This window comes from Triticum urartu, chromosome 3 (genome assembly GCF_003073215.2).
Source record: "Triticum urartu cultivar G1812 chromosome 3, Tu2.1, whole genome shotgun sequence".
Taxonomy (NCBI): Eukaryota; Viridiplantae; Streptophyta; class Magnoliopsida; order Poales; family Poaceae; genus Triticum; species Triticum urartu.
This window is the reverse complement of record NC_053024.1, coordinates 27,060,064-27,132,152: the sequence shown is the minus strand read 5'-3', so window position 1 is coordinate 27,132,152 and position 72,089 is coordinate 27,060,064. Positions and strand designations below refer to the sequence as shown.

At 46.3% G+C, this 72,089-nt stretch overlaps 2 protein-coding genes across 2 annotated transcripts; one reads left to right on the top strand and one right to left on the bottom strand.

The window, feature by feature from the left end:
* The first annotated feature begins 25,256 nt into the window (after positions 1 to 25,256).
* On the top strand, positions 25,257 to 27,903 carry LOC125542519 (protein NRT1/ PTR FAMILY 8.2-like). The gene is made up of 2 exons (XM_048705586.1): positions 25,257 to 25,753; positions 25,852 to 27,903. The coding sequence occupies exons 1-2, from the start codon at positions 25,630 to 25,632 to the stop codon at positions 27,621 to 27,623; spliced, it is 1,896 nt and encodes a 631-aa protein (XP_048561543.1). The 5' UTR covers positions 25,257 to 25,629; the 3' UTR covers positions 27,624 to 27,903.
* Positions 27,904 to 36,722: 8,819 nt separating this feature from the next.
* On the bottom strand, positions 36,723 to 37,981 carry LOC125546543 (ras-related protein RABD2a-like). Its single transcript, XM_048710767.1, has 4 exons — positions 37,787 to 37,981; positions 37,521 to 37,676; positions 37,342 to 37,445; positions 36,723 to 37,098 (listed from the first exon to the last, which is right to left on the bottom strand). Exons 1-4 carry the CDS (start codon positions 37,979 to 37,981, stop codon positions 37,086 to 37,088), a joined length of 468 nt encoding a protein of 155 aa, XP_048566724.1. The 3' UTR covers positions 36,723 to 37,085.
* Positions 37,982 to 72,089: the final 34,108 nt, after the last annotated feature.

The following is a 72,089-nucleotide window of genomic DNA, read 5'->3' as shown; positions in this document are numbered from 1 at the left end:
AATTCAAATTCAAATCCAATCTAAAGTAAAAAATTCCAATTTGTCAGATATGAAATCTAAAATGTTCATCTTGTGCCATATAATTCATGACAAATATTGGTGGTGAACCAACATTTTGCAAAATGTCTAAGTGCCCTAAAATGGATAAACAGTGGCTAAAAAATAGATTAAATGCCTCTTTAATTTATAAAAAATTCAAACTAATTCAAAACTTCTTCCGAACTTTTATGGTAGTGCCAAACATTGCATGGTATTTATGTGGACAATTGCCATATTTTACAAAGATCATTTCAGCGCCCCAAATATTACAAAACCCTCTCTGTAAAAGAAGGTTAAAAAAAGATAAAAAGGAAAGGAAGCCCCTACCTCCCTGGGCATTGGCCCATCCGGACCAGCGCGGCCCAGCCCACCAGGCGCCCCTGTTTCCCTCCACTTCTGCTCATGGGGCGCCGTGGATGCCGAGCGGCCGCACATGGCTGGGATGGCCACGTGCCGGCCATCCGCCATCGTCCCGCGCGGATAAGGTCGCCGGCGACGCCCGTGCCAACCCTAGCCCGCCTACTTCCCCGTCTCCCCTCCCCCACTTGCCTCCTCGCCTTCCAGATCCACCCCGCTCTCCCTTTGGCCTCTCTTCCCCCCCCCCAATGTTGCCCGACGCCGTCGTCGTCGTTTGACGTCGATCCCGCGGCCACCGGCCGCCCCGCGCCAAGCTGGCATGTCCACGAGCTCCGGCGCGTTCGTCCTCATCGCCTGGGGCTAGCCGTTGTTGCGGGGGAACACTGCAGGCCCCAGATCGAACCGGCGTCCTCCTCGGATCACCGGAGCTCCACCGCTCCGTTCGTCGCCTCCCCTGCGCTACAAAGCCGTCGAGGGCTTTTCTTAGCCGCACGGTGAGCTCCGCTCCTCCTTCCTCCTTCTGCCGCTCTTTTCCACGCACGTAACCGCCATTGCCAAGGATGGCCGCGCTAAGCTCCGCCTCACAGCTAGTCGGCGTCGTTGTAGTCGTTGCCAAGGTCGGGCAAGCATGTCAACGTGCTCAGGGTGCCTCCCTAGTGCCGCCCGAGCCTCCGGCTCGTCTCCTCGTGCCCTCTGTCGACGTTGGCGGTGATGGCCGAACTCTGGCTTCCGCCTCGCCGCGTGCCGTCATTGTTTTAGGCCTTCCCGAGGCCAACCGTTAGCGCCACGCGACGCGCCTCGCTCCCTTCTTTCGAACGCCACCTCACGCGCACAAAACGATGGCCGTAGCGCGTTTTCCGGCGAGTTCCGAGGCCACGCTGCTGCAGGTTTGGTCGCCAGCATGATTCTGGCACCGACGCCGGCGAGGCTGACCTGGCGCTGACCTATGGGGCCCGCTGAGCCACTGACGGGTGCGCCAAGTTGACTCGTTGACTGGGTCAACCCACTGACATGTGGGGCCGAGTCAATAAAACGTTTTAGATAATAGAAAATCTGTTAATTAAATTGATTAATTAATCTATTCACCAATTAGACACTGCCAGTGGGCCCCACTTGTTAATTAGTATTAGATTAGTCCAATTAACACTGTTTAATTAGTCTAGTCACTGACCAGTGGGTCCCACTGGACCCATAGGTCAGGTTTGACCCCAGTCAACTGTCCTGTTGACTGCTCACATCACCTCTACATCATGCTGACGTCATATTCCATTTCGGTTAATTTAATTAATTCCAGAAAATTGTTTAATCTTTAAAAATTCATAGAAAATAAACCGTTGCTCCGATGAAAATGTTTTCTACATGAAAGTTGCTCAGAAAAATCCAATGAATCCGAATATGCGGCCCGTTCATCTGTCACATGCCTCTAGCATGCTGAAAACGCAACATTCCCCCTCTGGTCATCTGTTTGACACAGGTCCGGAACCGGGAAAGCATTCCCGGGTGAATTCCCCTTCACCTCTATCGTGCAGCCATGCGTTAGGTCGCACTCGGCATATCATATTGCCATGTTCTACTTTCTGATGCCTTGTTTGCTCTATAATTATTGTTTCTTCCCGCTCTTCTCTCTGGTAGACATCGAGACCGATGTCGCCCCTGTGATCGACTACGTCGACGACGACCCCTCCTTGCCAGAGCAACCAGGCAAGCAAACCCCCTTGAGCATTCCGATATCGCCCATTTCTTTCCCTCTCATGCTTGCATTAGAACTGCTACTGCTTTCTGTATGATCCTACTCTGATGCATAGCCTATTGTTGTTACCTACTTTCATACCTTACCCGCTTATCCTAAACTCCTTAGTATAGGTTGGTTAGTGATCCATCAGTGACCCCCCCACCTTGTCCCAGTTGCCTCGCTTTATGTTCGATGACTCGATCAATGTGATCGACGTCCAGGCCCTGACACCGCACATCACCCCCTAGTTGTACGACACTACAGAGTTATAATCGAGTGCCGAGGGTGAACCTCATACATCACTCCTGATGAGATCTTGTTGTGTAGCTATAGGGTCGAGGTCATCGAGGGTGATTTCCTCCTTAACCACTTCCGTTACCGCTCTGTCGTGCAACCCCTCAAGTGTGAACCTCGAGGGTAGATCCTCTTACGTTCACCTTGATGATAACATCGAGTGCGATTCACCAGGGGTGATTCCTCGGGTTTTCCCCTTGGTGTAAGACACACAGTTACTATGGTTACTATGACTTTACACTGAGCCATGTTACTAAAGACGGGTCAACCCTGAGGGGTACCCGCGCGAGCTTAATTGTGAGTGATGTGGAGTCGGGTTGACCTGGGAGGTGCCCACGAGATACTTACGAGGCGCGGCTGGGCACTCTTAGCCCTTGCCGCAAGTACTCGAGACGGGGCGATGGGGTCACACCGATCATGAGTCTTTGCTCATTACCGCGCGTTCCTAATCCACTACGATTTGGATATTTGATCTGAGGGGCCTCTGGCCTGATAGCACTAACCATCACGTGGGCATAGTATGGGCGTTCTGCGTCGTATACATCAGCCGAAGCTTAATAGACGTCAGCGACTGAGCGGCGCGTGCAGGGTTGGACTGGAAAGCACATACCTTGTTGAAGGAGGTAGCTAGGTCTGCTCACCGGCCGCGTTCGCAACATGTAGGAGTTCCCGGGGAGATGGCCCATGACCCCTGGGGGCATAGGTTTAGTGCGGCGTGCTGGCCTCTCTATTAAGCCTAGGTCGGGTTGCAGCGGATTGTTTGGCCGAGGCCGGCCATGACCCAGGAAAGTGTTTCCAGCCGGTGTTAATCAAGCGTGGTGGGTAAGTTGGTGCACCCCTGCAGGGAAGAAAACATCTATCGATAGCCTATCCTACGGTAACGGACACTTGGAGTTGTATCTCGATCGATACAACTAGAACTGGATACTTGTGATGAGAAATGGATTGTGATGAGAAATGGTTGGTGATGAGAAACTGGATAGTATGGCTCTAGGATTGCTTTCTCGCAGGGAGTCGAGAAAGGATCTCTAGCCGAGGTTGATAACATTGCTACTACTTTACTTTATGCTACTCTTATCTCTTTTGATGCTGCAAGATGCTTGAAGAGGCTGAAGATGCTGGTCTTCGATAGGACTAGGCCTTCTCTCTATTCTAGCATTTCTGTAGCCCAGTCCACATATACAGCCTTCCTTTGATAATGTTGCATATGTAGTGTAGATCCTTGCTTGCGAGTACTTTGGATGAGTACTCACGGATGCTTTGCTCCCCCCTTTTCCCCCTTTCTTCTCCTTTCCGGTTGATGCAACCAGATGTCGGAGCCCAGGAGCTAGATGCCACCACCGATCCCTGCTACTACGTGGAGACTGCTGACGACCAGGAGTAGTTAGGAGGCTCCCAGGCAGGAGGCCTTGCCTTTTCGATCGATGTCGCTTTTGTGCTAGCCTTCTTAAGGCAAACTTGTCTAACTCATGTCTGTACTCAGATATTGTTGCTTCCGCTGACTCTTGTGTATTCGAGCTTATGTATTCGAGCCCTCGAGGCCCCTGGCTTGTAATATAAAGCTTGTATTATTTTAATTTGTGTCTAGAGTTGTGTTGTGATATCTTCCCATGAGTCCTTGATCTTGATCGTACACATTTGCGTGTATGATTAGTGTACGATTGAATCGAGGGCGTCACAAGTTGGTATCAGAGCCGACTGCCTGTAGGTAGCCCCCTTTCCAACTCCTTGGCCGAAGTTGAGTCTAGTCACTAAAAAAAAGTTTTAGTAACTTGGTTGTGTGGCTTACGGGCCCCCGTCGCCAATTGGGTGGTATTAGGATCTTTTACTCCTAGTCTATACTCTGGGACTCTGATCTCTCGTCTATTCGGGTTAACATTTTACTAACTCTGACATTAGGTTCTCGTACCCACTTCCTCCGGGAGAGCCCCGACATTATCGATGATCGCTTGCTTCGCCAGAAGATTCTACGGATACTCCTCGATGTTTCTCGAGACCCTGTGCCAACTACCTGGCAGTTCCTGACCATCGATAATCCCCCTGAATAACATCCTTGCTGCTTGTACCTTCACCCCTAGTTGCTCCTGTTATTACTAGATACCACTAGTACTCTCCGTTGTTTCGAGAATCCTTTGTGCCTTCTGCTTTGCATCTTATTTTCGAACTGCGGATAATTCACTTAACTGGGGTTTGTTCATCCCCAGTTGTTCATAGGCTTTCCAAAATACTTGGAAATACTATTTGATCTTCCGAAAATCCTATGCAGCCTATTACTCTTGATTCTCCATACCTGCTTGCATTATGGATAATCCCATAAGTCTAGTAATCTTATTGGCATCCTTTGTCACTATCCTTTTGAGTCCTTGGATTCAATATGTTGCGGATGCTCGCAATCCTCGGTCAGATCATAGAATTCATCGTTCTAGCTTGGACGTCATTTGACCAAGAGTTGTTTCTCGACCAATCAAATTGCCATCAATTGTATCCCTAGGGCTATTCAACTTACTTACCTTTTGATCAGAGCGTCTGCTTCTGATCTTCTATTTTTGAATTCATGATTTCTTTGCATTTAAGCATTGTATTATTCAGATGTTTATATAATCCGAAGCCTTTGCATTCTTTCTTCTTCTTGGCGGGTATCGATACTCACATCGGATCTTTTATGGACCGCCATATCCTTGGTTGGATTATTATCCGACAATGTCCTTCATATTCATTAAACTTGTGAGTTCTGCCCTGACACATAATGCCTTTGGTAAATTCTATCATCTGTTTTGGTGAACCATGCTCTGCTTTTGAGCTGGTACATTTTAATCCTGAAGTTAGTGGTATATGTTCCTAAGATACCCCTACGGGTTGAACCTATGCCTTCCCTAATCTGTGTGAACTCAAAAGAGATGTGAGTCGTACTCTTCTGGTGCTTCCCCAAATAAATCTAAGCACTACGAATTCTTCGAAAACGAGGAGTGAATGAAAGGTTATGCATTGAAGAAGTGGGAGTCGACCTTGAACCTTTGTGTTCATGACCATGGACCCAACGTAGAACTTATCATGGAAGCTGCTCGTAAAAATGATTACCCCTTGTTATAAGTTCATCTTGTATCGGTGGTTTGATCATTCATAACCGTGGTTCCGACCATAGTTCCTCCTTAATTCCATTTCCCAGACGTTAAGATACTTGTCTTCTGCAGATCATTTCATCTTTCCAACCTCTATTTTCGATCTACCTCGAGTATTGCCCCTTGTTATCTCTAGGATATTGTGTCATTGCACTACCTCTTGTGAACTCTCATTGGAATGATACCCCATCACATCATTCCTAGCATGATCGGCTATGTCATTATCGTGCTAAATTTTAACTGAGCTACCTGGTCCTTCTTCCCGGAGCATAATTTTCAATGATAAGATATGCTTACATCGATCTTTCTCATCATATCATTTCACCATGAACAACAAGTTTGATTTCGACTTTGTGTCGTACTCATGGTTCCAATAGCCTTTCGCTTCGTCCTTCCTGTTGCTTGATGGCATCGCTCCTCGATGGCATCTTCATAGAGCCTCTCGACAAAGGCGTCGTGATCAACATCAACATTTTGACCTCTGTTGAGATGACAATTGAATTCATGGTGAGTAATACCATCCTTGACCTACGATGATTTGAGTTATTATCGACTACCCGCTTGTCTTCTTTCCAACACATGATTGATCATGTCTTGGTTATACCTTGGACTCCTTGCTATTCCTGCAATTGTTCCTTGAGTATTTCTTGTGATCTTCAACTCCAACCCCTACTTGGGACACCATGTTAGTGCTATCTCGAAGCATGACTGAGGTATTCCGACTATCAACAAGAACATTGGAAGCACATTGTCGAATGTTTCTTGATCTATTATCCAAACACCGTTGTATGGGTAATATCATGATTCTTCCCTCGCCCCTTTATCTAAATGCTTTTGAACTTGTTGTCATATCATGTATATCCTACTCCGCTTCCCCTTGGGAAGGATATACTCCTGAATCTTGTGTATAAACACATTTTCCTTTCCATTGGTTTGCTCAACCTTTCTTGTGATCTATATATATTATAAGTAGAAATAATTCCTTGCTTTTGGAAACACCTCAGTTTACAACTCTGTCAGTGTGACCCTATTACTATTGCTGACGACATCCTGGTAACCCTCGATGGACGAGAACTTTGCCTATTGGTCCGCCTTGTTCAACGAGCAGGAAAACGGTTCTCTGCGTCCCTCGCCCTTGGTACCAACGTTGTTGCCAACATAACTGACAGACTATCCTCTGCCCTGCCTTGGTACGATGACCGTGCAATATGTCGGCATCCTTCCTACTTTTAAACCACATGGTGGGCCCATAACCCACAGTTCCATAGGATCGAAACCTGACTCCTGTACATCCTTGATTCCAAATGATTGCCTGCCCGTTAAAAGTACTCATGGTACTTTCATACTTTGGTCTCGATGTTTTATTAAGTTTCAACTCGAGAGATACTTCCGCCTCTTTTCCTGAATTGTTCACCAGATAATTAACCCTATAAGGGTCAGTTCTCCCGAAGTTACTCTTTACTTCTCCACTTAAATCTCGGGACGAGATTTCTTGTAGTGAAGGAGATTTGTAACACCCCAGTGTCATGCTACAGTAATCCCCTGTTAATGGTGCCATGTCATCATGTTACTGTTGCTAATCTCCACTTGATCAAAATCAAAATTCAAATTCAAATCCAATCTAAAGTAAAAAATTCCTATTTGTCAGATATGAAATCTAAAATGTTCATCTTGTGACATATAATTCATGACAAACATTGGTGGTGAACCAACATTTTGCAAAATGTCTAAGTGCCCTAAAATGGATAAACAGTGGCTAAAACAATAGATTAAATGCCTCTTTAATTTATAAAAAAATTCAAACTAATTCAAAACTTCTTCCGAACTTTTGTGGCAGTGCCAAACATTGCATGGTATTTATGTGGACAATTGCCATATTTTACAAAGATCATTTCAGCGCCCCAAATATTACAAAACCCTCTCTGTAAAAGAAGGTCAAAAAAAGATAAAAAGGAAAGGAAGCCCCTGCCTCCCTGGGCATTGGCCCATCCGGACCAGCGCGGCCCAGCCCACCAGGCGCCCCTGTTCCCCTCCACTTCTGTTCATGGGGCGCCGTGGATGCCGAGTGGCCGCACATGGCCGGGATGGCCATGTGCCGGCCATCCGCCGTCATCCCGCACGGATAAGGTCGCCGGCGACGCCCGTGCCAACCCTAGCCCTCCTACTTCCCCGTCTCCCCTCCCCCACTTGCCTCCTCGCCTTCCAGATCCACCCCGCTCTCCCTCTGGCCTCTCTTCCCCCCCACGTTGCTCGACGCCGTCGTCGCCGTTCGACATCGATCCCGCGGCCACCGGACGCCCCGTGCCAAGCTGGCATGTCCACGAGCTCCGCCGCGTTCGACCTCATCGCCTGGGGCCAGCCGTTGTTGCGGGGGAACACCGCAGGCCCCAGATCGAACCGGCGTCCGCCTCGGATCACCGGAGCTCCACCGCTCCGTTCGTCGCCTCCCCTGCGCTACAAAGCCGTCGAGGGCTTTTCTTAGCTGCACGGTGAGCTCGGCTCCTCCTCCCTCCTTCTGCCACTCTTTTCCGCGCACGTAACCGCCATCGCCATGGATGGCCGCGCTGAGCTCCGCCGCGCAGCTAGTCGGTGTCGCTGTAGACATTGCCAAGGTCGGGCAAGCACGTCAACATGCTCACGGCGCCTCCCTGGTGCCGCCCGAGCCTCCAGCTCGTCTCCTCGTGCCCTCTGTCGACGTTGGCGGAGATGGCCGAACTCCGGCGTCCGCCTCGCCGCGTGCCGTCGTCGTTTTAGGCCTTCCCGAGGCCAACCGTTAGCGCCACGCGACGCGCCTCGCTCCCTTCTTTCGAACGCCACCTCGCGCGCGCAAAATGGTGGTCGTAGCGCGTTTTCTGGCGAGTTCCGAGGCCACGCCGCTGCAGGTTTGGTCGCCGGCGTGATTTCGGCACCGACGCCGGCGAGGCTGACCTGGCGCTGACCTATGGGGCCCGCTGAGCCACTGATGGGTGCGCCAAGTTGACTCGTTGACTGGGTCAACCCACTGACATGTGGGGCCGAGTCAATAAAACGTTTTAGATAATAGAAAATATGTTAATTAAATTGATTAATTAATCTATTCACCAATTAGACACTGCCAGTGGGCCTCACTTATTAATTAGTATTAGATTAGTCCAATTAACACTGTTTAATTAGTCTAGTCACTGACCACTGGGTCCCACTTGACCCACAGGTCCGGGTTGACCCCAGTCAACCGTCCTGTTGACTGCTGACATCACCTCTACATCATGCTGACATCATATTCCATTTCTGTTAATTTAATTTATTCCAGAAAATTGTTTAATCTTTAAAAATTCATAGAAAATAAACCGTAGCTCCGATGAAAATGTTTTCTTCATGAAAGTTGCTCAGAAAAATCCAATGAATCCGAATATGCGGCCCGTTCATCTATCACATGCCTCTAGCATGCTGAACACGCAACATTCCCCCTCTGGTCATCTGTTTGACACAGGCCCGGAACCGGGAAAGCATTCCCGGTTGAATTCCCCTTCACCTCTATCGTGTAGCCATGCGTTAGGTCGCACCCGACACATCATATTGCCATGTTCTACTTTGTGATGCCTTGTGTGCTCTATATTATTGTTTCTTCCCCCTCTTCTCTCCGGTAGACCCTAAGACCGATGCCGCCCCTGTGATCGACTACGTCGACGACGACCCCTCCTTGCCAGAGCAACCAAGCAAGCAAACCCCCTTGAGCATTCCGATATCGCCCATTTATTTCCCTCTCATGCTTGCATTAGAACTGCAACTGCTTTCTGTATGATCCTACTCTGATGCATAGCCTGTTGTTGTTACCTACTTTCATACCTTACCTGCTTATCCTAAACTGCTTAGTATAGGTTGGTTAGTGATCCATCAATAACCCCCCACCTTGTCCCAGTTGCCTCGCTTTATGTTCGATGACTCGATCAACATGATCGACGTCCAGGCCCCGACACCGCACAACAGCCCCTAGTTGTACGACACTACAGAGTTACAATCGAGTGCCGAGGGTGAACCTCATACATCACTCCTGATGAGATCTCTGTAGTGTAGCTATACGGTTGAGGTCATCGAGGGTGATTTCCTCCTTAACCACTTCCGTTACCGCTCTGTCGTGCAACCCCTCAAATGTGAACCTCGAGGGTGGATCCTCTTACATTCACCTTGATGATAACATCGAGTGGGATTCACCGGGGGTGATTCCTCGGGTTTTCCCCTTGGTGTTAGACACACGGTTACTATGGTTACTATGACTTTACACTGAGCCATGTTACTAAAGACGGGTCGACCCTGAGGGGTACCCGCGCGAGCTTAATTGCGAGTGATGTGGAGTCGGGTTGACCTGGGAGGTGCCCGCGAGATACTTACGAGGCGTGGCCGGGCATTCTTAGCCCTTGCCGCAAGTACTCGAGATGGGGCGACGGGGTCACATCGATCGTGAGTCTCTGCTCGTTACCGCGCGTTCCTAATCCACTATGATTTGGATATTTTATCCAAGGGGCCTCTGGCCTGATAGCACTAACCATCACGTGGGCATAGTATGGGCGTTCTGCGTCGTATACATCAGCCGAAGCTTAATAGACGTCAGCGACTGAGCGGCGCGCGCCGGGTTGGACTGGCAAGCACCTACCTTGTTGAAGGAGGTGGCTAGGTCTGCTCACCGGCCGCGTTCGCAACGCCCATGACCCCTGGGGGCATAGGTTTAGTGCGGCGTGCTGGCCTCTCTATTAAGCCTAGGTCGGGTTGCAGCGTATTGTTTGGCCGAGGCCGGGCATGACCCAGGAAAGTGTGTCCGGCCGGAGTTAATCAAGTGTGGTGGGTAAGTTGGTGCACCCCTGCAGGGAAGAAAACATCTATCGATAGCCTGTCCTACGGTAACGAACACTTGGAGTTGTATCCCGATCGATACAACTAGAACTGGATACTTGTGATGAGAAATGGATTGTGATGAGAAATGGTTGGTGATGAGAAACTGGATAGTATGGCTCTGGGATTGCTTTCTCGCAGGGAGTCGAGAAAGGATCTCTGGCCGAGGTTGATAACATTACTACTACTTTACTTTATGCTACTCTTATCTCTTTTGATGCTGCAAGATGCTTGAAGAGGCTGAAGATGCTAGTCTTCGATAGGACTAGGCCTTCTCTCTATTCTAGCATTTCTGCAGTCCAGTCCACATATACAGCCTTCCTTTGATAATGTTGCATATGTAGTGTAGATCCTTGCTTGCGAGTACTTTGGATGAGTACTCACGGTTGCTTTGCTCCCCCCCCTTTTCCCCCTTTCTTCTCCTTTCCGGTTGATGCAACCAGATGTCGGAGCCCAGGAGCCAGATGCCACCACCGATGCCTGCTACTACGTGGAGACTGCTGACGACCAGGAGTATTTAGGAGGCTCCCAAGCAGGAGGCCTTGCCTTTTCAATCGATGTCGCTTTTGTGCTAGCCTTCTTATGGCAAGCTTGTCTAACTCATGTCTGTACTCGGATATTGTTGCTTCCGCTGACTCTTGTGTATTCGAGCTTATGTATTGGAGCCCTCGAGGCCCCTAGCTTGTAATATAAAGCTTGTATTATTTTAATTTGTGTCTATAGTTGTGTTGTGATATCTTCCCGTGAGTCCTTGATCTTGATCGTACACATTTACGTGTATGATTAGTGTACGATTGAATCGAGGGCGTCATAGTAGTGCAAGTGAAATGCAATACTGACGATATTCGATGAGCTGGCCGTGGCAGAGAGAAACTGGTATGAACTCGACTTGTTCTGTTTGTGTAAATATGTTTAACCTAGTGCCCATGATTCAGCCCATTATGATTAAACATGTTTGCAATGACAATTAGAGATTATAGTTTCTCATGCCATGCATAAGTAGCTGGGAGTTGATAATGATTTATCTTAGATATCAACCTAGCGTTAAAATGATTGTGATGTAGTATGATGGTATGTTATCCTCCTCTGAATGTTTGAGTGGCTTGACTTGGTACATGTCCATGCATGTAGTTGAATCAAAACCAACATAGCCTCTATAATATTTATGTTCATGGTGTTCATATCCTACCCATGCTAGTGTCCAATGTTATTTATGCATAATGCCTGGTTATGATCGTTGTTGCTCTCTAGTTGGCAGCTTCTCAATCTTAATTGCCAGCCTTCGCCTGTACTAAGTGGGAACTCTGCTTGTACATCAAAAACCCTGAACCCAAAGTTATTCCAGATGAGTCCATCATACCTATCTATATGCGGTATTACCCTGCCGCCCTAAGTAAATTTGCATGTGCCACCTCTAAATACTTCTAAAAATTACCCCTTTTGTGTGCCTAGATCATTCATGGAACGACAGGAGGTGGCCAATGTCTTCCGTGCTAAGCATGTTATCCTCAGGTCAAGTGTTTATTCACACGCCATATCACGAGGAAATGGGAGGTAATAGGGATGCCCAGTCCCAAATTGCAAACATGAAAAGAGTTCATCTCTGAAATAATCAAACAAAAACTTCCAATGGAGTCAAAACCTTTACTCTCTGCTTGGGAACTGCCACTAGCGTGCTTAGCATGGAAGATGTTGATAACTGATGGTCATGAAGTGAATGAGAAGTGTGCATACCTCAAAATATCATTTATCTCTGTTTTAAAAATTGAGCTCTGGCACCTCTGCAAATCACTGATTCCCTCTACGAAGGGACTTTCTATTTACTTTTATGTTGTGTCATCACCTTCTAAAAACAAGTGCCAGAAATTGAGTAGAGCACAACAGTCATGATTTATGCATTGTGTGTAGCTAATGTTGGGTGCATCATGACTGGATCTTTTCTACCATGAATTACAATGTTTAGTCACTGCTTGAACTTTGGAGGTGCTCTGCATTTATGTTCTGTGGTCTCAGAAAGGGCTAGCGAGATACCACTATTGTCATATTATATCATGGTTGTTTTGACAACATGTTGTTGTTTGAGATATCTTATTATTGCTCGCTAGCTGATTATGTTATTGATATGAGTAATTATAATATTTAAGTTATTATTGACATGGTTAGTTATAATGTTGGCTGAAAATCTGGGCGTTGTTTAAGCTTATTTATGAAAACAAGAGCAAAAGAGTTCGTAAAAGTATTTCTTTCTCACTTTCAATTTATCAATTGAATTGCTTGAGGACAAGCAAAGGTTTAAGCTTGGGGGAGTTGATACGTCTCCAACGTATCTACTTTTTCTCATGCTTTTCCTCTTGTTTTGGACTCTAATTTGCATGATTTAGATGAAACTAACCCCGGACTGACGATGTTTTCAGCAGAACTACCATGGTGTTGTTTTTGTGCATAAATAAAAGTTCTCGAAATGGAATGAAACTTTGCGAGGATTTTCTATACCAATAATAAGAATTTATGGAGGCAAGACCCACCAGAGAGGGGCGCCTGGGTGGGCACAACCCACCAGGGCGCGCCCCCTCTCCTGGCGCGCCCAGGTGGGTTGTACCCACCTCGTGGCCCCGCTGATGCCCCCTGATACTATAAATCACATTATTCCAAAAAAATCAGGGAGAAAGAATTATCGCGGTCCACGAGACAGAGCCGCCGCCAGGCCCTGTTCTTTCTTGGGAGGGCAGATCTGGAGTTCGTTTGGGGCTCCAGAGAGAGGGATCTTCGTTCTTCGTCATCGCCAACCCATCTCCATCGCCAATCCCATTATGCTCCCCACCGGAAGTGAGTAATTCCTTTGTAGGCTCGCTGGTCGGTGAGGAGTTGGATGAGATTCATCATGTAATCGAGTTAGTTTTGATAGGGCCTGATCCCTAGTATCCACTATGTTCTTAGATTGATGTTGCTATGACTTTGGCATGCTTAATGCTTGTCACTTTGGGCCCGAGTGCCATGATTTCAGATCTGAACCGTTTATGAATTCATCATTATATCCATGTTTTAGATCCGATCTTGCAAGTTATAGTCACCTACTACATGTTATGATCCGGCAACCCCGGAGTGACAACAACCGGGCCCACTCCCTGTGATGACCGTAGTTTGAGCAGTTCATGTATTCTCTATGTGTTAATGCTTTATTCTGGTTCTATATTAAAAGGAGGCCTTAATATCCCTTGGTTTCCAATATGGACCCCGCTGGCACGGGAGGGTAGGATAAAAGATGTCATGCAAGTTTTTTTAATAAAGCATGTATGACTATTTACGGAATACATGCCTACATTATATCGGTGAACTGGAGCTAGTGCCGTATCGCCCTAGGTTATAACTGTCTCATGATGAATATCATCCAACAAGTCACCGATCCAATGCCTACGAATTTATCCTATATTGTTTCTGCTAAGTTACTACTGATATCATCACTGTTACACTTGCTACAAAATTACTGCTATCATTGTTACTATTTCCGTTGCTGCTGTCACTACTATCAAAACTATCATATTGCTGTGCTACTGATTACTTGGTGCAGATAATTAATCTCCACGTGTGGTTGAATTGACAACTCAGCTACTAATATCTTCAAATATTCTTTGGCTCCCCTTGTGTCGAATCTATAAATTTGGGTTGAACACTCCACCCTCGAAAACTGTTGTGATATCCTATACTTGTGGGTTATCACTTTCCTCTGGTAAGAGGCTTACCCTAGTCCAGTCTTTCTTATCTAGGATTCCTTGTTATCTTATGGGAATTATTAAATTCCCTAAGTGGGCCACTAGAATGATTAACTCCCAACTTGCTCACTGTTTTTGGGATAACTATGAAGAACATCATAAATACCATCTAGCTTCTTAGGGGAATGTTGCTCTCAAGAAACAATATTGTGGCTTGGGCATCCCTGACATTGCTGACAAGAATCTTAGCATGCTAGCCTCCAGGGCTAAGAGATACTTTAATGATGATGGTAAAATTTGGAAACAAGTTATTGATGCCAAATACAGAAATCGTAGTCCTAACATTTTTGCATGTCCTGATACTGGAGCCTCCCCTCTTTGGAAAGGAATACTTTGGGCTATTAAAGCAGCCAAGGTTGGCTTTCCTAGAAGGTGGGCAATGGAAAGAGTGTTAGATTTTGGGAAGATCGTTGGACTGGCAATACTACACTTGCTACCAGTTATTGGGAGTTGTACAATATTGCTAATTCCACTAATGTCTCCATCAGTGAGATCTGGGATGGCACGACCCTGAAAATCAACTTTAGGAGGTGCTTTTCACCGGACATGCTTGCTGCTTGGAATGAGCTCTTTAGTGTAGTTAAGGATCTGGTTTTGAATGATTGTGATGACACTATTATTTGGGACTTGGTGCCCAAGGGGGTTTACACCATTAAATCCTTTTATAATTTTGTGAATTTTAGAGGAGTGATTCCAGATAATATTATGATGATTTGGAAAGGTAATGTCCCTCAAAGAATTCAGATTTTCCTTTGGTTGCTAGTTATGAACAAGCTACTAACCAGGGATAATCTTCGGAAAAGACAACATGTAGCAGATGCTACCTGTCTTTATTGTAATGAACTAGAATCTGTAAATCATCTATTTTTTGATTGTGTCGTTTCCAGAGAACTCTGGAGTGAGATTTTTGGCTCCCTAGGGGACGACATCGAGCTTAACTCGCATGGGCTTCTTGATTGGTTGGCTAGAAATTGCAATAAAATTGTGGATATTATGCTTCATGCAACTGCATTATGGACTCTCTGAAGATATCAAAACGATATTTGCTTTAATGATGTGCCTTGGTTTGGGATGCAGATTCTGTGACAAAGGACAGCTTCCTTTTTGGCCTTGTGGGAGATCAGGTGTGCGGATACCGCCAAGAGGAGATGTCATCTCTTGGTGCAAAAACTAGAACAAATGGCACCAGCACCGCCCCTTCTTCTATGGCCGGACCCTGGCTAGGCCTGAACCAATGCTCTGGAGCGACAAGACCTCGCTTCAGGACTGGAATCTCACTCTAAAGATCTGGGTTTAAAAGTTGCGCCTGGTGCATAATTTCCTGATGTCCAATTTAGTTTGCCTGATGCATGATGTACTCGATACTTTTATCGAAAAAGGATTTCTCCCCGCTTTATATATAAAGCACTGATCAATAAGCACCCAGTACAAACACACGCTACCGCAACATACGCACGCACCCAGGGCAAGATACATAGACATTGAGCGCAACAACACCACTCCTAGCACTATCACCACGAAGAGATGAAGCTACATATGACGAACCATGTGCTCCAAGGCGGCGCCTTCAAGAAGGGTACGACACCAGAGCGCCGCCACCGCCCAATCCAAAGATCAGAGTTTCCCCTGGAGCCGCATGACAGGCAATGAGAGCCGCGACGACGCCTTCAAAAAGCGAAGGATTCGCCGCCACCGGTCCGTCCGAAGATAGAACAGGTTTTCACCTCGGCCAACACTCAATGCCACTGAATGCCATACCCCGGCAACCACGCCACCCACACGGCCATGGTGACCAGGCAACGCCAAGGCATGGGCTCCGCCCAAGAGCGGAAAGGTCCCACATTTCGCACCCCTGGGCGACCCCAGCGTCGTGACCCAATAGGCCGGCCAGAACTGGCATCCACCGACCCATCCTGCTGCCCCGAGCGCGAGACGAGCTCGGTCCTGCAGCACCGAGAGGGGGACGAGGTCAGTCCTGCTGCACCGTGCGCGAGACGAGTTCGGTCCTGCTACACCGTGCGCGAGACGAGCTTGGGCCGGCAGCACCGGACGCGAGACGAGCGGTGAACCGCAGCTGGGAGAGGACCAGCCCTCTGATGAGAGTAGCGGTAGGGCGACGAGGAGATGGAGCGAAGGTCGAGACGGTACGCACGCAGACGAGCCGACGCCGGAGAAGTCGGCCGCTGCCGCGGGCAGAACCATCGAGCCACCGTGAAGCCGCCACCACACCAGGAGGCCGCCCGATGGACCGCCCCACGCCGCCGCCCACGGCCAGAGCAGCGGCCATGCCCGGCCGCTGCCCAACCCACGTTGCCCGGCAAACTGCAAGCACCGGAGCCGCCGGGAACGCACCACCGGAACCACGCGCCGTCGGCCGACCCCCAAACCGTTGCCGAACGCGGCCCGAGCCGCCGCGAGGTCAGCTCTGGCTGGGGCACCGGCGGCCATCCTCGACCCCCGGCCCACACCACCATCTCCCCTGGAGCTGAAGAAGAGGAGGGGAAGGCCGAGGACGCCATTGCTGCGCCGCCGCCTCCGCCAGCCGGGTGCCACGGCGAAGGAAGCCGCCCGCAGCCCGCACCGCTCGCAGCCCGTTCCTACCGGATCTGGATCGAGCCGCCGCCGTCACCACACCAGCCGAGCACCACCGAGGTGCAGCCCATCACGCCACCCGCACACCCACGCGCCATCACCTGCGTCGATGAGGGGCCGCGCCGCGCCGCCCCGCGAGAACGCCGCGACCAGATCCAGATCGGCCAGCCCACGACAGCCCTCCCGCATGAGGCGATGAAGACGCCCCGCCGCCGGCCGGGCTTCGCCCGGGCACGCCCTCTGGCAGCAGCGGGAGGAGGAGGAGGAGAAGAGAGGTGGTGAGGCGGCCGGCGGATAGGATTCCTCCCCTGCCGCCCGCGGGAGCGCCAGAGGAGGAGTCGGGGCCTCGTGAGGTGTTTTGCCTTCTTTTCTTTCGGCATATCTCGGTACTTTTCTTTCGTCCTCTTGCTCTCTTGCTCCTTCAGAAGTGTAGATTGTCTAGAGTTTCCATGCTGGGGCAGCTTTTCTGCTGTTTTATTCCCCCTGCGCGCCTTGTAGCTCCAAACAAATGTTCGGTGGTTTCGTTATTGCAATGGAACCGGGGCGTGAGCTCTTTTTCTCTAAAAAAAATATGCGGCTTCTCATTGTGTGTCACCGTGTTTCGATTCATGCGTGGGATCGGGGGCACCATGGATCATCCATCAGAGAAACGTTCACGGAAACATTTGATCAGTGTCATTTCCGTTAGCTTGCACGGTAGGCTAGCTTATTTATATATCAATGTACGCTTGTAATACACAATTCTCAGGAAATGAACACCACATGTTGCCATCGGACTGGGATCAGGTGACATGCGCTACGGTAACATGCACGGTGATATGCGGCCCAAATTCAAATTTAAACATTGCGAAAAAATCTGGAAAAAATCATGCATGTTCACAGCACATACTAAGATAACTCCTAAAAATTTCAGATCAAAATTCGAAACATACATCGAGAAACAAAAAAGCAAAATCTGTCATGAATAGTTCCCGAATGGTTCTCTGTAGACTATTCACATCTGAGTTTCTCTTTTTTCTTTCTCGATGTATGTTTCGAATTTTGATCTGAAATTTTTAGGGGTTATCTTAATATGTGCTGTGAAATTGCATGATTTTTTTAAAAAAATTCGCAATGTTTAAATTTGAATTTGAACCATATGTCACCGTGCATGTCATCATAGCGCATGTCACCTGATCCCAGTCCGTTGCCATCGCTGCATCAGAATTTCCGCCGGTCGCTCAACAAAGACACGCGAGCCAGGCACGCTGGTCGTCATTGTTAATTCCAACAACCATTTACTAAAAGACTACAGTATTGCCTTAGATCTCCATTGTTAGCGTAGGAATTAGCAGAGATTTAGTCCGGTTGATTTGATTTCTAATTTTCAAATTTGTGCATATATAATCTTCGACACTATCCAAGGCATCTTGTTTTTCTTGCCCATTTCATCTCTTCATTGGATTCATCCTTACTAGTTGTAACGAAAGTTGCTCCTCTGAGCAGCAATGAAGTAGCAATGGGGGAGGTTGGTGCTGCAGACATGATCTACACCCAAGAGCAACACCGGCAACTGGCGCGCCTGCCCCTACATCCTCGGTACGTACAAACAAAGGACTCCATTGTTGGCCTGCTCTTAACTGGAGCCATGGCGCTGATCGATCACCAGATGAATCGCAGCTAATGAATGCTGCGAGCGGATGGCATACTATGGCATGAGCGCCAACCTGGGCAACTTCATGTTGGACAGCATGGGCATGATGAACAACGCCGCCGCCCCAACAGCGTTACTAACCACCCACATTGGCGCCTTCGTCGCCGACGCCTACCTCGGCAACCATCGCCTACTCTATTATATAAATTTTTGCTCATAATCTAAGTTTCGAATGGACCAATTGATCCCAAGATTTTTTTTTTACTGCTCACATTATGTGGATCAGGCGGAGATGTCGGTGGCAGGTTCATCTCATGATCGTCGGTAATATACTGATCCGGATAGTAGCCCTCTACTTTGAGTATTTGTGCCTGTCCGAATCATGTTGAAATGTACTTGGCAAAGAGTAGTAATACCAGTACAAAATATAAAATATATTTTGTACAGAAATGAACAACGAGATTTAAAAATTATTATTAGTAAGAACTAGCATGGTACTCCAAGCAATTGAGCAATGAACATCATGCTTCTTTTTCCTTATAAATACACCTTTAGGCTACTTGAAAACAATAAAATTCAGTCAAAAACATTGAAACTTTATACACCACTTAGCAACAACGCATCTATCTATTATATACTTAAAACAATAGGCAAACAAGCCATCACGTTTATCCACACAGATTAAATTATAAAAACAGTTAAGATTAGATATAAATAGCTCAGATTTAAAGATGTAGCGTTACATACAAATATTATATACATGTATTATTTTGGACGTACTAATTCTGTCACGTACATGTTCTATTATAAAAATGACGTCGATAAGTGCCATACGTGTGGGCGTTAGGGAGTCCGTTCAAACATTTTGTGTGGTGTATAAGAGGAACAGCCCACACACCTACGTGTGGGCAAAACAATTAGCACTCACACGCCTTTTTTTTCCCTCCCGATCCCTCTCACACGCGTGCGTGTGGGCGAAGTTTATAACGCCCACATGCCTGTATGTCAGGCCTCGTACCTCCTAGTCCCACACGCCACACGTGACGGTCACCACGCGCCCGCAGTTGCCATGGTCCAGACCCTCGTCCATGTTCGTTTAATTGCAGTTGCCATGTCGCTGAACTACGGTTGCCATGTCGGACAACTGCAGTTGACATGGTTGCTCAACTGCAGTTGCCATGTATGGTCTGATCTAATGTAGTTGCCATGATTTCATAACTTTAGGAGTTGTCACATACTAACACTAGGCGGTTGAGAGAGTTGGCATGTGCTCACAAGCATGCTAGGGCAGTTGCCATGTAAAAAGGAAGAGTTGCCATCTGCTTACGTGCACGTTAGGGCAGTTGCCATGTACCATGCAAAAACATATGGCAACTCGGTAAAAGAGAGTTGTCATCTGCTTACGTGCACACTAGGCAGTTGCCGTGTACCCTGCAAAACACATGGCAAACTCGGGTAAAAAAAAGAGTTGCCACCTGCTTAATTATAAAAGCACATTAAGGGCAGTTGGCATGTGCAGTGCAAAAACACATAGCAGCTAGCAGCTTGGGTGTGGGAGAGGAGAAAGGCGTGTGGGCAAGATGCCAAATGCCCGCACACTAGCCCTTGTGTGTGCGTGCAAAATAGCGTGTGGGCGAACTGCTAAACGGCCACACACCAGCTCCTCCTGTGTGGTGAAACGGCCGTGTGGACGACCGGCTGAACACCTACACACCAGGCCAGTCCTACGTGGCACTAGAAATATGGCAAAATTCGTGCGCTTACAAACGGACGCGGATCCACGCGTGTGGACGAGATACAAACGCCTACGCGTATGGACGTTAACATTTCCGTATAAAAAAGAGTGCAACCAAAAACGTGTGGGAGAAGGCCACCTACAATGCGTACAAGGTTCCATCACATAAACAAGTTATTAGTTCCGATTTGAACTAGAATCGGACAAAAACCAGGAATAGCAAGGCACGCTATACATGGGCCAACCTGGCACATATATGGGCCGTGTACACACGATCAGATCATCAAATCCTTTGGCGTACAATTGTAAGGCACAAAAAAATGTCGTGAAGGTTACAAGGCTGATACACACATCTATATGGTGAACAGTAGTGAGGCAGAAAAAAAGAGGTCGCTAAGATTACAAGGCTGAAACACACATCCATCCAGTTGATAGATATCTCATATCAGATTAATAAAATACAGTGAAAACAGATAAATACGTAATATATTTTATATATGAAATAAAAAAGAGGAAAAGTGCTAGAATTTTGGTTTTAAAATAAACTCCGTGTAACATTTCTAAATAGTTAAATTCGATGTGATTTTATACTCTTATTCGATGGATAAATAATGGAATACAATTTAAAATCTATTATATTGTTGAAACAAAAGACAAGCGAGTCGTCGCATTCATGTACATAAGCTAAAAATATTTAATTCCCTGATTCTAATAAGAACAGTTGAGAATAAAGGATGAAAATTGAAAAGGATACACACAATATTAATCATGAAAAAAGAGTCTATCGTTGGCACGTACACATAAGTTTATTATTTATTTTATTTTATTTTATTTTTGAACACACATAATTCTTTGTTTTTGAATAGTTGACATGTGGAAAACGAAGTCCAGCATGGACCCGCTCAAATTCATATCACGTAAATAAATATGGCATGTCATATAGCACGTCAAGACCGAGTCCAGAATGGACTCGCCCAAATTCATATCACGTGAAGAAAAATGGGCAGGTCAAGAACATGCACGCAAAAAGAAAAAAAAAACATGCACGCAAGAAAACATGCTGATACCATGCTTATCATGCCAATATTGAATCGGACTGTGCTTTGCACCGGCCATATAGCACAAGCACGTAAATTAGTCTTTAGCATCTAGCATCCCTGAAAAAAGATCTTGACTCTTGAGTACCCAGGACAAAGACTTATTAACAGAGGGATTACCACAGGTGTTGCACCAGCGATGGTGCCGCGAACATGGTAGCTACCGGTCTCGCCGCTCCATGTTTTCATAGTGCATCTTTCACACCGGCAGGATCCACCTCGACATCTGTGGCAGGCAAGATACTCAACATATCATGACATCATACGCTACACAATCGTGAGGGCCACAATTCCACCACAATTTTTTGAGCCACCTATGTTAACAAAGAAACGAGAAAGCAATACTTCCGAGGCATAAGCACTTGAGCTTGCCTCTACCAAATAGTCGCCTACATACTACCAACAAGAGAAGGTATGCAATAGGTTTATCAAGATACATGGTTAGACATTATAGGAAAAGAGGTATAAAGAAGTACAATGGAGACGAGGAACTTACACTTGAAGAGGAACTTACACTTGAAAAGGAAAGCATGGCAGCTAGAATAGCATAAAGCAGAAGAGAAGATCACAGAAAACACTCAAGTATATATGGATCTATGCATGTTAATGCTTTATCTATGTGTGAGCGTAAGAAAAGGATGTCACTAAAGCAGCAAATGTCTTGAGAAATAAATCAAGACAAATATATTAGTTCCGGTATTTGCTCTAAATAGATGTGTTTTATTTCTCAATACATGTATACATTTATACTTCTGTTGATGGGCAAGATGGATCATGTGCTAGATATATCACTATGCATGGGTTGACAGTATAGGAAAAGCGGTGGGCATCAGTAGAACAAAGACGAGCTGGGGGTGGTGCACATACAGGAACGTGAAAAAAAGTGACAATACAGATAATCTAAAGCATGTATAAGAATCTATGACATTGTGTATCCAAGTTTGGTATTTGTGGCAATGACAATACCACATAAAGGATGCAAAAGGGTGTTGTCGCTACTCGCTAGAATGACAAAGGTTGTATGTAGACAACACATCAACTACTTTAATAGTGTTTCAATTGTGTTCAAATTTACAGGTTGATAATAAGCATGGGCACAATGAGAGAGAGAGAGAGGGAGAGAGAGAGGGGGGATTTATGAAGTTTCTATAATTATCTCCACATTATAACAATGTGAAGAAAAAGCACAAGATCCACGGGAAAATTAAATGGGTAAGAAAAAATGGAAGCCATAATATTTTTAACAAAAATGTTGCATAAACCAAATCATACCCGACATTTAATAAACATTTTTGTTTGCCGGGGAGACATGGATGAGCGCAAAATAACATAGACATGACCAAAAAAAACTAGAAAGAGAGAGAGAGAGAGAGAGAGAGAGAGAGAGAGAGTTTGAAAACATCAGATAACATACCGAGAAATGCAATTGCTTGGACTGATGGTCAAGAACATAGACATGGGACTAATTAGCTATAAAGGAAGCATTTCGAGGCATGGCATGTACAAATCAAAAAAAATGAACCATAGAAAAGATGGTGACAAAGAGATCTTTAGGTTCAAGTAGGAGTACAAACTACAAATGTTAAGATTTATTTAATTCTCGGTGAGTAATATTTTTTGTTTTTAGTGCAAAGACACTTAGAACATGGACTGGAAGAGAGAAGTGTAATCTCTCTCTCTCTCTCCCAAAAAAAGTATTGTTTACTTCACATAATATACAAACTAAATGTTATTACTTCTAACCGTGCAAATGCGCGGGTTGCACTGCTAGTTTAGCTAATATCGTGGGGCAGATTTAAATTCAAAAGATGAGGGGCTGTACTCTTCTAGTTTAACTCACGGTGCCAACTCTGATCTAATTAACAAGATATGCTGAATCCTGCCAACTGCGTGCCAGGCTAGTAAATACACTAATTAGAGCTAGTTCTTGGACAGTACTCATGTGTTGTGCGGCTATACATAGTCTATGCAATGCATATATAAAGTTCAGAATTTAGCCGAGCTAGCAACCCAAACAGAGAGGATATATCAGGATTAGTGATCAACTGGTCAACGTACTAGGTGAACAACCACTGCTATAAGAGATCGACCGCCGGCCTAACCATACATGCATCATTCATATATGTAGGAAGAGGAGACATCAGGAAATGAGGGAAAACCATGTGCTGTAATGCCGCTTCTCATCGCGTGTCACCGCGTAGCAATTCACGTGCAGGAACGGACGCACCACACATCGTTCGAGCATGTCATGGGCCCGAAATCACCACATTAGCAAGGTGGCGTGGCCCATGACATGAAGCGAGTGAGACCGTCCATCCACTCACTTCAGCATCTGTAATGGAGGCGGAGCTTGGCAGTAGACCATCATAAATTTGGAGAGCAATACTCGATGGAAGAGATATGCTTAGGCTAGGCCTTATCAGGAGGATTGGTAACGGGCAAACCACACATATATGGACACAGAACTGGTTACCACGACCGGGGATGATGAGGCCCATTGCACCGTTTACACCGAATCCTCCACAGTTGGTCTCAAAATTGATGCACACGACGACAGCGAGCTGGAATGAGCAGCTTGTCCGATCGGTGTTCTTGCCCATTGATGCAGAAGCAGTGCTAGCTATCCCGTTATGTACAAGAAACGTAGAGGATTTCTGGGCTTGGAGCGGAGAGCAGAGAGGTTCATTCTCTGTCAAATCTTCTTACAGAATTATTATGCAAACCAAGATCTCGAGGAAGGACTAGATCGAGGAACGTGATGGTTCTTCGGCGGCGGACAATGCAAAAACAGAATGGACAGAGCTATGGAAAACCGACGTACCTGCTAAAATCAGGTTGTTTCTTTGGCGATTAGCTCGGAGCTCAATTCCAACAGCTGGCGTTTTGGAGCATAGAAATATGTCAACGTCATCAGCATGCGCGTTATGTGGCGCGAGAGACTCGTGGAGACACGCCTTATTGAACTGTTCGATGGCTTGCATTGTTTGGGCACTTGCGGATGAGGAGATATTGGATCAGGTGAGCCGTTTCGACACTGAGAGTGTTAAGGACTGGCTCTTTGCCATGAAGAAAGCCTTGTCGAGCGATCTTTTCGTCCGTATGACGACCACCTTATGGGCTATTTGGGCAGCAAGACGAAAGGCAATTTACGAAGATATATTTTAGAGCCCCTACTCCACCCACTGTTTCATCAATTCCTTTCTGAATGATATCCAAATTGTCAAGAGCCCAGAGAGATCAGCTGCGCATTCAATGAGGGTGAGGCCAACAGGCTGTTTTAAACCTCCCTCAGGCATGATGAAAGTGAATGTTGATGCTGCCACTATGAGGAGATCGAAATTTGGTGCAATCCCTGCAATATGCAGGAATGAGGAGGGTCTGTATCTTGGAGCATCGGCTATTGTGGTCAACTCTATATATGATCCTGCTACTCTTGAGGCGTTGGCGGTCCGGGAAGCAATGGCGCTAGCAAAGGACCTCCAGTTACAGGCGATACACATTGCATCTGACTGCAAAGGCGTTGTGGATGATATCAAGCAAAAGAGTAGCCCTAACTATGGGGCTATCATTCGTGAGATCGTTGAATACTCTCGTAGTTTTCAGTTATGTAATTTTGTGCATGAGTTTAGGAGCTCGAATGTCGAGGCTCATAATCTAGCGAAGCATGTTTTGAAACTAGGGATTGGCCGTTATGTTTGGTTGGGCAACCCTGGTGAACTTCAATTCATCCCTGTAAACATTGTGACGAGTGAATAAAAAGCTTCGTGGATTGTCTAAAAAAAAAGTACTTAAGCCCAGAACACCTAGAGAAGAGGACCAAAGTGGCAAAACCCCCTTCCTTTACCTTTTTCCTGTACTCTTTCTCCTCCCTCGGCTCTCAATCCCCATTCCATTGCTTGCTTCTTCACCAGGTTGTACCCAGATTTGTCACAATTGAGTGTCAATTGCATAGCAATGAGTTGAGCGTGACAGCTTATATATATTCGCAAAAAAAATGCTTCTTTATGTGCGAGTAGTACCCAACTTTCAGATCTAATCTAAATGAAATAAACACCACATGTCGCCAACTGGCCATCACGTCGCGTGTCAGGCCGGTTGCGATTGTTTTGGCATCAGAGTTTCCGCCGGCCGATCGACAAAGACACGCGAGGCGGACACGTTCGTCGTCGTCGTCGTCAATTCCAACAGCCATTTACCACACGACTACAGTCCATTGTTACCACGAAAATGCTGGGCGGACGAAACTGCCTGCACCACAAGGGAACTTGTTACCATGGGAATTGGCAGAGATTTAGTCGTGTTGATTTAACTTCTAATTTCTGATATTTATAATCTTCGGTACTATCCTTACTAATTGTAACACAAGTTGCTCCTCTGAGCAGCAAAGAAGTAGCAATGGGGAAGATCGGTGCTGAGTCGGCAGGCATGATCTACACCCAAGATGGCACGGTGGACATCAAGGGCAACCCGGCCGTCAAGAGCAGCACCGGCAACTGGCGCGCCTGCCCCTACATCCTCGGTACGTACATGCATACCAGTTCAAGGGAAGGGAGGGGCTCCATTGTTGGCCTGCTCTTACCTTGAGCCATGGCGCTGATGGATGAATTGGAATTGCAGCGAACGAATGTTGCGAGCGGCTGGCGTACTACGGCATGAGCGCCAACCTGAGCAACTTCATGCTGGACAACATGGGCATGAACAACAGCGCCGCCGCCAACAGCGTCACCAACTGGGGCGGCACCTGCTACGCCACCACCCTCATCGGCGCCTTCCTCGCCGACGCCTACCTCGGCCGCTTCTGCACCATCGCCTCCTTCGTCACCATCTACATCATCGGCCTGGGGCTCCTCACGGTTGCGGCCTCGGTGAAGACGCTGGTGCCGACGTGCGCGGCCAAGGGGGTGTGCGACCCGACGGCGGGGCAGACGGCGGCGATGTTCGTGGGCCTGTACCTCGTCGCTCTGGGCACGGGCGGCATCAAGCCCTGCGTGTCCTCGTTCGGGGCCGACCAGTTCGACGAGAACGACGACGGCGAGCGCCGGAGCAAGAGCTCCTTCTTCAACTGGTTCTACCTGTCCATCAACATCGGCGCGCTGGTGGCGTCGTCCGTGATGGTCTACGTGCAGGAGCACTACGGCTGGAGCTGGGGCTTCGGCATCCCCGCCGTCGTCATGGCCATCGCCGTCGGCAGCTTCTTCGTTGGCACGCCGCTCTACCGCCACCAGCGCCCCGGCGGCAGCCCGCTCACCCGCATCGCGCAGGTGCTCGTCGCCGCCACGTACAAGCTGAGCGTCCCCGTCGACGGGTCGGCGCTGTACGAGACCATGGACAAGGAGTCCGGCATCATGGGGAGCCGCAAGCTGGAGCACACCGAGCAGTTCAGGTTCCTCGACAAGGCAGCCGTGGATACGCAAGCGGACAAATCATCGGCGTCACCGGCGTCGCCTTGGCGGCTGTGCACGGTGACGCAGGTGGAGGAGCTCAAGAGCGTGGTGCGCCTGCTGCCCATCTGGGCGAGCGGCATCGTCTTCGCCGCTGTGTACGGGCAGATGAGCACCATGTTCGTGTTCCAGGGGAACACCCTCGACAAGCGCATGGGCGCCCACTTCTCCATCCCCTCCGCCTCTCTCTCCGTCTTCGATACCCTCAGCGTCATCGCCTGGGTGCCCGTCTACGACCGCCTCCTCGTCCCCGCCGTCCGCTCCTTCACCGGCCACCCCCGCGGCTTCACGCAGCTCCAGCGCATGGGCGTCGGCCTCGTCGTCTCAATCTTCTCCATGGTCGCCGCCGGCGTGCTCGAGCTCGTCCGCCTCCGCACCGTCGCGCGGCACGGGCTGTACGGGGAGAAGGACATCGTGCCCATCTCCATCTTCTGGCAGGTGCCGCAGTACTTCATCATCGGCGCCGCCGAGGTGTTCGTCTTCGTGGGGCAGCTGGATTTCTTCTACGACCAGGCGCCCGACGCCATGAGGAGCATGTGCACCGCGCTGTCGCTCACGGCGATAGCGCTGGGGGGCTACGTGAGCACGCTGCTGGTGACGGTGGTGGCCAAGGTGACGACGAGGGGCGGAAAGGAAGGGTGGATCCCGGCCAAGAACCTCAACGTCGGCCACCTCGACTACTTCTTCTGGCTGATGACTGTGCTCAGCGTCCTCAACTTTGCTATCTACCTGCCCATCGCCAACTGGTATACCTACAAGAAGACCGCCGGAGCCGGAGACGACCCGGACGTCAACGAAGTAGCTGATAATTTGACCACCGGAGCCGGAGCCGGAGACGACCCGGACGCCAACGGAGTAGCTGATGATTCGACCGCCAGAGCCGGAGACGGCCAGGACGCCAACGAAGTAGATGATGATTCACCTAAATCAGGAGACAGAACAAAATAGATTGTTGAAAGCAAGAATTGGTAGTACTTCTCTTGAAAAGATTTGATAGAAAAATGTGTTGAAATGTCCTTGAAAATAAAAGCTTAGGAAAAAGGAAATCGTAAATATTCAGTAATGTTTTTTTCGCAAAAGGATCCGGATCTGTATTTAAGATTCACCAAAAGTGCAAAACATCTTAAACATACCAAAAATTACATCAAGGTTCATGGACCACAGAACCACCACTGTCGCCACCGACTTGCTACTCTCGCTGCTCCCATACCGGAGTCGGCCTTACCTTGTCGATGACAGTTAGAAAGTCTTCATGCATGTGCACATAAGGACTACCACCTCGGAGCCACGTTCATAACATGAACTATGACATGTTTTAGCATCGCCAATTTTGCTGTCTACCTGCCCATCACCAACTCGTACCCCTACAAGAAGGCCGCCAGAGCCCGAAACGACCCGGACACCACCGAAGTAGGTGATGATTCACCTGAATCAGGAGACACCGCAAAATATGTTGTTGAAAGCAAGAATTGGTACTTCTCTTGAAAATATTTTTCAGAAAAATGTGTTGAAATGTCCTTAAGATAAGAGTTTAGAATCATGAATATTCATTCACGTACTTTTCTTTTCAAAAAGGACTTGAGTCTGTTACAAAGATTAACCAGAAGTGCAAAACACCTTAAGCGCACTGCACCAACATTCATTTCAAAGTTTTCAAAAAAATACATTTAGATTATCCATAAATTCAAAAAACCTAGAATTAAGTTGTGTTTTAATTTTCACATCTACATGTTTCAAATTGCCAAACATTAGTTTCAGAAGACCTAAATATGTGATAGCTACCATCAACATGGTCTTTGTTCATTTTTTCGAAATTTGTATATGTAATTGCAGTTCAAATTTGAATTATGTCAAATGAAATACAACATTTTTCATAAATGCCAAATATAGCAAATAATGAATCCTAGAATGTGGTCATCTGTAATTTTTGGCGTCTACTAGATGTTCAGAGAGCAGTGTGGGCGAGGCAACGATCTCCAGTGATTTTTCAAGCAGGCGCAGTCTCATATTTTGTTGGTTGCCATGGGTGCTTCTAGTTGGGGTTCGGATACTCCAATGCTCTTGCATGACGTCAAGTTGGTGGCGCCTTGAAGTGCACCTTGTCTGCATTGTGTTCCAGTTCTATCTATGTTGTTTTGTTCTATCTTTTATCTATTGTATAAGACGGTTTCCTCATCATCAATCATTTGACTTTATCTATAAGCGGAACAAAAACCTATTTCAAGAATCATAATGAAGATTGTCAGCGCAAAAGTATGTTGGACAAGATTTTAACTTTTCCCTAAGCCCTTTCAGACATTAGGTCGTGCACAGACAACAACTAGCTTATAGTCTACAGCGGAGCAGATTTTATCATTATTCAATGGAATGACGAGAAGAATGTATGAAGAAGCTAGCCTAGCACGTGCAGTTTTCAGAGTAAACGACGTGTGGTGCGTATGATCCTGCGTGTGAATCACAATGCGGTGACACGCGATGAGAGGTGGCACGGTAACATATGGTTTCTCCTCATTTCCCGGTGCCTCCATTTCCCACATATTTGAATTATGCACGTACAGTTAGACGGTCGATCTCGTACAGCAGTGGTTGTACACCTAGTAAGTTGAACAGATCCTTTTTGTTTGGGTTGCTAGTGCAGCTAAATTGTGAATTTCACATATGCATAGAGTATATATATATACACAACGTATGAGTACTGTTCAAGAGCTAGCTCCAGTATATTTACTAGCTTGGCACGCAGTTGGTAGCGTTCAATTTATCTTGTTAATTAGATCAGAGTTGGTACGGTGACTTAAACTAGAAAAGTTCGGCCCCTCATCTTTCGAATTTGAATCTGTCCGACAATATTAGCTAAAGGCGTTGTTGCTCAGTGTGGTGTATAAAATTTCAATGTTTTTAACTGAAATTTATTGTTTTTAAGTACCCTAAAGGTGTATTTATAGGGAGCGAAAATCAAGACGTTCATTGCACAATTGCTTGGACTAGGTGTGGTGCTTGAAGCCCGCTAGCCGGCCAATAGGAGAGAAGGTGTTCGATCCATGAACTTGAAGCTTGACTGGCTGCCATGTTTGCTGGATTAGGCTGGTCATAATGGTAGTATCATAGCTAGTATCATGCATGCCAACTAGGCAATTTTGATGAGGTGTCATAGTATTAAATAAAGAAAGAGATAGTAGAGTATCATATCATGATACTGTATCATAATAAATACTATGCATTATGAAGGTAGTATCATACACTAGTATCATATGCATGATACTAATATATGATACTCTCCATTACAACCAGCCTTAGAGTAAACCAACACTAAATAGGGGTCCCCTGCTCGGTTTAGTAGGAGTGGTACATGTCGTTGAGCGTCAAAGGACTTTGTCCATTTAAGCCAGGCAGTACCACTAAGCAGTAAAGGGGAGGGGTGGGGGGTAACTACGGCGGGCTAAGATCCATCCTGAACCTTTTCTTTTATAAATTTGTAATCACAGCCATAAAAGCGGGGAGATAAGAACAAAGCTACCCAAACTACTCCAGAAACAGAGACACACACATTAAGTCTCGAAAGCATAACCCCCCTGCCATAGAGGATTGGACTTTTGGATTCATTTTCACATCTGTTTGACCAACGAAAAATATCATTTGCAGACCTAGAGATGACAACTTGAAGGTCTTCATTCTAGTTCCTGAAAACTTCTGCGCTCCGGCACTTCTAGATATTCAACAAGCGAGCCATAATTACTGCGTTCCTTACTTTATTTGCCGGAGATGACTCAACATGAAAGGAGGTGTAGTCGTCCGGAGTAATGTTGAGAGAGTCAATAATCGTACATGTCGCCCTAGGAACTGAGCAGTGTATGAGAAGATGAGCTTTTGATTCGGCTTCTTTACAACACGGTCAAGCTTCGGTGGAGGCGGTCGGTGAATACCCTCTGCTTGTGTGCCAGCAAGAGAAACATTCAACACCAGTTAGGCGCACCAAATAATGAAAACAGGTCGTCTGAACTTGAGGAAAAAGCGGCTTTATGTGTTTGATAGTAAAGACTATGATTTTGAGTGTGTTTGATCGATGCGGCCCAACCAAAGTTCATAAAACCGCCGAAGACCCTAGGACTGCTAATACTTTGGAGGATCTGGCAAGAAAGAAATGAGTGCACTTTCAGAGCCAAGGTTGCTTCAGTGAGCGGCGTTATAGCAGTTGTCAGACGCGATTTTTAACTCTCACGCCAGGCGAGTGTAAAATTCATTGAGCCCCCTTTTGGGGATGAAAGTGCGAGAATTTAGCCAAGACTTAGTAGTATCATGGGAAGCTTGTTAGGAGCTGGAAGGGTTGGCTAGTGGTGCCTCTTTTTTTAATTTTCTCCTTGATCCTTGGATCACAATACACCTTTGTACTCTTCCCATATGCTCCCTGCTTTGATCAATATAAAGCCAGGCACCAGATGGATCTTTCAAAACAAAAGAAAGCTTGAGACAACAGACTACATGGTGTCCTATATGGTATCCTACCATGTAGGGTGCTCGACGCCATAGATATCTTCAATCTAGTTCTAAGCATATTGTTTCCCCTCAATTCCAGATGTCTCCTTTTCCAATGTGTATGGTTACTGCGGGTATAGCTAAATGACCAATCTCTAATACCGTAGTGGTTGCACACCCAGTAGATTGAACTATTGTATACTGACCCTGATATATCCCTTCTACTTTTGTTGCTAGCGCAACTAAATTGTGAATTTCACATACGTGTGTGCAATATATAGCCGCACACCACACATGAGTATGGTCCAAAAGCTAGCTCCAATTAATGTATTTACTAGCTTCACATGCAGTCGGTAGGTTTCAATATATATATCTTGTGTTTTCTTTGAAGGATTCAATATATCTTGTTCATTGGACGAGAGTTGGCACCTTGAGTTACACCAGATAGAAGAGTTTGGTCCCGCATCTTTCGAATTTAAACTATGCCTACCAATCTACACACACGCCACTGTTTCCAAATAGCTTGCAACCAGCAGCACCTGCCTTCTTCCATAAGTCGCCCTCCATTGCGATGACGGCCTAGACCTTCCGCCTAGTGGTGCTCGGGGCGCCATTGAAAGTCCATAGTTTCCAAAGGGTGAGCAGTGCCAGGCTATCGAATCCCTTGCATGCCGGTTTGGAGAGTACATACCGAGTGTGAGGCCACCGGTCGCACAATGTGTAAATGGTCGGTGTCTGTGTGGTGAGCAAGACCGCAACGCCTCAGCGTGGCCACCAAACTTCACGAGAGAAATGGTAGCCACCTAGCAAGATGGCCGGCCATTTCCCTGCAGTTACTGCAGAGCACACCGTTTCGAGCGATAGAAGGGTTGCGGCGCTCCCCGCGATCCGACGCCCATGCTTCTTCTGGCTCGCTTCGGGATTGATGATTCGCTCGCTGGCTGTTCTGGTTTTGGTCCGGTTTTTTTTTCTGATTTTCTTGTGTGTTTTTCATTTCTTTCCGAGGTAAATACATCCGTTGTGCTTGAACTTGTCGTGAATGTGCATTCTAGTGCCTAAACTTGGAAAATACATTGAACTGGTTTTATAAATTGGCATAGACGTGCATATTTGGTTTAAATGATGTTTGTATACTTACGAGGCATGCCAGCATGCCATGGGACCCGCTGCCAGTGACAAGGGTGTTTGGCTTGGTTTTTGCGGAAAACTCCCAAAATTATTTTTCTTACAAGAAGGCCCTCGGGGAGAAACTGATAAACTATAAAATAAAAACTAAAACTTGTCATGTGGTGGCTCGAGCCTGCAACCTACCAGTCCAGAGTGTGCACTCGACAACTTCACATTTGCTAATATTTAATGATTCATAACCTTTATAAACATTTGACCGAACAAAATAAATAAAAAGGAATTTAATAATCCAGCAAAAACAGCACCGGCTCTGTGATCCGCACATCGGACCAAAGCTTGTAGACCAGGCACGGATGCCACTCCAACCAATGAGTTGTCATGTATCAAAAAGAATTCACGTGTATCCTAAAAAAAATCATGTGTTATTTTAAAACATATTCATACAATTGAAACTATTTATGAATGATCAAAATGTTTATATGATTCAACTATTATTCATGTGAGGATACGCAGCCTAATGGCGCACTAGGCTTGCATTTATTTTTTATAGAAACACACAAACCTATACACTATATAAACCTTTTAAAATAACACAGTTTTAGTTAAAGCATGAACACATTGATATACTACATAAATATTTTATTCATAATGTGGAAATTTTAAAGTTATATGATAATTTATTTAAATATATGAACATTTCTAAAATTACTTTAATATTTTATTAAAATGCAAACATTTTTTCAAATTATAAAATATATACTTAACTCATAATTTTGTTATGTGTATTTCTGTTAAATTATTGCATAGGTATTTTATGAAAATATATAAATCTTTTTAATGTAATTTGTTTTAAATATTGTATATTGTTTGTAACACACAATTATAATTAATATATTTAAAATGAAATGAAAAAAAAACACGTTCAAAACTGAGCCACACTATGGTCCGTTTTAGCCACACGGGCTCGTTATGTCATAAACCTAAATTTATCATTTTGCCATATAATGTTGTCGGTTGGAGTGGTATGTGCGGCTGCGAATAAAAAAAATTAATTTGTGTCGTTCAGCTTTATGTTTACAAAGTATACAAATCCTTTTTTTTAGGATCATATGAATCCTTTCTTAACCCTAAGGTGTTTGGTTCCAGAAGTGAAACGGAAATGTAAACGTAATGGGTTTACACCATTGATGTAAACAATATCGGCCAAAATCCATTCTTGTTTGGTTAAGTGTTCTAACGGCTTAGTGGATGATTCTCGGTCCCTCGGCTCATCCTCACGGTCAGCTCGTCCTCACGGGTTGGGTCGTCATTGTCGTTTTGGTGTGGTCCATTATCTTTTGTTGGGATGTTCTTGTCGGGTTCAATTGTTGTGTACAAGCATCGGGAGTTACGTTTGTAGTATGTTGGGAGGGTTTGGCAGGTTGCACATGTGCTCATAGGGTCTCATGATTGCTGAGTAGTCCAATTATGGTCTGATTGTATTGGTTTTAGCCCGGTTTTCCATAAATTAACTGGGCAATTCTCTTCTTTTTTATTAATCGATAAGGCAATTCTTTTGCCTCCGTTTCGAAAAAAAAGTGTTCTAACCGCAATGGATACCAGCAAGAAAATCGGAGCCCTAGCGTAAAAAGAAAAAGAAAACAGGAACCCCTCGTCTAGGCAGCTAGCACGGGACTGGGCGGGGATTGGGGATCGAAGCCAGAAGAATTCGCCCGAGTCGGCTCGCTCTGGCTGTAACGTAAACTGTGATGGGACCTGTCTATGCGGGATCTGCAAAGCGAAGCAAACACGATTAACGGTATCGGTTTGCGATGTAATCAGATACCGGGTGTAAAACTGTGAACCAAACACCTCCAAATTTGAACCGGTCGGCTGGCTAGCCACGCACACCTGTGTCGAGGTTCGAACCCCGGACTATTTTTAAATATTATAAATTGATTAATAGTTATTTTTACCATGCTGGTCATCCCGCCTGCCTTTAGGACGGTGATAAAGAAATGGCAATCGTCAACCCTCCTGGTGTTGTCAGCCTCTGCCAACAAGTGGTGTGAGTTCTAGGTGTAGGGCCATACATTTCAGAGGCAGATGGTGCTCGGGAGCAGTTGAGACTACTTCTGTCGGCATCACACAATCATCCACAGCTACTCGTCATGTGGCTCTCTGGGCTAGGCTTGATCGTATGAACTTACTGCAAAACTGTATATTTTGCTCAACTTAGTGCAAAACTATATATTTTGCTCAGGGTTCAACACCCTGGGGTCATGCAGGGGGATGGGATGCCTTTGATGTCTTAAACTATGGTCTAATTAGGTATTATGAACTATTTATCTATTGTTCTTATTTCTACTGTTAATTGTATTATGTTGTTCTTATGTTATGTATGATATGAAGTGTTGCATTTGTGTGGTAAGACCACCACGGGGTGAGCAAAACAGCTCTGCTTTGCATACCAATAGCACAAATACAGGCAACTCAACCTGGCCCACTGAGACAAAAGATGCAGGCAACCAAGCACGTCCAACTGATCTAATGTTGGCAATTTGCCCGGGCAACCAAACACGCCCCAGTTGATCTAATGTTGGCAACTTGTCATGTTGTGCCATACCTAATGCTGCCTTCAACAATCAACAAGTGCACCTTGAAAGTTATAATCAGGAGTGGTATGTGCGGCTGCGAATAAAAAAATTAATTTATGTAGTTCACCTTTATGTTTACAAAGTATACGAATCCTTTTTTGGGGATCATATGAATCCTTTCTTAACACTAAATTTGAACCGGTTGACTAGCTAGACACGCACACCTGTGTGTCTTAGGTCGCTGGTTCAAACCCCGGACTAATTTTTAATTATTAAATTGATTAATAGTTATTTTTACAATTTATTAGTTTTTCTCTGAGGGCCTTTTTATAAGAAAACAACTATTTGGCGGCGGCGGGGGGGGGGGGGGGGGCACAAAACAAAAACAGGCCACACGCCTTGTCCCTGACACCCTGGCGTGCCTCGTCAACGTCATGAATGTATAAAAACGAGATTTGAACCATATATACATGTCCATGCCAAGTTACGAAACCAGCTTAATGTATTTTGCAAGTTCAGGCATCAAAATGCACATTCCTAGCAAGTTCAGGCATCAGTGATGTATTCACCTATTTCTTTTTCTTTATCTTTTGATTTTCTTTGTATCTTATCGGTTATCTTTAGTTCTTTTGTTTTTATTTATCTATTTTGGGTTGGTTGAAGACGTGGGAGCATGTGCATACTAGATTGATGCATTTGATGGCATTTCTGATCATAGCACGGACCATTGGCAGTTGCACTTTGACAATGCTATGATTTTATCGTAGCACCATCCAAGTGTAATCGCCACTTATCAGTGACGGTTGCAAATGACCAACACAACGACCAATGGTTATTGTAATTTTGCTTACCCTCATCCACTAAACTGATAAGGTTGTGAAGATGGAGTGGGACACCATCGGCACAGGGGCGTATGTCATCACCGGCGCCAAGGATGCCGAGGGCATCATCCCCATCAACTGCTAGCTCGGGAGGGAGGTGGTGTCGGGCAGAGTAGCCGCCATGAGCCAGCCGTTGGGCGGAGGCCTAGGCTCGGCCACAAGGAGGGTGCACGAGAGTCGATCAGGTTCTATGTGCAGATCAAGGACGAGGAAGAGATCACCATGCTGGTTATTCCCGCCTGCCTTTAGGACGGTGATAAAGAAATGGCTAGTCCTCAGCCTTCCTGATGTCGTCAGCCTCTGCCAACAAGTGGTGTGAGTTATGGGTGTAGGTCCATACATTTCAGGGGCAGATGGTGCTCGGGAGCAGTTGAGACTACTTCTGTCGGCGTCACACAATCATCCACAGCAACTTGCTCGTCATGTGGCTCTCAGGGCTAGGCTTGATCATCTGAACTTACTGCAAAACTGTATATTTTGCTCAGGGTTCAACACCCCTGGGGTCATGCAGGGGCATGGGATGCCTTTGATGTCTAAAACTATGGTCTAATTAGGTATTGTGAACTAACTATTTAGCTGTTGTTCTTATTTCTACTGTTAATTGTATTATGTTGTTCTTATGTTATGTATGATACGAGGTGCTGCATTTGAGCAAAACAGTTCCCACCACGGGTTGAGCAAAACAGCTCCCACCACGGGTTGAGCAAAACAGCTCTACTTTGCATACCCATAGCACAAATACAGGCAACTCGACCAGGCCCACTGAGACTAACAATGCAGCCAACCAAACATGCTCCGGTTGATCTACTGTTAGCAATTTGCCCGGGCAACCAAACATGCCCCGGTTGATCTAATGTTGGCAACATGCCATGTTGTGCACATTCCTAATGCTGCCTTCAAAAATCAACAAGTGCACCTTGAAAATTATAATCAGGACCTTTTTTACCATAAAGATAAGCATACTGTCGAATAATATTTTGAAGAACGAAACATTTTGGTCAAGTAAAAGTAGAAATCGCCTTAAATTTAGGGAAGAAAAGCAACAGCTGCAAATCGTAACATATAACCATTCAAGATACACAACTAGAAGAAGATACTGTCTCCAAACTCCGTCCGGTGTTACAAGTCCAATGATTCAAGAGCTAATAAGTACACTAGAAAGAATTGAATGAAGGTGTAAGATGTAGTAGGCCTAGAAGCATGGACTCAAGGATGGCGCGGCCAAGTTTCCGTCTCCATTTGGGTAACACGGATGACGGCTGCCTGCATTTCAAGAAGAGCAGCAGCTCGTCTTCTGTTCGACAGGTTGCCCGTGTATCTGCACTGTGGATGGGCGAGCGCTGTTTTGCGGCTGGCTAGCTCGCCATCCTGGAAACCAAGATTTTTATTCATAATTATATGCTCTTTCTATGAGGTGTACATAGAACAACACCGTGAGGAATAACATAGAACAGTTAACAACAACATGCTAAAGAGTGTAGGGCAATTTTGGTTATGATACTATAGGAACAAAGCATCAATGAGTAGTAAATAAAGTGTAAAATAATGGTAGTTAAAAAAAGTGGACTAGTAGGATGGCCTATGCTAATTAAACCGTCTGGGAACACACACCTGTCCTTGATTGAAGCAGACATAGCCATGAAAGCCTGCTCAACGTTCAAGGCATTCTTTGCACTGGTCTCCATGAATGGGATGCCAATCTCATCAGCAAATGCCTGCATATATACACCAAACGTAAACACAAAGAGCAGAAAGAATGCTTCAGCAGATATGAGTAAAGCATAAGGTACCTTCGCTGTCTCATATGATACAACTCTTTTGTCAATGAGATCAGATTTGTTCCCTACAAGAAGTTTGTTAACATTCTCACTACCATAGCGATCAATCTCGTTCAACCACTGCTTCACATTGTTGAAGCTGTCCTGATCTGTCACGTCATAGACAATCTGAAACCCCATTTGTATATACGTATTCAAAATATATAAGAAGTGGAACATTTATGCATGTTAAATAGCATGTGAAAAATAGAAATAAGATTTCACATAAACAAACTTACAATGATCCCGTGAGCCCCTCGATAGTAGCTGCTAGTAATAGTTCTGAAGCGTTCTTGCCCAGCAGTGTCCCACTGATAATTATAGTTAGGAAATGTAGTTGTGGGAAGTAAGGAAAAACCTCTACGAAGCAAATGTGCCCACATGTCATGGCGCAGCTGCATTAGGTACCCGCGGTATGACGATTTAGTTGCCATCCGGGATGTCAGATATAGTTATCCGGGATGGCAAATATGATTGTATAAGCATGGCAACTCTCTTTGTTTTGGTTAACTATAGTTGTCATGTTTAATTTATGAGAGTTGCCGCGTGTAATCAAACCATAGTTGTCGTGTGTGATTAACTACTTGCCACATGTGGTCGAACAATAGTTGCCATGTGTGTTTACCTAATTGCCACGTGTGGTTAATCACAGTTGTCATGTATGTTTATCTGATTGCCACGTACGCGCAACTGCAGTTGCCGTCTAGCAAACGATTCATAGTTGCCATGTGTGTTTGCCTAGTTGCCATGTACGCGCACTGCAGTTGCCATCCAACAACGGACGATTGTGGTGTGGGCGAAAAGCAGTTCGCCCACACGCGCGTGGACTAGGTGGTGGCTGTGTGGGTAGAAACTACTTCGCCCATACAGTGCAGCTGACAACCGCGTGCTGTGGGGCATGTGGGCGACCTTTCCAACGCCCACACACCGATCCTACGTGGCACGCGAAAACTGCCTCAGTGTGTCAAGATTCGTGCAAACTTAACTGCATGGTAATCCAGACGTGTGGACGAGTAGCAATGTTGCCATACGTGTGGACGTTAGTGTTTTCGAAAGAAAATCATGAACATTCATTCATGTACTTTTCTTTTCAAAAAGGACCTGGATCTGTTACAAAGATTAATTAAAAGTGCAAAACACCTTAAGAGCAACTACACCAACATTAATTTCAAAGTTTTCAAACAAATACATTAAAATTATTTGTAAATTCAAAAACCTAAAATTAAGTTTGTGTTTTAGTTTTCACATCTACATGTTTCAACTTGCCAAACATTAGTTTTAGAAGATCAACACGGTCTTTGTTCATTTTTTGGAAAATTTTATATGTAATTGTAGTTCAAATTTGAATTATGTCAAATGAAATACAAATTTATTCATAAATGCCAAATATAGCAAATAATGAATCCTAGAATGCGCTCATCTTTTGTTGTCTGCATTGTGTTCCATTTCTATCTATGTTGTTTTGTTCTATCGTTGATCTACTGTATAAGAAGGTTTCCTCATCATCAATCATTTGACTTTATCTATAAAGCGGAACAAAAACCTATTTCAAGAATCACAATGAAGATTGTCAGCGCAAAAGTATGTTGGACAAGATTTTAACATTTCCCTAAGCCCTTTTAGACATTAGGTCGTGCACAGGCAACAACTAGCTTACAGTCTACAGCGGAGCAGATTTTATCATTATTCAATGGAATGACAAGAAGAATGTATGAAGAAGCTAACTTAGCACGTGCAGCTTTCAGAGTGACCAATGTGTGGTGCATGTTAGAAATATAATTGGATTTAAGTTAGAAATAAGAAGATAGAGATAGAATTAGTTTAAACCACAAGTAACTTGTCTTGTACTCCAAGTCTCTACCCCTCTTATATTCCTATATATACCCTACTGTTCGCACACGAACACGTCACCGTGTACCCTCGACGCTGGGGGTGATGCACCGCAGCTCACGTCAAAGGAGACCTGCCGGAAGCGCGGTACGCAAGACAATTCGGCGGGCGCTTTTGAGGACCCGAAACCCCACACGCCCGGGAGGGACCCCGTCAGGGCGCGTAGCGGCTATGGGCTGCCCTAGGTTGACCTGATCGCCCCTAGGGCCTCGAGGTTCGCCGCCCTACAATGAAGAAGAACGAACGAAGAACGAGGAAGAAGAAGAACAAGGGAGAAGGAAAAGTAAAGGTAAAAGATGTAGATAGATTTGTTCGATTGTGTGTTGTTTCAATCGGCCGTCACCCCCAACATATATAAGAGGCGGCTGGACTTCCCGTACAAGAAAAGGACTAAAAATTCCGTCCAAAACATCAAAAACCCTAACCTAACTCGGACAGGAATCTTTGGCAATCTCCGCATCAATCTCGGTCTCACCGATTAGTTTTTTTCGGTCCCACCGAGTGAACGTTGCAAACTTTCTGTAACTTTCTGTAATTTTTCGGATCAACTCGGTCTCACCGAGTCAATCAACTCGGTTGGTCTGAAATGACTCTGCAGCTTCTGTTTCTGACCTTGTTTTGTCTCCACAGGTTGCATACGAACTCGGATTGAGATGATTTATATATGAAAATCGATCGTCTCGACGAGGCGAAGACAATTCCTTTAGAGCACTCCTTCATCTGAGGTCATATTGAGGGCGTAATCAGCCGAAAAGCACTCAGAACATTAAATTTTGTCACTCGAAGTACAACTTCGGCCACTGAGATGAGGTCGAATGGTGATAGCCTAAACATCAAAGTTGTTCCACTCGATGATATGAAACTTTCTCATGCTGAAAATCCTTTCACTCTGTATCTTGCCAAAATCAGGTGTCAACACATGCCCCCCTGTTTTTTGGCAAAGCTTGCACGCCGAAAAATAATATGCATGGTGTTCGTTCTAAGGACGATGCCAGCACTCCATCGGCCATTTATTTTTCTCAGGGCGATAATTATTTATCAGCCATGTTTGTGCTAAGGGCGATAATCGTATATCGGCCGTTGCCTACTTAGGCTTCCTGCCACACGCTCGGGTGGTAATTCTTCAAATATTTGCCATTGAGAGTTCGAGGTAACAATGCCCCCTGTATTGATTCCACCAAATATGAATTTCCGGGAACAACTCTTGTAATCCTAAAAGGACCTTCCCAACTTGGAGACCACTTCCCGAATTTTCTATCTCTTGAACCAATCGGTAGAATCACTTTCCAGACGAGGTCACCAACTTGAAAATTCCTCAACTTGACTTTCTTATTGTAAGCCCTTGCCACCCTCAACTTATCTCTCTCTATGGCATTCAAAGCAGCCAAACGTTTATCAGCAACCTCATCAATGTTGTCCATCATCAAGTTATAGAAGTCTATTGCCAATAAATCATTTTGTTTGGCTATTCTCAAAGCATTCAAATTTACTTCCACTGGTAAAACAGCCTCCTGACCATATACTAGCTCATATGGAGTCACTCTCGTAGCACCATGCCTTGAGATTCTATGTGCCCATAATGCCTCAGACAACAAGTCATGCCATCTCCGTGGATTATCCTCAATCTTCTTCTTGATGAGCTTGATTAAAATTTTATTGCTAGACTCAGCTTGTCCATTAGCTTGGGCATAATATGGGGAGGAATTGAGCAACTTTATGTTATAAGATTCGGCAAACTCTCTGTCTTGGTGTGACATAAAAGATGAACCTTGATCTGTAGTTAACGTTTGAGGAATACCGAATCTATGAATAATGTGCTCGGTTATGAATTTAATTACCTCCGTATGCGTCATGTTCTTGAGAGGTACTGCTTCAGACCACTTAGTGAAATAATCAGTTGCCACCAATACGAACCGATGCCCCTTTGAAGAAGACGGATGGATTTGCCCAATAAAGTCTAAACCCCATCCTCTGAAAGGCCACGGCTTGATAATAGGATGTAACATAGCAGTGGGAGCCAATTGAATATCACCAAATTTTTGACAAGCTTCGCACCCTTTATAATATCTGAAGCAATCATTACTCATGGTCGGCCAATAAAACCCAGCACGTCGTAATAACCATTTCATCTTGGGAGCCGACTGGTGAGTACCACAAATGCCTTCATGTACCTCTCCCATAGCAACTCTTGCTTGGTCCTCATCCAAGCACTTTAAAAGAACATCATCAACTGTTCGGCGATAAAGATCATCATCCCTCATAGTATATTTAAAAGCCATACGCCGAACAGCCCTGTCCACCCTTTCACTCGGATTACGCAAGTAAGCAACAATGGGCTTCCTCCAGTCGGAATTGTCACCTGCACTAGATTTTTTGTTAATGACCGAATCAGTGGGTTCTGGTTCGGCCTCTTCTAGACTGGTAAGACAAGACATCGGATTTTGAGAAATATAAAACATGCCATGATCAACATGGTATCCAGATGCTTGTTGTGCCAACTCATTTGCTTTCCAGTTGTCATGTCTAGATATATGTGCAATGCTAAAACAATCCAAAGTAGAGATTATATCTAGACATTTATCAAGATAAACATTAAGTGATTCGTCCAAACACTGAAAGACTTTGGATATTTGCTGTACCACTAGTAACGAATCACCATAAGCCTCAATATGTGTAACACCTATAGCAAGTAACATCTCTAGGCCGAATAACAATGCTTCATATTCGGCTTGATTGTTTGTGCAAAAATATTCTAAGCGGTATGAGGCCTCAAAAACAGCACCATGAGGAGATATATAAACAATACCAACACCTTGGCCATTGCTACAAACTGACCCATCAAAGTATAATATCCATGGTACTAATGAAATAAGGTTCATATCAACATCATGCTTGTCATTAATCCGATGTTCGACAATGAAATTAGCAACAATTTGGCCTTTCATGGACTTTAGAGATTCATAAGCCAAATCATATTCAATCAAAGCATAAGCCCACTTGCCAATTCTACCACTAAGAATTGGCCTATGCAACATGTATTTAATGACATCGGTTTGACAAGCTACTACACAAGCACTCGGCACTAAATAATGTCTCAGTTTTGTGCAAGCATAATATAAACATAGACATAATTTCTCAATAAATGTATACCTTGTCTCTGCGTCCAATAAGCGGCGGCTCAAATAAGTGATGGCATGCTCTTTTCCTTCGGTCTCTTGAGTTAGAACAGCACCAATAACTTCTTCTTCTGCTGCAATGTAAAGTCTGAAGGGTTCCCTATGCTTGGGTGCTCTCATCACCGGAGGAGTGCACAAATAATTCTTGATCATATCAAATGCTTCTTGCTGTTTTGCCCCCCAAGTGAAATCAGCATCATCCTTTAACCGAAGGATAGGAGTAAATGCATCAACTTTCCCTGACGGATTAGCTATGAACCTTCTCAAATAGTTGACCTTGCCAAGGAACTTTTGCATATCTCTCTTGCATGTTGGAGCCTCCACTTTCTGTATAGCCTCTATCTTTTTGGGATCAATCTCTATGCCATCTTTATGAATAATGAAACCCAAAAACTTGCCAGCTGACACGCCAAAAGCACACTTCAAAGGATTCATCTTCAGTCCATACTTTTTCATTCTTTCAAAAGCTAAACGCAAATCGGCCAAGTGAGATTCAAAAGCATCCGATTTGACAACAATATCATCAATATAAACTTCAAGTATGATACCGAGTAAATCATGGAAAATCAAATTCATAGCCCTTTGATATGTGGCTCCAGCATTTTTTAATCCGAATGTCATCACTGTCCACTCGAATAAACCAACGAAACCAGGGCATCGAAAAGCAGTCTTGTACATGTCCTCTTCGGCCATAAAAATTTGATTGTATCCGGCATTACCATCTAGAAAGCTAATAACCTTATGCCCAGAAGGATCATTAATAAGCATATCGGCTATTGGCATAGGATACTCATCTTTGGGTGTAGCCCTATTCAAATCTCTGAAATCAATGCACACCCTCAACTTGCCGGATCCTTTCTTCTCCACTGGGACAATGTTAGAAATCCACTCGGCATACCTGCAAGGTCGAATGAAATTAGCTTCAAGCAGTCGACCGATCTCTTCCTTGATCCGGTCATATGTTTTCGGATTAAATTTTCTGGCCGACTGTTTATAAGGTCTAAAACCGGCCTTTATAGGCAACCGATGCTCCACTAGCTCTCGGCTTAACCCTGGCATCTCATGATATTCCCATGCAAAGCAACAAACATATTCTTTCAATATCTTGATTAACTTAGCTTTACAATCGGCTTTCAAATTTTTGTTTATAAATGTCGGTCGAGTGACTGAACCATCTCCAATATCTACCTCTTCTAATGGATCGGCTGACGTAAAACCTTGTCCAAGTTTATCCATGTCATCCAACTCCTCTATAGACTCATACATATCGTTCTCGCTGGACCGATATTTCACAAGACGTTTTTGTAACCACTCAGAGCTAGAATCCATTTAAACATATCATACCTTGGAGCCGATTGCATTCAGTCGGCTTTAAAGAGACGGGCACAAAACCATTCTTGGTTGCGCTGAGAAAATCAAACTCTGATAAGTCAGGTCCCGTCAAGCAAGTAGCATTGGGATGTTACCAATCCACCGACGCATCGGCCAAAGCAACACAGGCCGAGTTATCCGCATGAATGACTTCGACTTCATCATCAACCAACTAAATCAAAAACTGGTGCATAGTGGATGGCACGCACTGGTTTGCATGAACCCAATCACAGCCTAGTATGACGTTGTAGTTACCTTGCACCTCAGCGACAAAGAATGCAGTAGCCAAAGTTTTGCTTCCGACTGTAAGCTCCACATACATCACACCTTTGGCTTCAGTTTTCTCTTTGCCTTCAAACCCGTTAAGCACCATATTAGTCTTGATCAATTCTTCATCAGGCAAACCCAATTTCTTGAAGACCGAATAGGGCATAAGATTTACCACAGCACCACCATCAACAAGCATCCGAGTGAGCGGCGACCCATTGATATGACCTCTGAGATATAATGGTTTCAGATGTGTTACTTGTTCTTTTGGCTTCTCGAATATCGCGTTTTTAGGGCCAAAATCCAGCTGAGCCACCTCCCCTTCCTCATCTACAGCACGAAACTCAGCAGGCAAGTAATACACCATATTGATATCCATACCTTCATGAACCGGTGTAGACTCATAGTCCAACATATCAGCCTCCTCCTCAAGTGCATCCACCGATTCAGAAATTTGTCCGAGTGAAGAGGAAGCAATAGGTAACGTAGACGATGCAATGATTGCGTCGTCCTTTTTTGGTAGTGTAGGTGCTGCTGTGATAGGCGTAGAGGCCAATGTATCTCGTATTTGTTTGGGCCTCCACACTTGTTTTGTAGGTACCATAGGCCGAGTGTCATTGAACAACTTATCCCTTTGCTTCTCAGCCTCTTGTTCTGCCATCTCTTGGCTCCTTAACCTCTGTAGTTTCCTCTTCTGTGTCTTTGTTAGCCCTGGAGGACACCACTTTGGCTGAGTGTATTTAGGATCTCTCGTTTTTACTCGGCTGGCGCTTGCTTCATGGTCATTAGCCGAGTGCTTTGGCGCAATAGAAAGTATCGGCTCAGCCGGTTTGCTATGCACAATTGGCTGCTGTATGGCAAATGTTTTGGTGCCCAAGATAAGTGAGTCGGCATCCGTTTTCTCCTTGCTTTTTCCCGAATCAACTGTTGCAACACTTGGTGACTTAACACGCCATTCTTTTCGACTTTCCAGATGCATGAAATTTCCACTCGGGCGCAGCTTTTTACTCTGATGGAATCCACTCGGATGGATGTCACTCGGATGGAATTCACTCGGATGGAATCCAGTCGGATGGAATCTACTTGGCCACATTCTTTCACTCGGATAGCTTCCACCTGGGTGCATCCTTACACTCGGATAATTTCCACTCGGTCGCATATTTTGACCAGCCGACTGATAGTCACCGATGTTGAGTCGGCCATTATATGAGTAATCATGTCGATCCCACACAGATTGCCTCTGCTCTCCTGAAAACTGCGCCTTTGGTCTACTCAGTTTTGTATACTGACTGAACATATCAGCTGATGGTGACCTTGGTCGTTTCAAATGAGTCGGTCGATTGAAACTAGAACCGGCCGACTGGTTAGCATACTTGGACATCAACATATCAAAAGTTGGCTTGATCCGCTTGCGCTGCACTTTAGCTTCATTCTTCTTCCACTTGCCAACTTCTGGACTCTTGGACTTGACAAATTTAACACGAGTATTTTCTTGCACTTGCGGTTGCCCCCCGAGTGTAGGATTCTTGATGGTGACTTTGATCACTTCCTTGCCATCGGGTTGCTTATCAAGCACAACCTGTCTCCCCAAGACCTTGTTGTCCTCCTTGTTTTTCCTGGGCTCACCGACAATGACATTAGCTTTATTAGCAGATTCGGCTACTTCCGGCCGAATGAGTAGCTTCTTCCCCTCCAAATCCATGGTATTCATTGGAAAAGGCTGTTTATCAACTTGCATTTCAGAAAAGTTCAATCGTCCGTCATTAATGGCCGATTGTATCTGTCATCGAAAAACATTGCAATCGTTAGTAGCATGAGAAAAATAATTATGATACTTGCAATAAGCGCGCCGTTTCAGCTCTTCAAACGGCGGCAAAGTATGAGTTATTCTAATAATTTTAGCTTGCAGCAAAGCATCAAATATTTTATCACACTTGGCAATGTTAAAAGTAAACTTCATCTCTTCATCACGATTCTTATGAATCGGTTTCAGATCATTGCAAGTAAATGGTTTGGCCTTAGATGGCCAAACAAATTCAGTAGAAAAAACATCACCCTCATCGTCCGAGTGATCACTATCATATTCGATCATATTCATCTTTGGACGATCGGCTTTGTATCTATGCACTTCTTTGAGGTCTTTGCTTCGTCTTTCCTGAGCCAAAGCCCTTTGTAAGACTTGGTTGATATTTAAGAACTCATAGCCTTCTAGCTTTTCTCTGATGGGAGTTCTCAAACCACTCAGCACTAGGTCTGCCAAGTCTCTCTCGGTTATCACCAAACTAAAACACCGGTTTTTTATTTCTCTAAATCTCTTGACGTAATCGGAGACCGATTCATCATGCTTCTGCTTAACCGATGTTAGATGTGACAACTTGAGTTCATTGTCGCCGCTATAAAAGTGATCATGAAACTTCTGCTCTAGCTACGACCAAACCCGAATGGAACCATGGGGTAAAGAAGAAAACCATGAAAATGCGGTACCAGTTAATGATAAAGGAAATAAACGCACTTTCAATTCGTTCAATGAGCCTGCCTCACCCAATTGTGCTAAATATTGACTAACATGCTCCCATGTGGTTTTTGTGCTTTCTCCACTAAATTTAACAAAATCTGGAATTTTATATCCTGGAGGGCACTGGATGGCATCAAAGTACTCGGGGTACGACTTTTGGTAAATCCCATTCCGAGGTAACTCAACTCCAAAATTCTCTCGAAGCATCTTAGCCATCTCCTCTCTAAGATTAGCTAGACCATCATCCATAGTAGACGATGACGCTTGTGGCAGTGGCATAGGAGGAGTAGGGTTACTAGCTGTAGGTAAGAATTGTGGCATGTATGTCGACCCAAAATTTGGTAGTGGTCGAGTGGTTGTAGGTGTAGGTAGGGTTTGGTTCAGCGCTGCCACCGAACCTGGCATGCTCATCATAGGGTTGATGGGTGCAGTCACAATCTGATTTGTATGGGTAGGATAATAAGCCATCGGCACAGGAGGCGCCGATGCAATAGGTAAAGCCAGATTAGGGTTTTGCACACTAGCAGCTACACCATCATTACCACTAGATGATTGAGATGTATTCTTCTGAGCATTAGTATTTTCTATGAAAGTTTGATAGACTAGATTGTTACCATCAGCAATACGACTTTCAATCTCAGCCCACTGCTCAGGAGAAAAAGTAGTACTCACAGAGGGTTTAACCTGCTCGGCTTGAAGAGGAGGGAACTTGATTTCTTCAATCGGAGTGATGTTGCCTTGGCGATCTTTCTTGAATTTTGCAAGGAACTCCTGCAGGTCCTTCTCCTCACGTGCCTTCTTGTACTCCCCATAGTCTTGGCGATGATCGGCCGATATCTCATCAAGACTGGGCTTAATGATGTTATCGGCGTCTACCTCAGATGGCTTGGGAAGATCGGACATGGTGGATGATGATGATTGATCTTCGTTCCCCAGCGGAGTCACCAAAAAGTGTGTTCGCACACAAACACGTCACCGTGTACCCTCGACGCCGGGGGTGATGCACCGCAGCTCACGTCGAAGGAGACCTGCCGGAAGCGCGGTACGCAAGACAATCCGGCGGGCGCTTTTGAGGACCCGAAACCCCACACGCCCGGGAGGGACCCCGTCAGGGCGCGTAGCGGCTATGGGCTGCCCTAGGTTGACCTGATCGCCCCTAGGGCCTCGAGGTTCGCCGCCCTACAATGAAGAAGAACGAACGAAGAACGATGAAGAAGAAGAACAAGGGAGAAGGAAAAGTAAAGGTAAAAGATGTAGATAGATTTGTTCGATTGTGTGTTGTTTCAATCGGCCGTCACCCCCAACATATATAAGAGGCGGCTGGACTTCCCGTACAAGAAAAGGACTAAAAATTCCGTCCAAAACATCAAAAGCCCTAACCTAACTCGGACAGGAATCTTTGGCAATCTCCGGATCAATCTCGGTCTCACCGATTAGTTTTTTTCGGTCCCACCGAGTGAACGTTGCAAACTTTCTGTAATTTTTCGGAACAACTCGGTCTCACCGAGTCAATCAACTCGGTTGGTCCGAAATGACTCTGCAGCTTCTGTTTCTGACCTTGTTTTGTCTCCACAGGTTGCATACGAACTCGGATTGAGATGATTTATATATGAAAATCGATCGTCTAGACGAGGCGAAGACAATTCCTTTAGAGCACTCCTTCATCTGAGGTCATATTGAGGGCGTAATCTCCCGAAAAGCACTCAGAACATTAAATTTTGTCACTCGGAGTACAACTTCGGCCACTCAGATGAGGTCGAATGGTGATAGCCTAAACATCAAAGTTGTTCCACTCGACGATATGAAACTTTCTCATGCTGAAAATCCTTTCACTCTATATCTTGCCAAAATCAGGTGTCAACACCTACACAAGTGTCAGATCAATACAACAACAATATTCAGCCATACTACAATTTTCACATGATATTAGAGCGGTTAGTCTCACGACACTGATCCTAGATTCCTCTACCACTTCCGCAGCGCGCCGCCCCCGGGGAGATTAATCTTCTCTCCTCGAGGGCGCGGCACCCGATCGATCAAAAGATTAGATCGGTTCCATAGTTTAGATCAATTCCTTAGATTAGATCAATCTTCAAATTCCTTTCCATAGATCAATTTTTTTTCTTAGCCACAAATAAACCCCACGATCAGATCCACTCTGATGAGAAAAATCAGCATCCCCGGTGATTTCCGTGCATACATCCGGCCCAACAGCCTCAACCCGGCGGTTCCACGCTCAAGCTCCCATCTACAACTACGTCTCTAATGGGTCGACGCGGCCGATGACCACAACACCCAGGCACCCAACTGCACGTCTACATCGAGCCGGTTCGCAGCCCAGGTCACCGGGAGGGCCCGCGGGTATGCCTCGACTTCGAGGCACGCGCACGGACGCGATCTCCACCAAGCCGACTCAATCGACCTCCTGCGCACGGGCATGCCATCTACATCAGCAGCCGACCGCACCTACACCGAGCGATCTCCACAGACCACATGCCGCGACTCAAGCCGTACGACCGCATCACGTCTCAGAAAAAATATATCTTCGTCGAGCCGGTTTGGAACGCCTTCAAATGACACATTATCGTCGACATGTCGCTGCAACACCATCGCCAACACTTCATCGCCAAGATCTATATCAACATGATCTTCATCAACACCATCTTCAACACACCGCTGCCGCTTTGTTCACAAGATGGACACCTAGCGTCCTTTGACAGACTTTTCTGCAAGACGCGACCACGACGACGGCATCGACCGCGTCATCCACGACGGCACGACTGCATCGACATGGCGTCACTATAGTGACGACCCCTACACGGCAACACGGTTCTGGCAAAACCGATGTGTGCTCGATGGGTTTCCTCCGGTCTTGGCAAAACTGGTGGACTCATCGCCGACGACACGCTCTGACATCTGCAAGGTGCATCGTCCACGACTGCAGCTCCGTCATCTACAACATCGCGCATTTTTTTGCGCCTCCGGCTTTGTGCGGCTCCATCATCCATGACTATCTCGACCACGGCTACATCACATGATCGGCTACCTCGACATTGACATTAATGGCTACATCTACAACAACTCATCGGCAACAACTCCAGTCAACAGCGTCGGCGTCGTCACTAGCGTCCACGCCACTCCCGCTGTGACTGCGGGAGGGAATAGAGGAGAAGGCAGGAAGGCACCAGAAGGGGACGCAGTCACCGCCTTAGGTGCCGACCCATTAGAGACGCAGTTGATGATGGCGCATCGGAGAAGACGACGAAAGCGCAAGACTTTAAATTCAGTCGTACTCGTCCGCTTCACTCCCGCTACGACTGAGGAGGAATGTTAGAAATATAATTGGGTTTAAGTTAGAGATAAAAAGATAGAGATAGAATTAGTTTAAACCACGTGTAACTTGTCTTGTACTTCAAGTCTCTACCCCTCTTATACTCCTATATATACCCTACACAAGGGTCAGATCAATACAACAACAATATTCAGCCATACTACAGTTTTCACAGTGCATACGATCCTGGGTGTGAAGCACAAACTGGTGACACGCGATGAGAGGTGGCACAGTAACATATGGTTTCTCCTCATTTCCCGGTGCCTCCATTTCCTACATATATGAATTATGCACATACAGTTAGACGGTCGATCTCGTACAGCAGTGGTTGTACACCTAGTAAGTTGAACAGATCCTTTCTGTTTGGGTTGCTAGTGCAGCTACATTGTGAATTTCATATATGCATAGAGTATATATATATATATATATATATATATATATATATATATATATATATATATATATATATATATATATATATATACAGCTGCACACCGTTTGAGTACTGTTCAAGACTCAAGAGCTAGCTCCAATTAATGTCTTTACTAGCTTGGCACACAGTTGGTAGCGTTCAACTTATCTTGTTAATTAGATCAGAGTTGGTACGGTGACTTAATAAAGTAGAAAACTTTGGTCCCTCATCTTTCGAATTTAAATCTGCCCGACAATATTAGCTAAAGGCGTTGTTGCTCGGTGGTGTATAAAATTTCAATGTTTTTAACTGAAAATTATTGTTTTCAAGTACCCTAAAGGTGTATTTATAGGGAGGGAAAATCAAGATGTTCATTGCACAATTGCTTGGACTACCATGCTAGTTCTTACATATAATAATTTTTAAATCTTATGGTTCATTTTTGTAATATTTTATTTTATTTTCTGTACTGGTTTTACATCTTTTTGCCAAGTATTTCCTAGCTTAAAAGACCATTTTTTAAGCTGCAACATGATTTGCACGGGCACAAATATTACCGAAAAAGGCTTTCGCCCCGCTTTATAAATAAAGCAATGACCAACAACATCCCGGTACAGACGCACACCACCACAACACACGCACACACCCAAGGCGGGATACATAGGCGCTGAGCGCAGCAACACGACCCCAGCACTACTCGAGCACCCGGGACTCCACCAGTGAACACGCCACCACGAAGAGATGCCACCGCATACGATGAACCGTGGGCTTCAAGACGGTGCCTTCAGGAAGGGAACGACACGGTAGCGTCACCACCGCCTGATCCGAGGATCAAGGTTTCCCCCGGAGCCACACGACAGACAATGAGAGCCGCGACGACGCCTTCAAGAAGGGAACGAGCTACGCCGCCGCCGATCTGTCCGAAGAAAGAGCAGGTTTTCACCCCGGCCATTACTCACTGCCATCGAACGCCGCACCCCGACAACCACGCCGCCCACACGGCCATGGCCACCGGGCAGCACCAAGCGACGGGCTCTGCCCGTGAGCACCGCGCAACCACCACCAGGGCCGCCGCCCCGGAATCCAAGACCTAGGAACCACCACAACCGACCCCCGCCGCTACCCCAACGGAAGAGACGATCGGATCCCGGGGCACACAAGTCCATCGATTCGTCCTACAGCTCCGGGCGCGAGACTAGCTTGGTCCTGCTGCCGGGCGCGAGACGAGCTCGGTCCTGCTGCCGGGCGCGAGACGGGCTCGGTCCTGCTGTTGGGCGCGAGACAAGCACAGTCCTGCTGCCCAAGCACGGGACTAGCGATGGGTCGTAGCAGGGAGAGGGCCATCCCATCGACGAAGATTGCGCCCGGGCATCGAGAAGAGGGGTCGAAACTCTTCACAGGCCGCTCATGAACGGGCCGACGCCGAAGAAGTCCGGCCGCCACCGTGAGACGATCCTGACCACCGCCATGAGCCACCACCACGCCGTGGTAGCCCACATCCCCGCCGAGCGCAGCCCGCGGCACCTGCCATCGCCGGAACGGCCGGGGGCCGGCAAGTCCACCACCACCAGGGAGCGCTGCAACAGGGGCAGCCACCGAAGCAGGCCACCACCTGCGGCGAGCCGGGGCCCCACCACCACAAGGGCCCAGAGCACCTGAGCCGCAGCCGCGACGGATCTGGGCCGCGCCCACACGCCGCCGCCGCCGCCGGAAACAGGGCACGCCGCCAGCCCATCCCAGCCACCCGCGCCGCCGCCAGAAGCCGCGCCCCCATCGCGGGCCGCCGTCCCCGTGCCGCCGCGCCCTGGGCCAGCACCGCGCCGCCGCCCAACAAGGATGGCCCGCGCCATCCAGCTGGGGCGGCGGCGAGGGGAGGGAGAAACGAGGAGGGGGCCGCGCCCTGCCGGCTAGGGTTGCCACCCCCCCCCCCCCCCCCCGCGGCGCTCGCGGGAGCGGCCAGGAAGGGGAGGGGGGATATCAGCCTTCTTGTGGTGCTTTGACGGGCACAAATATTGAAAGTAGAGGGTTACGATCCGGACGAGTATATTACCGACGACCGTGACAAGAACCTGCCACCGACATCTCTGCTTGATCCTCATAATGTGAGATGTAAAAAAATGATGGGGCCAATTGGTCCATTCGAAACTTACGTTATTAGCAGAAATTTATATAATGGAGTTTTTTCTTGTAGTTTAGAGGATCACACCATCAGCGACACAGGCCATAACTTGCCAAAACCATCCACCACTCCGGACTGGAGCAAACAAAGAGATCGTGCACCAAGCCCGATAGCCGGCCAATAGGAGAGAAGGTGTTCGATCGATGAACTTGAAGCTTGACTAGAAGTCATGTTTGCTGGATTAGAATAAACCACCACTAAATAGGGGTCCCCTGCTCAGATTATTAGGAGTGGTACATGTCGTTGAGCATCAAAGAACTTTGTCCTTTTAAGCCAGGCAGTACCACTGGGGCTCATTCGGTTTGGAGGAAATCAAAACGTGGGAATTAGGAATTTGATAGGATGACACTTGCCATCCTAAAGAATTGACTTGCATCGTTCTTATGCGCAAAATGAGCTTTAAGTGGATGTGTAGTTTTCTCCAAACATACAGAAAATGAGTAGTATTCCTACAAAATTCCTGTACACATTTTCTACAAACCGAATGCATATATAGGAAATTTTCTTCGGGGATCTTTGTTCCTATATTTTTCCTACAAAAATCCTCTAAACTGAACGAGGCCTAAGCAAAGGGGAGGGGTGCGGGGTAACTACGGCGGGCTAAAATCCATCCTGAACCTTTTTCTTTTATAAATTTGTAGTCAATGCCATATACAAAGAAGTAGGGACATAAGAACAAATCTACCCAAACTACTCCAGAAACAGAGACACACATCAAGTCTCAAAAGCATAAACCCCTTGTCATAGAGAATTGGCCTTTTGGATTCATTTTCACATCTGTTTGACCAAGGAATTTTTTTTTTGAAGAGAACCAAGGAAAAATATCATTTGCAGACCTAGAGATAACAACTTGAAGGTGTTCATTCTAGTTCCTGAAAACTTCTGCGCTCCGGCACTTCTAGATACTCAACAAGAGAGCCATAATTACTGCGTTCCTTACTTTATTTGCCGGCTCGGAGATGGCTAAGTCATGAAAGGAGGTGCGGTTGTCCGGATTAATGTTGAGAGAGTCAATAATCGTCCACATCACCCTAGGAACTGAGCAGTGTATGAGAAGATGAGCTTTTGATTCGGCTTCTTTACAACACACAAAAGCTTCAGTGGAGGCGGTCGGTGAATATCCTCTGCTTGTGTGCCAGCAAAAGGAACATTCAACACCAGTTAGGCGCAAATTAATTTTTTCAAATAATGGAAACATATCGTCTGACATTGAGGAAAAAGCAGCTTCATAAGCAACAGTAGTGGAGAGGACTTTTTCATAAATCCTGCCATTTCGCATGTGTTTGATAGTAAAGACTGTGATTTTGAATGTTTGATCAACGCGGCCCAACCAAAGATCAGAAAGCCGCTGAAGACCCTAGCGCTGCTAATCCTTTGGAAGATCTGGCAACAAAGAAATGAGTGCACTTTCAGAGCGAAGGTTGCTTCAGTGAGCGACGTTATAGCAGCTGTTAGATGCGATTTAGAACTCTGGCACCAGGCGAGTGTAAAACTCATTGAGCCCCCTTTTGGGGATGAAAGTGTGCGAGAATTTAGCCAAGACTTAGTAGTATCATGGCCAGCTTGTTAGGAGCTAGAAGGGTTGCCTAGTGGCGCCTCTTTTTCTCTTTTCTCCTTGATCCTTGGATCACAAAACAAAAATAAATTGAGACTGCAAACTACATTGTGTCCTATATGGTGTCCTACCATGTAGGGTGCTCGAAACCATAGACATCTTCGATCTAGTTCTAAGCACATTGTTTTCCCTCATTTCTCGATGTCTCCTTTTCCAATGTGTATGGTCACTGCGGGTATAGCTGAATGACCAATCTCTAATACGGTAGTGGTGGCACACCCAGTAGATTGAACTATTGTTTACTGACCCTGATATATCCCTTCTACTTTTGTTGCTAGCACAACTAAATCATGAATTTCACATATGTGTGTGCAATATATAGCCGCACGCCACACATGAGTATGGTCCAAAAGATAGCTCCAATTAATGTATTTATTACTAGCTTCACATGCAGTCGGTAGGTCCGGTTTGGAGAGTACATTCCGAGTGTGAGGCCACCAGGCACACAACGTGTAAATGGTCGGTGTCTGTGTGGTGAGCAAGACCGCAACGCCTCAGTGTGGCCACCAAACTTCATGAGAGAAGTGGTAGCCAACTGCAAGATGGCCAGCCATCTCCCTGGAGTTACTGCAGAGCACGCAGTTTCGAGCGACGGAAAGGTTGCGGCGCTCCCCGTGATCCGAGGCCCATGCTTCTTCTGGCTCGCTTGGGGATTGATGATTCGCTCGCTGGCTGTTCTTTTTTTTTAAAACAAAGAAGGTGGCAGGCTGCCGACCTTATATTTCAAAACAGGCCAGAGCCTGATGAAGTAGCAGGTGCAAGTACAAGTGCAGCTTGTTTGGTGCACCAAGGTGCAAAGCACAAGCAGATCGAAAAAAGGGAAAGAAGGAAGGGAGGAAGAGAGGAGGGGAAGATTACATCAGGCGTCTACGAATTATGTAGCAGCTTGTGCCTCCAAACCTGGAGAACCTCCCTGGTACGCGGGCTTTGAGTTCTGAGACTCCAAAGACGGAGCATGTCTGCTGCATATAAACAGGTGTATGTTACAGACCAGACTTTTGAGTTGAAGACTCTGTCATTCCTAGCATGCCAAAAGGTGACAGCACAAGACGCGAATGCAACATTCCATTTTTGCTTGAAACTGAGCTGGTGTTGCGCTTGCTCCACAAAAGATAGAACGTTAGTAGTTGAGCAAGCCAAAACGTCCAGTTCCAACTTGCCCCAAAGAACACTGGCGGATGCACATCGTAGTATTAAGTGATCGATGGTCTCAACAGCGGGGCAAGTGTCACAATGCGCAAACGAGGAAGCCTCGGACCAACCCTTCTTTACCATGTTATCCTTAGTGTTTAGACGACCACGGAAAGCAAGCCATAGGAAGATTCTGTGCTTGAGGGGGATCATTGCCTCCCAAACCCAGGTGTCAAGAGTTGACAAACCCCCCCCCCCGGAAAGTGAGTAGCCTGTAGAAATAACCAGTGCAAAGTTGTCCAGAGCTCACGGAAGCAGTCCGTTGGTCCTCATGCAGTAAGTTCGGAGCAATGCCCAGCAACAAATCATGCAGGACAGCAAGCTCGGCTGAGGCCGTTTGAGAGAGATTAGGGTGTAGCTGAACAGCCCATGAACCATTGGAGTGTTGTGAGTGCACGGAGAAATCTAGCTGGATCGCGAAGGAATATAGTGTGGGGAACAACTGGTATAAACGGCCCGCTTCAAGCCACTGGTCCTTCCAGAATGAAATCAAAAGACCAGACCCCAGAACACATTTAGAGGAGTTGATGACCATAGGAACAAGATTTTTGAACCCTTTCCAGATGGCAGTGTCTCTGCTACTAGCACTTTGTGGAAGGATAGCCCGACAATAATGTGTGGCGAACCAGTTATAACATGGTATGTCCGAACCTTGTATAACTTTGGAGACAAACTTGCACATCATAGCTTGGTTGTGAGCCGCAGCTGACGGATACCCAAACTGCCATTGATACGAGGTAACGAGACTGTATCCCAAGCTACTAAGCATTGACCCCCCTTGACCTTATTCTTGCCTTGCCAGAAAAAAGCACGTGAGAGACTTTCCAATTTTCCAAGAGATTCCTTGGGCCAGGGAAAGCATGACATGAAATAACTTGGGATACCAGCGAGCACTGAGTTGATAAGGGTCAATCTACCCCCTAAGGATAGGAAAGTAGCTAACCAGCCCGAAACACGACGGTCGACCTTGTGTATAACAGGCAGTAACATACCATGTGTAATCTTGTGCAGAGAGAGAGGCAGGCCCAGGTAGTTGCATGGAAAGGATGAAACGGGGCAGCCTAGGATCTGGGCAATGGCCGAAGCAGTGCTGGTCTCCACGGCAACAGGTATGAGAGTGCGCTTGTGGAAATTTATGGTGAGCCCAGAGAAAGCAGAGAAAGTTGTGAGCGCTGACTTAACAACTGCCGCCTGCTGCGTAGTGCCTTGGAAAAGAATCAGCGTGTCATCCGCGTATTGCAGAACCGGGAAGAAACTGTCTGAACCAAGTGGGTGCAGCAAGGAACCATCTTGGAACAATTTGCAGCACATTCTCTGTAGCACGTCCGCAACGATAATGAAAAGATAAGGGGATAAGGAATCGCCTTGCCGAAAACCACGCTTAGCCCGGATGGGGGCACCCAGCTGGCCATTAATAAGGACTTTAGAGCTGCCGGTTGACAAAAGCATTTGAATCCAACTAATCCACAACTGAGAAAACCCTCTGGCTTCAAGTACTTTGTGCAAACGGGACCAGCTGACGCTGCCAAAAGCTTTGTGAAAATCCAACTTCAAAGCAATTACTGGCATTTTCCGTTTGTGTGCGTATTGGATCATTTCGGCAGCCAGGGTAAAGTTTTCTATAATCGATCTGCCCCGCAAGAAGCCAGACTGGAGAGAGTGAATCAAGAGAGGAATCCATGCTTTCAGCCTACAAGCCAGAATCTTAGAAACCAGTTTGGGTATGCTATGTACGAGGGAAATCGGCCAGAAGTCCCGCATCTCCAGGGGCATATCCTTTTTAGGTAGCATGGTGATGAAAGCGGAGTTAATACCAGTAAGATCAACCACATTTCTGTGGAAATCATCAAAAAACGGAGCAGGTCATCTTTTAGCAGCAACTTGAAAGCCTTATAAAACTCATTGGTGAAACCGTCAGGACCCGGACTTCTGTTATTGGGTGAGCAGCTGATGGCTTGTACGATTTCAGCCCAAGAAAACCGTACCGTCAGGGCAGATAGATCAAGTGGAGTGTATAATGAGTGTACGTCCACTGTGTTCATCGAGGGGGCAGACTGACCCAAGATTCCCTTAAAGTAATCCGTGGCCAGACTGAGTTTTTGACCATTCTGGAAATCTCGCTGGCTGTTCTGGTTTAGGTCCGGGGTTTTTTTCCTGATTTTCTTGTGTGTTTTTTTATTATTTTCCGAGGTAAATACATCTGTGGTGCGTGAACTTGTCATGAATATGCATTCTAGTGCCTAAACTTGAAAAATACATTGAACCGGTTTCATAACTTGGCATAGACGTGCATATTTGGTTTAAATGATGTTTGTATACTTACGAGGTGTGCCAGCATGCCATGGGACCCGCTGCCAGTGACAAGGGTGTTTGTCTTGGTTTTTGCGGAAAACTCCCAAAATTATTTTTCTTACAAGAAGGCCCTCGGGGAGAAACTGATAAACTATAAAATAAAAACTAAAACTTGTCATGTGGTGGCTCGAGCCTGCAACCTACCAGTCCAGAGCGTGCGCTCGACAACTTCAAATTTGCTAATATTTAATGATTCATAACCTTTATAAACATTGGACCGAACAAAATAAATAAAAGGAATTTAATAATCCAGCAAAAACAGCACCGGCTCTGTGATCCGCACATCGGACCAAAGCTCGTAGACCAGGCACGGATGTCACTCCAACCAATGAATTGTCATGTATCAAAAGAATTCACGTGTATCCTGAAATAAAATCATGTGTTATTTTAAAATATATTCATACAATTGAAACTATTTATGAAGATCAAAATGTTTAGATGATTCAACTATTATTCATGTGAGGATACGCAGTCTAATGGCGCACTAGGCTTGCATTTATTTTTTATAGAAACGGACAAACTTATATACTATATAAACCTTTTAAAATAACACCTTTTTTTAATTAAAGCATGAACACACTGATAGACTACATAAATAATTTATTAATAATGTGGAAATTTCAAAATTATATGAGAATTTTTTAAAATATATGATTGTCATGTATCAAAAGAATTCACGTGTATCCTGAAATAAAATCATGTGTTATTTTAAAATATATTCATACAATTGAAACTATTTATGAAGATCAAAATGTTTAGATGATTCAACTATTATTCATGTGAGGATACGCAGTCTAATGGCGCACTAGGCTTGCATTTATTTTTTATAGAAACACACAAACCTATATACTATATAAACCTTTTAAAATAACACATTTTTAATTAAAGCATGAACACATTGATATACTACATAAATATTTTATTAATAATGTGGAAATTTTAAAATTATATGATAATTTATTTAAATATATGAACATTTCTAAAATTACTTTAATATTTTATTAAAATGCAAACATTTTTTCAAATTATAAAATATATTCTTAACTCATAATTTTATTATATATATTTCTGTTAAAATATTGCATAGGTATTTTATGAAATAATATAAACTTTTTTTAACACAATTTGTTTTAAATATTGTATATTGTTTGTAACACACAATTATAATTAATATATTTTAAAAATGAAATGAAAAAAAACAAACACGTTCAAAACTGAGCCACACTGTGGTCCGTTTTAGCCACACGGGCTCGTTATGTCATAAACCTAAATTTATCATTTTGCCATCTGATGTTGTCGGTTGGAGTGGTATGTACGGCTGCGAATAAAAAAAGATTTATGTCGTTCAGCTTTATGTTTACAAAGTATACGAAAATCCTTTTTTTAGGATCATATGAATCCTTTCTTAACACTAAGGTGTTTGGTTCCAGAAGTGGAACGGAAATGTAAACATAATGGGTTTACACCGTTGGTGTAAACGATATCGGCCAAAATCCATTCTTGTTTGGTTAAGTGTTCTAATGGTAATGGATACCGGCAAGAAAATCGAAGCCCCAGCGTAAAAAGAAATGAAAAAAACAGAAAACCCACGTCTAGGCAGCTAGCACGGGACTGGGCGGGGATTGGGGATGGAAGCCAGAAGAATTCGCCCGAGTCGGCTCGCTCTGGCTGTAACGTAAATTGTGATGGGACCTGTCTATGCGGGATGTGCAAAGCGAAGCAAACACGATTAACGGTATCGGTTTGCGATGTAATCAGATACCGGGTGTAAAACTGCGAACCAAACACCTCCAAATTTGAACCGGTCGGCTGGCTAGCCACGCACACCTGTGTCGCTAGTTCGAACCCCAGACTATTTTCAATTATTAAATTGATTAATAGTTATTTTTACAATTTATTAGTTTTTCTTTGAGGGCCTTTTTATAAGAAAACAACTATTTTGGGGGGTTTTCCGCAAAACAAAAGCAGGTCACACGCCTTGTCCCTGACACCCTGGCGTCCCTCATGGATGTATAAAATCAAGATTTGAACTGTATATACACGGGCGTCAGTCGGGTTCTACGTGCAAATCAAGAACGAGGAAGAGATCACCATGTTGGTCATCCCGCCTGCCTTTAGGATGGTGATAAAGAAATGGCAGTCGTCAACGAGGGTGTCGTCAGCCTCTGCTGACAAGTGGTGTGAGTTCTAGGTGTAGGGCCATACATTTCAGGGGCAGATGGTGCTCGGGAGCAGTTGAGACTACTTCTGTCGGCGCCACACAATTATCCACAACGACTTGCTCATCATGTGGCTCTCCGGGCTAGGCTTGATCGTCTGAACTTACTGGAAAACTGTATATTTTGCTCAACTTAGTGCAAAATTATAACTATATATTTTGCTTAGGGTTCAACACCCTGGGGTCGTGCAGGGGCATGTGATGCCTTTGATGTCTTCAACTATGGTCTAATTAGGTAATTATGTATGATATGAAATAAGCAGGAGTATTTAGCTATTGTTCTTATTTCTACTGTTAATTGTATTATGTTGTTCTTATGTTATGTACTAGCGGGTAGTGCGCGGCGGCATGCCGCGCCCCGTTGTTTCGTTCGAGATTTGTTTTCATTGAGTTTTTCAGAATTTTGTTTCACAATGTGATGTGTGCATCTTTGTAGTGAGTAAGATAATAGTTGTTTCTAGATACAGTTTTTATATTCGTGACTCGCTGGTACATTCATGTGCTGTATTTGGCTTAAACTTGTATGCAGGTTATTGAACACATTTTCGTTTTGCATGAAAACATAGATATTTATGGATCTAGTTTTTTTCTTCAAGAACATGCAAGAGCGCTGCATGTCTTTTCCATTAAGATAGAAAGAGAGGAGCCGAGTCACAGGATCATTACATGGAATTCCGCCTAGGCTCAGGCCACTGTAAGTACTAGTGAACCTGAAAAGGGTATCCACGGTCAACTCTAGCGCTAATCCAAAGCCGGAGCTCCGCCCTAATGAGCTCTACCGTGGCGGCGGCCGAAGAGGCCTTGCGTTCGAAGACGTGGCTGTTGCGCTCGAGCCAGATGAAACGTAAAGTGGCGAGGGTAGTGGTGTTGAGAAGTCTTCGTTAGCTCGCCGGCGCGGTCTCCACCATGTTGGGCCACCATTCTACTAGCGGCTTCGTACCGTCCGGAGTGAATCTGTGCAGTCTCAGCGGAAGCAGAACGCGGTACCAGACCTCGCGCGCGAACACACAACCCAGGAGCATGTGGTTGACATCCTCGTCCTGTTGGCAACACAGCTGGCACAGTCTAGTGTGCGGCATGTTTCTGCGAGCCAGACGATCGGCCGTCCACAACCTTGCTCTGACCGCAAGCCATGCAAAGATCTTAACTTCGAGCGGCGCCCAAGATCGCCAGATGTGGTCCGCGCATGGCGCGAGCTCCCTTCCCAGGAAGAAGGTGGCGTAAGTGTCCCGGGAGGAGTACTTGGCGGCCACTCCAAGCTGCTAGGAGAACTCGTCTCGTCTGGCGCCTCCGAAAGAGTGACATGCCGCACGTCCTCCCAGATGTCGAGGAACTCGGCGATGGCCGGCACCGTTGGTGCTCCACGAATTGCATGAACCCAGGCATGATCATGCAAGGCCTCCGCGACGCTCATCCTTTTGCTGGCCGGCTGGACGAAATGAAGGAGATGTGGAGCCCTTAGCGCTAGAGCGCGGCCGTCGAGCCAAGAGTCGTGCCAAAAGCTAGCTCCGCGCCCGTTCCCCATGGTGCACCTGAGCGCCGCCTGGCCAAGAGACATGGCCATGTCCGAGATGCCCGCTTCCAGGCCTGCCCAAGACTTATCCATCACCGTTTTCTGAAACCAAAGCCAGCGCAACCGCGGTGCTTGGTTCAGAAGCCGCAGATTGAGCACGCCCAGCCCACCCAGAGGCTTCGGGGAGCAAACAATATGGCAAGCCACGAGACAGCACCCGCCCCTGGCGTCCTCGAGCCCGCGCCAGAAGAAGCCCCTACGCAGCTTATCGATACATTTGAAGAACCATGGTGGGAGATCCAGTGCCATCAGGTGAAAGATAGGCATCGCTGTGAGTTTGCAGTTCACCAGCGTCAGTCTGCCTGCTCGACAGAGGAGGCCGGCCTTCCATGTAGGCAGCTGGGCTGCAATCCTGTCCACAAGGGGTTGGAGCTCAGTACGGGTCAGGGCACGCAGCGATAGGGAAAGGCCAAGGTAGGTGATTGGCAACTCCTTGACGGCGCAGCCTGCCGCTTGAACAATGCCCTGCACGTCGTCCACACTACAGCGGATCAAGGAGATGGAGCTCTTGGCGAAGTTGCAGCGAAGTCCCGTGGCCTCGCCGAAGCATTCTAGGATTCCCTTTGCCGCGTCCATCTCGGCGGCCGAGGGCCTGAGCAGGAGGATGGCGTCGTCTGCGTATAGCGATAGGCTATGGCGCACCCCTAGCGCATGGAGGGAGGAGAAAACGCCCACCGCCTCCGCTTTTCTGAACATGGAAGTGAGAACATCCATGACGATGATGAACATCATTGGAGACACAGGATCCCCTTGGCGCAACCCCTTTCCGTGCCAGAAGCTTGTGTTGGCCGAGCCATTGACGAGCACCTGGGTGCTTGCCGTTGAGAGGAGAGTGGAGATCCGTCTGATCCACCTTGGGCCAAATCCACGATGCGACAGCACCTCAAGGAGGAACGGCCATGAGACACTGTCAAAAGCTTTGGCGATGTCGATTTTGAAGATGATAGCCGGCGCTCGCTTACGGTGGAGGGTGCGGATGGACTGTTGCACGAGCATTAAGTTGTCCAGGATAGACCTACCGGAGATGAAGGCACTCTGATTGCGGTCAACCAGCTTTGGGATCAGCGGGGCGAGCTCAGTCGACAATGCTTTGGCGAGGATTCTGGCGAAACTGTGAATAAGGCTTATGGGCCTGAAGTCTTTGATGTCAATGGCGCCCTCCGCTTTTGGCAGCAGAACGATGAAGTCCTCGTTAAGCCTTTCCAGCCCCTTGCCATCCGCACCATCGAAGGCCTGCACTGCCTTCATCACCGCCTCCTTGATAATGGCACAACACGTCTGATAAAATCGCGTGGTGAAGCCATCAGGCCCCGGGGCCTTATCAGGCTGCATGGCCTTTATAGTGCTCCAGATTAGGGTTTGAGAAAGGGGGGCCTCGAGCATCGTAGTGTCGACCGCCGGCAGCTCGAGAGCAGCCAGGCGGAGCGTGTGCTGCCGCAGCACCGGCCTGCCCAGGAGGCCCGCGTAGAAGTCCCCCGCCATCTCACACATGCCCGGCCGTGATGTTGCCTCTGCCGCACCGCGCTTCAGCCTGAATATGTGGTTTTTCCGGCGCCGCTGGCTCGCATAGATCTTGAAAAACGCCTCGGTTGCCTCACCAGCCTTTAGCCACGAGATGCGCGACTTCTGCCGGGCAATGGTCCGCTGCAAAGACGCCAGCCCAAGTACCTTCCTCTTGAGCTGCTTGCGGAGCCATGATTCTCCGCTCGACAAAGGTCGGGAGTCCATCGCCTGATCGAAGCAGAGGATGAGCTCGTTTGCCAGCAGCATCTGCTCCTTGATGTTGCCAACCTTGGCCTGATTCCACCTTGTCAGCGCCTTAGCAGTGGCCTTTAGCCGTAAAAATAGATCCACGAAGGGGTTGGCTTTCGAGGGCAGCGAGTTCCAGCTCGTTGCGACGACATCATGGAACCCGGGAAGAGAAGGCCAGTAGTTCTGGAAGTGGAACCGTGATTTGCGATGGAACGAGACATTGGTTGACATGAGAAGCGGACAGTGATCGGAGATGGAGGAGGACAAGGCTTGCAACAAGTGCCCTGGGTGCCCGGTGTCCCAATCTGCCGTGGAGAACCAACAGTCTATCTTTTCCAAGGTAGGGCGAGTCCTCTCATTGTTCCACGTATATCTCCGTCCAATGAGGCATGCTTCCTTGAGCTCCAAATTGTTTAGGAGGCGCCGAAAGCGCCCCATCATGCGCCTGTTGATCAAGTTGTTGTTTTTGTCCGCCGCTTCAACAATGAGATTGAAATGTCTCGCTACCGCCCAAGGTCCCGCACAAGCCCCCCTGATAGCCCAGAGCTCATCAAGGAACATAGGTTTCAACGTGTCGTCGGTTGGGTTGTAAACTGCGGTAAGCGTCCACTGATTGCCCTCCCCAAAAATCATCTCCACCGTGGCAGAAAACTGGTCGATCCAGAATGCGGGCACTGTGGCCACCGTGGAGTCCCATGCGATGATGATTCCGCCAGCCGTGCCTTGTGCAGGAAGGGCCACGAACACGTCAAATTTCAGCCCTAGCAGCGAGTGGATCATGCGCTGATCCACCCTCTCGAGTTTTGACTCCAGAAGGCACACTACCGACGCCAAGGCGTCCTCCACCAAGCTTCTCATGGCAGCCCCCCTAGCTGCGCTGTTGAGACCCCTCACGTTCCACACCATAATGTTATGATTTGCAATCTCCATTACAAGGCCTACAGTCCACCAGTCCGATCCTCTAGAACTCTAGAGACAGCGAGGACTCCTCAAGAGGGACATCTAAGGAGAAAAGCCTCACTAGGGCGTCGATGCGGTGTTGAGGCAGCGGGCTCCGAAACAGCTCCGCATACTTCTGCAGGCAGTCCACCGGTGGCTCATCCTCCAGCTCACAGATGCCCATCTTGGACATCAAGACCCGTTGGGCCCGTTTGATGTACGACGACGGCAGGGATTTGGCACTTTGTTGCAACCTCGCGCTGCAGCGGCAAAGCTCGTCCGGAATGATTGGCCTCTTGCGCCGGCCACGCTGCACATCGGGGAGCGGCAGGAGGGGGGCCTGTATGTGCTCACGGATCTGTGATAGGACCTGCTCAAGCACGGTAGGCGGGGTAGACGGGCTGGTTGCAGAATCCCGAGCGGGGGTGGCCAGCATATGGGGTGACGTAGCGGGATCAAATGGGCTGCTGCATGGGGGTGTAGCTGGGTGGGCCAGGGCTGCATGGGTACTTATTGGTGAAAGCTTGTGTGGGTCCGCCTGGGGAGAGCAGCGCGCATGCAGCGGGGAAACCGATGCCTCAAAAGCGGGGCCATGGTCAACTGAGAGGCGGACCCTGCCCGAGTCTTTGCTACAGACCGACCAGCAGGCCGACCAGGAGGCAGCAGAAGCATCACGAGAACGTCCGCGCGCCCCTGCCGAACTGCCACGTAGAGCAGCAAGCGTACTGCCCACCTCCGCGGATTGGACAGACGGGCCGCTGCATGCAGAGGGGGAGCGGCCAACATCCATCAAATCCATATCCACTCCGGATGCATAGCCCGAGGCGGGCCCAGGGCCAGTTCGTACCCGCGATTCCTGGGACCAGGCCCCAGAGTCCACCGTGGTCAAAGCCCGCATGGCCTCAGCGGGCCCCAGCGCAGCGCAGTCGGGTGTGCACATAGAGCCAGCCCCACATGGCATGATGTCACCATCGTCAGCGCCGACAGGTGCCCGCCGGCGATGATTCGACACCGCGTCCACCTTTCCGGCGTAGGAACGCCGGAAATATCCGCCGCTGGGCTCCTCCACGCGCCTCGCAGATGAGCCACCCTCCTCCATCTAGCGGCCTGACGAGCCAGCACCGGGGCCATGGCCATCATCGGAAGGCGGGTAAGGAGGTGGGGGCGGCCGTGCTGAGGAGGGAGGCTGCGGCGGGCGAGGCACCGCCGGGAGATTGCCCACCCGCCGGATCTTGATGGGATACCGCAGAGTGCCAGCGCGAGCTCGGGAAAAAACCCGCGGACGGCCTCGTGCCGCCGGCGCGGGTGGCAGGGCCGGCTCTTCCATGAAGAGGAGCTTGCGGGACGGAATGCGGCAGAGGTCCACCGTGCGAAGCCAGACGCGGAAGTGAGACATGTCGTTACGGCTCGACGTTTCCGCCACCACGTCCACCACGTACCCATAGCCATCTAGGATGACGTCCGCCGTCCTCCGCGTCCACGCATTGGCCGGCACACCGACGAGGTCAAGCGGGACGAGGAAGGGGAGGTTTACCGCCGTGGCCTGCGCCTGCCTAATCCAGGGCCGGAGCTGTTGGGGAACGTAGCAGAAATTCAAAATTTTCTTAGGTGTCACCAAGATCTATCTATGGAGAAACCAGCAACGAGGGGAAGGATAGTGCATCTACATACCCTTGTAGATCGCTAAGCGGAAGCGTTCAAGAGAACGGGGTTGAAGGAGTCGTAATCGTCATGATCCAAATCACCGGAGATCCTAGTGCCAAACGGACGGCACCTCCGCGTTCAACACACGTACAGCCCGATGACGTCTCCCATGCCTGGAGCAAGGAGAGAGGGAGAGGTTGAGGAAGACTCCATCCAGCAGCAGCACAACAGCGTGGTGGTGGTGGAGGAGCATGGTGATCCAGCAGGGCTTCGCCAAGCACCGCGAGATATGAGGAGAAAGAGAGGTAGGGCCGCGCCAGGGAGAGGTCAGAAACTCATGTGTGTTGGGCAGCCCAAACCTCAAGTATATATAGGGGGAGGGAAGGGGCTGTGCCCCCACCTAGGGTTCCCTCCCTAGGGGTGGCGGCAGCCCCCAGATCCCATCTGGGTGGCGGCCAGGTGGAGGGGGAGAGGGAGGCGCACCAGGTATGGGCCCTAAGGCCCATCTGCCCTTAGGGTTTGCCCCCCTCCTCCCCTTAGGTGCCTTGGGCCCTTGCGGGGGGGGGGGGGGGGCGCACCAGCCCACCTGGGGCTGTTCCCCTCCCACACTTGGCCCATGCAGCCCTCCGGGGCTTGTGGCCCCACTTGGTGGACCCCCGGGACCGTCCCGGTGGTCCCGGTACGTTACCGATAAAACCCAAAACTTTTCCGGTGACCAAAACAGGACTTCCCATATATAAATCTTTACCTCCGGACCATTCCGGAACTCCTCGTGACATCCGGGATCTCATCCGGGACTCCGAACAACATTCGGTAACCACATACAAACTTCCTTTATAACCCTAGCGTCATCGAACCTTAAGTGTGTAGACCCTACGGGTTCGGGAACCATGCAGACATGACCGAGACGTTCTCCGGTCAATAACCAACAGCGGGATCTGGATACCCATGTTGGTTCCCACATGTTCCACGATGATCTCATCGGATGAACCACGATGTCGAGGATTCGATCAATCCCGTATACAATTCCCTTTGTCTAGCGGTATTGTACTTGCCCGAGATTCGATCGTCGGTATCCCGATACCTTGTTCAATCTCGTTACCGGCAAGTCTCCTTTTACTCGTTCCGTAACACATCATCCCGTGATCAACTCCTTGATCACATTGTGCACATTATGATGATGTCCTACCGAGTGGGCCCAGAGATACCTCTCCGTCACACGGAGTGACAAATCCCAGTCTTGTTTCGTGCCAACCCAACAGACACTTTTGGAGATACCTGTAGTGCACCTTTATAGCCACCCAGTTACGTTGTGACGTTTGGCACACCCAAAGTATTCCTACGGTATCCGGGAGTTGCACAATCTCATGGTCTAAGGAAATGATACTTGACATTTAGAAAAGCTTTAGCATACGAACTACACAATCTTTGTGCTAGGCTTAGGATTGGGTCTAGTCCATCACATCATTCTCCTAATGATGTGATCCCGTTATCAACGACATCCAATGTCCATGGTCAGGAAACCGCAACCATCTATTGATCAACGAGCTAGTCAACTAGAGTCTTACTAGGGACATGGTGTTGTTTATGTATCAACACATGTATCTGAGTTTCCTATCAATACAATTCTAGCATGGATAATAAACGATTATCATGAACAAGGAAATGTAATATTACCTAATTTATTATTGCCTCTAGGGCATATTTCCAACAGTCTCCCACTTGCACTAGAGTCAATAATCCAGTTCACATCGATATGTGATTAACACTCAAGGTCACATCCCCATGTGACTAACACCCAAAGAGTTCTGGGTTTGATCATGTTATGCTTGTGAGAGAGGTTTCAGTCAACGGGTCTGCAACATTCAGATCCGTATGTACTTCGCAAATTTCTATGTCATCTTGTAGATGCAACTACTATGCTACATTTGGAGCCATTTCAAATAACTGTTCTACTTGGAGCTATTCTAAATTGTTGCTCCATTATACGTATCCGGTATCTCTACTCAGAGCTATCCGGATAGGTGTTAAGCTTGCATCGACGTAACTCTTTACGTCGAACTCTTTATCACCTCCATAACCGAGAAACATTTCCTTATTCCTCTAAGGATAATTTTGACCGCTATCTGGTGATCTACTCCTAGATCACCTTTGTACCCTCTTGCCAGACATGTGGCAAGGCACACATCAGGTGCGGTACTCAGCATGGCATACCGTATAGAGCCTATGACAAAAGCATAGGGGACAACCTTCGTCCTTCCTCTTTCTTCTGCCGTGGTCAATCTTTGAGTCTTACTCAACTTCACACCTTACAACTCAGGTAAGAACCCCTTCTTTGACTGATCTATTTTGAACTCCTTCAAAAACATGTCAAGGTGTGCGTTCTTTGAAAGTATAATCAGGCGTCTTGATCTATCTCTATAGATCTTGATGCTCAATGTTCAAGTAGCTTAATCCAGGCTTTCCATTGAAAACACTTTCCAAATAACCCTATATGCTTTCCAGAAATTCTACGTCATTTCTGATCAACAATATGTCAACAACATATAATCATCAGAAATTCTATAGTGCTCCCACTCACTTCTTTGGAAATACAAGTTTCTCATAAACTTTGTATACACCCAAAATCATTGATCATCTCATCAAAGCATACATTCCAACTCCGAGATGCTTACTCCAGTCCTTAGAAGGATTGCTGGAGCTTTGCATACTTATTAGCATCTTTCAGGATTGACAAAACCTTCCGGTTGTATCACATACAACCTTTCCTCAAGAAAATCGTCGAGGAAACAATGTTTTGACATCCTATCTGCAAGATTTCATAAATAATGCAGTAATCGCTAATATAATTCCAACAGACTCTTAGCATCGCTACGAGTGAGAAAGTCTCATCGTAGTCAACTCCTTGAACTTGTCGGAAAACATCTTAACGACAAGTCGAGCTTTATTAATGGTGATACTTACCATCATTGTCCGTCTTCCTTTTAAAATCCGTATGTACCTAACAGCCTTACGACCATCAAGTAGTTCTTCCAAAGTCTACACTTTGTTTTCATATATGGATCCTCTCTCGGATTATATGGCCTCGAGCCATTTTGGAATCCAGGCCCACCATCGGTTCTCCATAGCTTGTAGGTTCATTGTTGTCTAGCAACATGACTTCTAAGACAGGATTACGTACCACTCTGAAGTAGTACACATCCTTGCCATCCCACGAGGTTTGGTAGTGACTTGATCTGAAGTTTCATGATCACTATCATAAGCTTTCACTTCAATTGGTGTAGGTGCCACAGGAACAACTCCTGTGCCCTGCCACACACTAGTTGAAGAGACGGTTCAATAACCTCATCAAGTCTCCACCATCCTCCCACTCAATTCTTTCGAGAGAAACTTTTCCTCGAGAAAGGACCCGATTCTAGAAACAATCCCTTATTGCTTTCGGATCTGAGATAGGAGGTATACCCAACTGTTTTAGGTGTCCTATGAAGATGCATTTATCCGTTTTGGGTTCGAGCTTATCAGTCTGAAACTTTTTCACATAAGCGTTGCAGCCCCAAACTTTTAAGAAATGACAGCTTAGGTTTCTCTAAACCATAGTTCATACGGTGTCATCTCATCAGAATTACGTGGTGCCCTATTTAAAGTGAATGTGGTTGTCTCTAATGCCTAACCCATAAACTATCGTGGTAATTCGATAAGAGACATCATGGTATGCATCATATCCAATAGGGTGCAGTTATGATGTTCGGACACACCATCATACTATGGTGTTTCATGCTATATTAGTTGTGAAACAATTTCCACAATGTCTTAATTCTGTGCCAAACTCGTAATTCAGATATTCATCTCTAAGATCATATCATAGATATTTTATCCTCTTGTCACGACGATCTTTCAACTTCACCTTGAAATTACTTGAACCTTTCAATAATTCAGACTCGTGATTCATCAAGTAAATATACTCAACATCTACTCAAATTATTTGTGAAGTAAGAACATAACGATATCCACTACACGCCTCAGCACTCATTGGACTGCACACATCAAAATGTATTACTTCCAACAAGTTGCTTTCTAGTTCCATTTTACTGAAAACGAGGCTTTCAGTCATCTTGCCCATGTGGTATGATTTGCATGTCTCAGGTGATTCAAAATCAAGTGAGTCCAAATGGTCCATTTGCATGGAGTTTCTTCATGCATATACACCAATAGACATGGTTCGCATGTCTCAAACTTTTCAAAACGAGTGAGCCCAAAGATCCATCAACATAGAGCTTCTTCATGCGTTTTATACCGATATGACTTACGTGGCAGTGCCACAAGTAGGTGGTACTATCATTACTATCTTATATCTTTTTGGCATGAACATGTGTATCACTACGATCGAGATTCAATAAACCATTCATTTTAGGTGCAAGACCATTGAAGGCATTATTCAAATAAACAGAGTAACCATTATTCTCCTTGAATGAATAACCGTATTGTGACAGACATAATCCAATTATGTCTATGCTCAACGCAAGCACCAATCTCGATGGTAGAGGGAGCGTGCGATGCTTGATCACATCAAGCTTGGGAAAAACTTCCAACACATATCGCCAGCTCACCTTTGGCTAGTCTCCGTTTACTCCGCAGCTTTTTTATTTCGAGTTTACTAACATTTAGCAACCGAACCGGTATCTAATACCATGGTGCTACTAGGAGTACTAGTAAAGTACACATTAACACAATGTATATCCAATATACTTCTATCGACTTTGCCAGCCTTCTCATCTACCAAGTATCTAGGGTAATTCTGCTCCAGTGGCTATTCCCCTTATTACAGAAGCACTTAGTCTCGGGTTTGGGTTCAACCTTGGGTTTCTTCACTAGAGCAGCAGCTGATTTGACGTTTCATGAAGCATCCCTTTTTGCCCTTGCCCTTCTTGAAACTAGTGGTTTCACCAACCATCAACAATTGATGCTCCGTCTTGATTTCTACTTTTGTGGTGTCAAACATCGCGAATATCTCAAGGATCATCATATATGTCCCTGATATATTATAATTCATCACGAAGCTCTAGAAGCTTGGTGGTAATGACTTCAGAGAAATATCACTATCTCATCTGGAAGATCAACTCCCACTCGATTCAAATGATTGTTGTACTCAGACAATCTGAGCACAAGCTCAACAATTGAGCTTTTCTCCCTTAGTTTGCAGGCTAAGAAAATCGTCGGAGGTCTTATACCTCTTGACGTGGGCATGAGCCTGAAATCCCAATTTCAGCCTTCGAAACATCTCATATGTTTCGTGACGTTTCAAAATGTCTTCGGTACCTCAACTCTAAACCGTTTAACTAAACTATCACGTAGTTATCAAAATGTGTATGTCAGATGTTCGCAACATCCACAGGCGACATTCGAGGCTCAGCACACTGAGCGATGCATTAAGGACATAAGCCTTCAATGAAGCAATGAGGACAATCCTCAGTTTACGGACCTAGTCCGCATAATTGCTACTATCATCTTTCAACTAAATTTTCTCTAGGAACATATCTAAACAGTAGAACTGAAGCGCGAGCTACGACATAATTTGCGAAGACCTTTTGACTATGTTCAGGATAATTAAGTTCATCTTATGAACTCCCACTCAGATAGACATCCCTCTAGTCATCTAAGTGATTACATGATCCGAGTCAACTAGGCCGTGTCCGATCATCACGTGAGACGGACTAGTCAACATCGGCGAACATCTTCATGTTGATCGTATCTACCATACGACTCATGCTCGACCTTTTGGTCTCTTGTGTTCCGAGGCCATGTCTGTACATGCTAGGCTCATCAAGTCAACCTAAGTGTTCTACATGTGTTCCGAGGCCATATCTGTACATGCTAGGCTCGTCAACACCCGTTGTATTCAAACGTAAGAATCTACCACACCCGATCATCACGTGGTGCTTCAAAACGACGAAATTTTCACAACGGTGCACAGTTAGGGGGAACACTTTCTTGAAATTTTAATGAGGGATCATCTTATTTACTACCGTTGTTCTAAGCAAATAAGATGCATAAACATGATAAACATCACATGCAATCAAAAAATGACATGATATGGCCATCATCACTTTTCTCCTCTTG

Coding starts and splice junctions, on each gene's coding strand:
- LOC125542519 (XM_048705586.1), top strand. CDS start 25,630: ATGGGGAAGATCGGTGCTGAGTCGGCAGGCATGATCTACACCCAAGAT. Junction 25,754..25,851: donor CGCCTGCCCCTACATCCTCG/GTACGTACATGC, acceptor TTGGAATTGCAG/CGAACGAATGTTGCGAGCGG.
- LOC125546543 (XM_048710767.1), bottom strand. CDS start 37,981: ATGGCAACTAAATCGTCATACCGCGGGTACCTAATGCAGCTGCGCCAT. Junction 37,677..37,786: donor GAGGGGCTCACGGGATCATT/GTAAGTTTGTTT, acceptor ATGGGGTTTCAG/ATTGTCTATGACGTGACAGA. Junction 37,446..37,520: donor TATCATATGAGACAGCGAAG/GTACCTTATGCT, acceptor GTATATATGCAG/GCATTTGCTGATGAGATTGG.